Source organism: Glycine soja, chromosome 14 (genome assembly GCF_004193775.1).
Source record: "Glycine soja cultivar W05 chromosome 14, ASM419377v2, whole genome shotgun sequence".
NCBI classification, from domain to species: Eukaryota; Viridiplantae; Streptophyta; class Magnoliopsida; order Fabales; family Fabaceae; genus Glycine; species Glycine soja.
The window spans coordinates 10,067,320-10,128,267 of NC_041015.1; the positions used below are offsets into that span (position 1 = coordinate 10,067,320).

At 31.8% G+C, this 60,948-nt stretch overlaps 4 protein-coding genes and 1 pseudogene across 4 annotated transcripts; all 5 read left to right on the forward strand.

Moving 5' to 3' along the window:
* Window positions 1–17,472: 17,472 nt before the first annotated feature.
* LOC114385035 (PHD finger protein ALFIN-LIKE 4-like) lies at window positions 17,473–22,723 on the forward strand. The gene is made up of 5 exons (XM_028344969.1): window positions 17,473–17,832; window positions 18,028–18,060; window positions 20,008–20,236; window positions 21,544–21,676; window positions 22,159–22,723. The coding sequence occupies exons 1-5, from the start codon at window positions 17,742–17,744 to the stop codon at window positions 22,441–22,443; spliced, it is 771 nt and encodes a 256-aa protein (XP_028200770.1). The 5' UTR covers window positions 17,473–17,741; the 3' UTR covers window positions 22,444–22,723.
* Window positions 22,724–28,450: 5,727 nt separating this feature from the next.
* On the forward strand, window positions 28,451–32,944 carry LOC114383784 (annotated as a pseudogene).
* Window positions 32,945–39,993: 7,049 nt separating this feature from the next.
* Window positions 39,994–40,839, forward strand: LOC114384502 (17.9 kDa class II heat shock protein-like). The gene has a single exon (XM_028344171.1). It carries the CDS (start codon window positions 40,168–40,170, stop codon window positions 40,645–40,647), a length of 480 nt encoding a protein of 159 aa, XP_028199972.1. The 5' UTR covers window positions 39,994–40,167; the 3' UTR covers window positions 40,648–40,839.
* Window positions 40,840–43,449: 2,610 nt separating this feature from the next.
* On the forward strand, window positions 43,450–44,230 carry LOC114384579 (17.9 kDa class II heat shock protein-like). Its single transcript, XM_028344278.1, has one exon. It carries the CDS (start codon window positions 43,544–43,546, stop codon window positions 44,021–44,023), a length of 480 nt encoding a protein of 159 aa, XP_028200079.1. The 5' UTR covers window positions 43,450–43,543; the 3' UTR covers window positions 44,024–44,230.
* Window positions 44,231–55,413: 11,183 nt separating this feature from the next.
* On the forward strand, window positions 55,414–58,548 carry LOC114383786. The gene is made up of 3 exons (XM_028343525.1): window positions 55,414–55,578; window positions 57,737–58,342; window positions 58,429–58,548. Exons 1-3 carry the CDS (start codon window positions 55,414–55,416, stop codon window positions 58,546–58,548), a joined length of 891 nt encoding a protein of 296 aa, XP_028199326.1.
* The last annotated feature ends 2,400 nt before the right edge of the window (window positions 58,549–60,948 follow it).

A 60,948-nucleotide genomic window follows, 5' to 3' on the forward strand; every position in this document is an offset into this window, starting at 1 on the left:
AATTCGTTTTAAAAAGACTTAAAAAAGGTGTTTCAAAACTAAAAAAATCATATTTTGCATTTTAATAGGTTCCTCATGGTTTGTTTTTGCATTTTTTTTTTTTGCTTATGAATATGAGCTTATTTATGAACAATACATCACTTGCATTGTTTTCATGTTGATGAATGCAATGGTTCAACTTTCATGACTTGAATAGATATAAAAAGAATTTTAAAATTTTGGCTCAAAACTTTAAAAAATATCTTTTTGCATTCTTTTGTTTATGAAAATGAGGTTGTTTGATATGAACAACAATTTACTCCTATTATTTTCATGTTGATTAATTCAACGGTACAACTATGATAACTTGAATTGGTTTAGAAAAGTTTGAAAACCGTGTCCAACAATTGTAAAAATTAATTTTTGCACTTTGTAAACTCATTTTAGATTTACCAATGAAAATTTTTACTATTCTACAATAAAAAGAATATTACACGTGAAATTTCTAAAACAAACATAATCAGGATCATAAAAAACAAACATAAGCGGGAAAGTTATTGTTCGAACATATTGTGAGAACATTATCTGTCATACTTGATGACATGTAGCATGCACGAAATACATACTTCTTAACATAGGATCAATTCTCCTTCAGAAACACATGTGTCACATATTAACAACACATGGGCATACAATGCAAATTTGTGAATACCAAAATTATTGGTAACCTAAAATGCAAAAACATTACATTGACAACATTGTGCAGTGTAACATTTAAATAACATTTGGAGTGAGGAGGAAATGGACAAAACACAATTGCTTGTAGAGTATACAATTCAGTTCAATAAAAAAATAAACTCTATGTGACACACAAAGTAAGAAATTAACAACAAAAATAAGAAACTTACCTCTCGCAGAACTAAGACAAAACCAACTACTATATATTGACCAAAATCTTTACCTTGTATGATTGTTTGTCGCAAAATGACATCAATAATGTATGTAGTATCCTAAAATTAAAACTCTCATGAATGAATATTCCAAAAATAGCAATGTAATCGTTAAAGATAGAATTAAGCATGCCTACCTTGAGCGTAACTCTCATGTCACCAAAATTGTTGGGGGTATAAGTCTTAACAATGACGATTGTTAAAGGTACACAATCAAAAGTATAGTCAATGGACCCTAATGGTGTCAGGTGAGGTGTGTCATCAACATTTACCAATCCTACAATTATACTAATTCAACAATCAATTTAGGGTTTAGGTGTATCAAATACAATAAATATTTTATGATATTTGACCTTGTGATTGAACAAAATCTAAAGCACATAACCATGTATTCTTGTTAAATTCATGTTGACTTTCTTGATGGGCACACATTATGAATTCTTGAGTTGGGAGTGACTCCCTAGATTGTCGATTCATCATGACAGCTTGTATGACCCCTGTGAGACCAAGAATAAGTGCTCTTGAACTTGAGAATGAGAAATTTGGGTTAGAAGGGCAAACAAAGGATGGGAGGTTTGAGTCGTCAATGTCAAGGAATTTCCACGGTGTATTGTCCATGATGAAAGAGATTTTGTGAGAAAACTAAATGGTTTAAAGATGATGAAATATTGAAGTTAACATCCATACATTGCCTATATTTATACACATAAATGAGTCGAGCTTTGAATGAAAGAGATAACATAGTTTTAATGAAATATATTATCAAGCATTTCTTCTAGTTCTATCTCGGTCGCTCTTTTTTCTAACACAAAAGATGAAGTTCTGTAGGATTTTTTATGAGTCAATAGCAACCTCATTTACATTAATGCATTTTGAATCATTGGTTAACGTCAATGGTATATCGACCACTATTTTTCTGACATAAAAGATGACGCTCTAAAGGATTCTTACATAGTTTTAATGAAATATATTATCGAGCATTTCTTCTAGTTCTATCTCGGTCGCTTTTTTTTTCTAACACAAAAGATGAAGTTCTGTAGGATTTTTTATGAGTCAATAGCAACCTCATTTACATTAATGCATTTTGAATCATTGGTTAACGTCAATGGTATATCGACCACTATTTTTCTGACATAAAAGATGAAGCTCTAAAGGATTCTTGATGAGTGAACAATAATCTTATTTACGTCAATGCATTTTGGGTCATTGATTATCATCGGTACTATCTCAGCTACTAATTTTTTGACGCAAAAGATGAAGCTCTAAAAGATTCCTAATGAGTGAATAGTAATCTCATTTACATCAATATGTTTTGGGTCATTCATTGTCGTCGATGTCATTACAACCACTACTTTTCTGGCACAAAAGACGAAGCTCTACAAGATTCTTAGTGAGTGAACATTAACCTCATTTACATCAATGTGTTATGAGTTGTTGATTGTCATCGGTACTATCTAGATCACTACTTTTCTAGCACAAAAGATGAAACTTTGCAAGATTCCTGAGGAGTAAACAGTAACCTTGTTTACATCGATGCATTTTGGGTCATTATTTTTTGGGGAGCTATATCGACCACTACTTTTATGGCAAAAAAGACAAAGCTTTGCAGGATTTCTGACGCATGAATGTGGTAAAAGAATGCAAAACATGTTTATTTGTGAATTGTTGATGGGTTACTTGATTCATGATGTGTTAGTGCAACTTGTTTGTTTATATTTATTAATAAAAAAAACTAAAATGAGAAATACATACATTAATACATTTCCCACAAGCAAAATACATACATTATTATTATAGTAAACAAATGTTGAAATTACAAACACTTAACCTAAAAATCAAAATAACATGAAAATAAACATTTCAATAAAGATAGATTATAATCTCTACATAATGCCATTCAAGTTTCGTTGTTTTATGAAGCAATTTTTTCATAATGTTCCAAAGATTGCATTGGGATTGTGCTTTGACATGGGCGCACAACTCACACACATGAGGTTGGGATTTTCTACGAATATAGAAAACATGTATGTACATCCTTATCATCTTCAAGTTTCCACATCCTATATTCAATATTTCCATTAACATTGGATATAGGCCATCAATAATAGATGTCACTTACTTTTTTGTCATGCAAACGTGACTTACTCTAGATGGCTTACATTATGGCCTCAAGTGTCATGTCTCGATGAAGGAAAATTAACCATGTATCATCATTGACAAACGATGTGGATTTGCGCTTAGTTGTAATCATTTGGTCGTTGTAATATACAAAATCCCAAACAACAAATAACTCATTTAATTAAAGAAGAGTTGATGCAACGCTCAATGAATTAATGTTATGAATATGGATTATAATAAAATGATATTGTGTGGAAGGTAATATCTATGCTAGTTATATTTATAGGCAAAAATACTTTAAAACAAAGTTTCCATCTAATGAGACAGAAAAATTAATGAAGGGTTGTCATTGCTGTCAACAAAATCAAATTTCATGCATGCACCATTTATTTGGTAAGGAATCTTATAATCATCTGTCACTTGTAGCAATAAAAGTAGTGGCCAAGATTGTACCGATAATAGACTATGCAAACCACATTGATTTTGATGCATGCACTATACTGATGTCAAATGTGAAACCTGTGTTTTTTGAAAAAATATAGTTGATATTAATTAACCACATGATATTGAAATTTTTTTATCAAGTAACTAAATGCAAAAAATTAAAATTAGTTCTCATAGTGGTGTCCAGTTTCACAAGGTCGACGTCTCCCATTACGTGGAGGATTTTGGTGAGTTATTTGTTTTTGTTGTTGTTGTTGTGTTGCATTGTGCCCATCGTCAACAATTTGTTGATGTAATTCATCCACATCTTGACTAATATTTAAATTAAATCACGGCGGAGTAAAACTACCAAGTGTCACACCAAGTGAAGAATTGCTAGCATCATTATGATGATATGACGGGTATTGAGCTGAGTACATACTTTACATGTATGCATGAGCTAACTTTGGCATTCCAAGGTTTGCACCAAACAAATTGCTAACAAATTCTTACGAAGTCGAGGCAAATGATTGTGTACGACTGTCAATATTTAAATGTGGATGTTGTTAAGATATCGAGAATACAAGTGAATGACAAAGTGGCTCCAGATCTTCATTGGGCATGGTGTCATGATTGGAGGTGTTGGGATGCGAAGCTATTCTCTTTCGTGCATGTTGTTGGGGTTTCATTTGATTTATTTCAATACTTGTGTTACCAACCCCCATGTTAACTGTAACCTATGGGCCTTGCATAGTCAGGAAAGGTATCAAATTTGCAAAATAACATTCTATGTATTCATGGGTTTGTAAGGGAGGACCAGGGATAGACTATCCCACTATTACTATTTGGTCTCATTCCTTCTACAATTCAATCTACCTTGCATGCTTTTGTCCCCAATTTTTGTCACTATGTCCTTGCATATCGATCTTGTGGAGTTTATAAAGATTTCTAGGTTGTCTTGGAACCTCTTGACCTAGTCTAAACTTGAGCCTCACCATGCCTACTTGTTGTCACACTATGGTTGCATAACAAATTAGAGCAGTGCATGTAATCCATATATTTGAATCTGTGAATGCTTATGGTGGCCAAATTTGCTGACAAGCATTGTATGACATCCACAAGAACTAAAAAATCAAGCATGATTAGTACATTTATAATAAAAGAAACATAAATAATATTTCTTTTAAATGAATGAAGTATTTTCTAACCTGTTCAAGTTTCATCTTATCCAATTTGGATCTATATCCTATAAGATCACCATGAGGTGTTCCTGTATGTTGTAGCTCGCCACTGCTCCATCTAATAAGTAGTGGATACGTGGGCTTGTGATTGAGTCTCGGTGCAATGAAGGGCATGTGATACCATGTCCAACCTTGCAACAATGAAGAACTCCTACCAATGATTTTTGTCTCCGGGTTAGTAGGCTTGCACATTTCTTTGCAGAGAGTCGCTAAACAAGTTGAACCCCAACTATATGTACAAGCATGATTAATATCTCGCAACAACATTAGATACATAATGTAAACTTTGTTGTCTATTTTATGTAGAATTAGTCCCCCCCCCCCCCAATCAACCCTGGGATGTAAGTACTACAATGAACTTGTAATTGGTGTTGTGTTGGTTCTTCAGGCAGAGGTATCATATTTTGGCGCAACCATTTAAGTTTAAGCGCTAATCCTACTATTTTGCCCCCATTAGGCAAAACAACACCTAGATATCTTGTGCACATGTTAGACTAATCATAAAAGGTTGAACCAGTTACTAGTTTTCCATCAACTCATAGTTGTAGTTAGAGTGTCATATCTTGTAGTGTTATTGTGCTTTCATCAACTAGAAGATGGAATGTGTGTGACTTGAGTCTTCACCCTTCTACCAATGTAGTAACCAAATGATGGTCAATCTTGAAATGGTGTGGCTTTGCTACTTTAGCAAAGCCAGATCACTATAACAATGATTTGATTAATGGATTCAGAGCAAGCATAGAGTGACAATATGATGTTATTACATCTTGTTGAGTGCCTCTAAAAGCAAGGCTATAAATTTGACAACAACACAGTGCCAATGGGATAAAAATTAACAATCGTTTATGTTAAAATTGATTAAAACTTACAATGTTATCCACTGTTGCAGATTTGTGTTGATGTTAGTTCAATAACAAGGTTGAAGTCTGCATAATTGTATTGGTAAGTTAGGAAATAATGATAATTAGAAATGATAATTTTTTTATTGATGAAAATGGTCAAGTATGTGACTAGTTGTAGTGAATGATATGTATTTATACTAGTCTTAGGCATTTGAATTAGTGTCATCTCGAGTGTGAACATTGTTAAACAATCGATGCAATCACAATCATTACTTTTTCCTTATGTAAATGACAAGCCACTAAGAGAATCCATCACGCGTGAATAATATCTGCCAACCCACTATTTCTATCATATCAATACACTAGGACTTCATCAAGAATCTTTCTAATTACACATGGGTAAGCGTGGTGCATCAACATATGTTTAAACGTTCTTGTCTTCTGTACAATTGGAAAATGTGTCTTGAAAAGAAATATTATTGTTGAGCATGCAATTATGAGATTTACTATCCGCCAATGAAGAATCACCAAGCATGCAAAGCCAAATAACAACTAAACTCATTTCAATAAAGAGAAGTTGATGCAATGTTCAATGCTTTGATATTATGAATATGTATTATAGACTAATGATGTTGTGTGGAAAGGTAATACCTATACCAACTATATTTGTAGGCAATAGTTCTTCACAAAACCTTTCATCTAGTAGAGAAAAAAAACAAGGGTTACAATTATGCCAACAATAATATGTTCGAATTAACACACTACGCAGAGTAGCATAGGGATCCCTTGCAAGGTGTGGGGTAGCGCCTCATCCAAAAAAATTTTACATGATCATATTCTCAGAGGTATATTTTGTCAACCATAACACAACTTTACGAACCCCAGCCAAGCATCATAATGTTACCAAATGTGATTGTTCAATGTGCTATAACTAAATGTTATTGTTCTTCCATAAAGAATCACTCAATACTAACATTGCAAGCATGGTTTGTAAAAGACATGACACTTCAGCGTGACATTATTGAATGTTACTATTCCCTCATGAGGAAAAACAAAATGTGAATGTTCCACTATTACGAATATTTTGCAGAACATATTAAGCATGTGTTTTTTTTATGCATCTCAGGGCATGCCTTAATAAAGCATGTATAAGCATGCTACGTCAAAACATGAGTTAGCATGCTTATCTTTTACCGTGTATAAATACAAGTAGTATGTTTTAAATCAAAACACAACACAACCTTGCTATCAACATTCTATATAGCTATACTCAACCTAAAATCCTTCCTCACCTAAAAATTCTTCTGAGATCATAACCAGTTCTTGTTTGAGTAAACAACATTTATTCATTTATTACAATGGAGAAATGTTCTTTTAAGAAATTTGTGGGGCATTGTATAGATGCCTTTGCCTAGAGGCATTTTCCTTTAAGAGAAACATCTCCTTAACAAAAGATTCAACAATGAATCCACATTACCCCACATCAAAGGGTTGCCACTGTATATTTTCGCCAACCTTTATCCATTGAAGATGATTACATATACTATGGATCATCACCATTTTTTTATGACGAAGGCATCTGCAATATGTTTATAGTTATATCTAGTTATCTCTCTTTGTTTAGTTGAACTTTACGTAGAGTTGGAGGATATTTCTGAGGAATCATATTATCAATCCAATCAATCTTCTGAAGGATATTATTCTTCTCAACCTAATTGTTCTTCTAACCCTACATTCACACAGACACAATCGAAGCCTTCGACTCAATAGAATTAGACGCACCCTTTACCAAACTATTGGGCTAATCATTATTTGATTTCCTTGACTTTATGTTGCCTCAGACCAATCATTCTCAATACAAGACACTTTGTTAATGCAACAACGAAAAGATCCAATGATTGCAATACATCAAGAACTCATAGGGTCTTTTGATGAACACGAAGACAACACCCCTTCTACCCAGGTTGAGGATGATGAGGTTGTTGTAGAATCCCCATCTACTTTAAATGTAAACACCCCCTAAGCTCGTCATCACATGTCTGATCTGAACCTAGACGAAATCGACCAACATGCATAATACAATCATTTTTTCAATTGTGAAAGTATTCCAATAGAGCCCAAAGGAATACTATGAGTTAGGATTATTGGACAAGTGGCCTCAATAACTTAAGAAGGGGGGTGAATTAAGTTATAAAATTTTCCCACTAACAAATTTTAATCCCCTCTTTAAATGATATATGATAGATTTAAAATGCAAAAGAAGAAGTAACAATCAATTTAATCGATGTTCTTTAAACGTGCAAGACAAAATTGATTGCAATAAAATAAATGAGATAAGGGAAGAGAGAATTTCAAACTCGATTTATACTGGTTCGACCACTTCTTGTGCCTACGTTCAGTCCTCAAACAACCTACTTGAGATTTTCACTATCCTTGTAAAACTCTTTTACAACTTCTGAACCACCTAGGGATCTCTCTCTCTTGTGTTCAAGATTCTCACAATTCAAGAGACAAGCAGTCTCTTTATCACAACAATTCTTTTTTAGATAGTACAAATGTTTTTCTCTCTTTTAGAGAAGATGATACAAGTTGAAGTTCTTAGAAGAATACTTACATGATTTGCAAGTGTTTAGCCAATGATTTGTTTTTGAGAGAATAAGACAATAAGGTTCTGAAAAACTCTAAAGATTTTCGTAGATAAGTCACATATTTATAGGCCCTTGGTGGCTTTTCAAAAACTCATGAAGGGATGTGACTTTTCAAAGCAATTTTTAAAATTTCATCATTTGTAATCGATTACAGTTCTTTGGTAATCGATTACATAGTTATGTAATGAGGAGTCATGACTTTTCAATTTGAATTTTTGTAGTTCTGTTATTGGTAATTGATTACATACAAGTTGTAATCGATTATAGTTTTCAAAATTCAAATTTCAAACTCTTTGAAAAAGCTTTTAAGATGATTTTTGTTTATGGTAATCGATTACCAGACATTATAATCGATTACCGGTGGAAAATATTTTAAAACTTTTTATAATAAATTTAAAAATTATGTTTTGAGGCCAAACCTTTTCAATCATTAAGAGATTCTTTTAACAAAAATAGACTAAGGCTTATCATTTCTCTTGATCTTTGTTTTCTTGATCTTGATTTGGACTTGAAGTAAACTTGTGTTGCTTCTATCTTTGGCATCATCAAAACCTTCATACACATACATTCACAAGGATGCAATTCATAACAAAAATAAATGTAAATATGCAATCCAAGAGTTTTCTATAAAGGAAAATGTTGGATACAAGATAGACAAGTCTTACCAATTATTAGTTGTATATTGTTCCAATGGATGTGATTGGTATTATAGAACACACTTTTCAAAGAGGACTAAGATGTGGAAGATAAAAATACTAGAAGGTTCGCATCAATGTGCGACATGCACGATTTCTCAAGATCATTCCAAGTTAAACTATAGAAGATTGCATAACAAATTTTGTCATTGATAAGAAAAGATCCAACAATTTCAGTACTAGTATTGATAAGAAATAAAAAAAAAGTCTATACTTACACAACCACCTACAGAAAAAACATGGATGGAAAAACAAAGGGCAGTTGAGAAGGTATTTGAAAACTGGGAGAAATCATACAAACAGTTACCCAGATGCCTCCTAGCTATGAATGATTCTTTTCCTGGAACAATCATAGATTTTGAGATGTGACCAACCATCAAAAGAGGTCATCTGGATCTAGGTAAGACAACATTCCAATGACTTTTTTGGGGCTTTTGAACCATGCATAAGAGAGTTTGCATATTGTAACCCAATTGTACAAGTTAATGGGACCTAACTATATAGAAAATACACTAGGACTCTATTGATCATCGTGGCACAAGATGAAAACAATCACATCTTTCCAATTGTCTTTGCCATTGTTGAGGGTGAGATTATAGGCGATTGGTTCTTCTTTCTCAAAAATATGAGAATGCATGTCACACCCCAAATGAGACTTTGTTAGATTTCGAATAGACACGAAACTATCAAGAGTGCCTAATGTTGAGAGGACAATGGGTGGGGGGGGGGGACAACAAGTAGTTCATGTGTATTGCATTCAACATGTTGGACAAAATTTCTTGTGAAAATATAAGGATGTTGAAATGGGCAAAGAAGTTGTTAAAATGGGCAAGTAACACATTCATGTCAATTACATTTTTTGTATCATATATGTAACAATGCTAACAATTCTAACAATACCCTTAGCAAACCCATTTTCGAAAATGATGTTCAATCACCATTATAATGATCTCAAGTCAAATAATGCGGAGGATGTAGATTGGCTTAAACACATCCCAAAGCAAAAAAGAGCTCAAGCATTTGCTGAAGGTTGATGGTGGGAACACTTTTAATTGCTATGCATACTTAATTTGTACAACTAAATTACATAGCAATTATCTAATTTCTTGTCTTTTAATGCTTCTTTTTTATTTAAAAGATAAGAATTTAGCTTCTTCTGAGTTTTTATCCAGAGAATGCTAAAGTTATTGAATTCACAGTGTTTTGGTTCTAATTTTTTGTAGAATTTAACACAACAACATAGGTGTGGAAGATGTTGAAGAAATGGAGTTACACGCTCAGCATGTCAGTGCATGCTTAGTGTGAGACGCCAAACTAGAAGCCAGTTGTATCGTGCATGTGTGCTAAGCGTGCATTTGGAGGCTTAATGCATGGCCACTTAAGCCAGATGTACTTTGCATGTGCACTCAATGTGCAATGCGCACATGCAAGCTTAACGCACAATCATTTTCGAAAAACATGATTGTACAACATTTTGAAGATTATAAAAGGGGGAGACTGTGCTTTTGGAGGGAGTTAGTTAACAAGGACACAAAGGAGAGGCAAACTCACTCACTTTGGAGCTCTTCTTCTTTCATTTTCATCCATTTCCTTTGTTTCATATTTTATTTTTAAGCCTCTCATGACTATGAGAGGCTAAATTATCCATTGTTGGGGGCTCGGATACCAAACACTCTTTGATGTAATGATCTTTACTATCCATTTAATGTTATTTCAATATTATTGCTTCCTTTCTAAGTTTATTTCCTTCTTATGGTTTGATCATCCATTCACATGTATGTTATATGGTTTTAATCATTGGGAAAATTTTTTACCCTAAGAACTTGAAGGAGCTTCTAGGTAATCCATGTCTAGGGATAAAATGGTGTTATTTAGCCTTATTTATGCATGTTTATTCTTAAAGAAAATTATTTGATTTAGCTCTTAAGGGATTGTAAGTGAAATTAGGTGATTTAGGCTCTTTCACATGAGAAATCATGGTTAAGTAGTTTAGCTGATGAAAGTAATAGTTGGAATAACTTTAAATGGTGAAAAATCTTTAGCATTATATCAAGAGTAATTTTGGTAGGCCAAACACCCAACATTTTCACAAAAATCTGCACTATATATCACCTTTCACACCCAAGTGTTTGTTTTTCTTGTCTCTTACAGCTTGCTCTGGTTTTATGTCCTTTATCATGGTTGAAGTTTACATTTCTGCACTTTAATTCTAAAATATATCCACTTTTAGTCATTTCATTGCTTAAAATATTGTATATACAAACTCTGAGCACAATCAAAGTTCATGTGGACTCAGCACTCGGTTTTACCATTTTAATATTAATTTGAAAATTTGGTACACTTGTCAAGGAGTTAATAGACACATGACAACCAACCTTGCTGGGTCTATCAATTTAGTGTCGAAGGGTACACGTTATTTACCAATAATAACGATAGTAAAAAAAACATGCAGGAAACTTGGTATACTTTTCGCAAAGAGGGGGATCAAAGAACATGCAATGATTACATTTAGCCAAAAATTTGGAAAACTTTTCAACAAGTCTCTTACTAACACCATGGCAAAATCTATTACTCATCATGTTGAATCCTATGATCTTCATAATCAAATTTTCACTATGACCAAAACAATAAACCCACATGAGTTTGGCCGACCTCCAAGGAGATTCAAGGTCTACTTAGAAGCACAATGACTGTGGAAAGTTTCAGGCATTTCACATGCATTGCCAGCATGTGATTGCTGCTTGTGCACATGTTCGCATAAATCAGTGTGTAGAGCCATTCATTTGGGATAATTCCCGATGAATCAATGTGGCAAAAAAATCCTTGAAATGAATGTTGTCATGATCTACATAATTGAAGAAATCCTTGTGGTTGTCTAAAATCAAGTTGCATACGCACTAAGATGGAAATGAGAGAAAGAGGTCACCCAAAAAGAAGTAGTATATGTCGAACGATTGGTAATTCCAAAAACAAGTTTCCTAACAGACTGGGAGGAGCTTAAAGCCAACCACAATAAATTCTCTTATATTGTTGTATTTTATGCTTTTATTTTTGTATTGTATGCTTTTTATTAACTTTTATTTTATGGATTATCATTTAAGTTCAACCACAATGTTTTTTTAATAATACTAACAATTCCAGTTTACATTAACTTTTATTATTTAAGATGATATATTAACTCATAATTAGCTAATTATATTATAAAATGTAAAATATTTTATCAAAATATAATTAAATAAAAAAATTATAATTTTGTTACAAATATTTAATGTTATATTATTTGGTTTTATTATTTGTTAATATTTTAAAAGATAAAGACTTACTTGCATTTTTTTATTGATAGTATGTAATTATTTTGCCTAATAATATTTTTTAAATAGTCTTTATGTTCATTGTATGAATTTCAGGTGTGATTTTATTTTTATTGTTGAACAAAAAATCATTCATTGCTAAATCTAAAAGGAGTTTACTAAGTGGAAAAACTAATTTTTATAATTTACAGACACGATTTACAAGCCTTTCTATACCAATTCAAGTTGTGATAGTTGTACTGTTGCATTCACCAACATGAAAATAATGTGAATGATGTATTATTTATACAAAGTAATCTCATATTTATAAACAAGAGAATACAAACACAGATCATCATGAAACTACTAAAGTGTAAAACATGATCTTTTGCATTTTGAGACACCTTTTTAAACCGAGTCAAGATATGAAATGTGAAACTTATACCATTAGATTCATTTACATAAGGACAATTGAAGTTAACTAATTTTTGAAACATAAAACATCATAAATATTACAAAAAAACACGAAAAGCTACCCACAAAAACAACATTTAAACTAAAATTTTAAAATTAATTCACTAAATCAAAATTTACAATTGCTTTAAAATGTATAAGACCAAAACAAAAATAGAAAAAAGGGGAAAATAATATGCCTTAATAAAAATATTTTTTTAATAATTTAAAATAATAAAATAAATAAATAAATCCTGTTAAGAATTCAGTTTTTCTAAAATTGAATTCTCAACATACGTGCAAAAAAAATTTCTGCAAACAAGACGTGAATTTGGTGGGAGGGGACCCGAATTCACATTGGAAATAAAATGGGGGTATCCATGTTATTAATTTAAAATGGGAGTTATAAGGAACATAATTTTAGAAAAGGTGGCACAGAGATAAAATGGTCGATGGCACGATCATACTCCGGTGATGTGTTTCGTCACAATGGTTTACAATGACGCTCTGGTGGTTTATTTCTTCTTTGATTTGGTGACAATGGAGATTAGAAGAGGACGATGAAGATTATAGGTTTTGGAGAAGAACGACCATCACTGTGATTTAGTTTCCATTCCTTTATTTAGTTTTTTTATTTTTAATTAAAATACCTCTCAGTTGATTGAAAAAATACATAATTATAATGATCAATGTTGATTATGTAATAGTCAACATATTAATTTGGATGGAAGAAACTTTGCTTTCAATCTCCTTTGGATGCTTTGGATGAAGACATTTCGATGAGAAAGACCCTAGGCAAGGACCTGTACAGAGTGTAGAACCTCCAACATGGTGATACACATGATCTAATCCTTAGCCTTCAACAAGATAATGAAATAGCGGAGTTGCTCAACATAGAAATTAAATAATTATTATTAAATCAAGCATATATTATCAAAGTATTAAAAAACAATTATTTTTTATATATGATGTGAAGTGATGAAGTCTTAATGTATTGATATGATGTACATGCAAAATCAATAATCCTGGTACGTACCCAACCTAGATCTATGAGGCTATTGTTAGTAATCACAAAATAACACTAAAGAAGTGTCACATGTAGCACACCCCTTCTCACTTGGAGTCAAATGTAGAGCCAAAATTTTATTAAAAGGGGCAAGATCACATAAAATATTTTAAGTTAAGACAAATTTAATTAACACATGTACTCATACAATAAATTTGATATACAACTATGATATATTAAATACTATATATCTCTTAGGAAATAATAAAATAAACATCACAATGTCAATGTATTTCCTCTAAGACAATACGAATTAAATTTAAGCAACCTATCAAAACTAACAACCAAGCAATCTGGTCCAAAGTACTCTTTGGATTGATTATGCTTTTGAGTTTCTCAAGGTAACTTTTTTTTAGGAACAATCTTTTATTGTAAGGTATGTACTCTTGAATGTCGATGATCTATGATATATTTTTCTTTAATTTGTTAGTTATATGAAAAATCTCCACCTATAACAATTCAAGGAAAAGTTTACTAGCTTGAAGTCATGGGTTGTGTTTTTGTTATGAGTTATAAATAGGGACAGATCCATAAATTTATTAGAGGGGGCTATAATTTTTTTTTCTTCCTTTGTCATTTTTAAATATCTAACTTCTAATAAATATTAATTTTTTGAAAATATTTACTATTTTTAAACATAAAATTGAAATATTTTTTTAAAAATAGAATAATCTTAACTATTATCATAATAATAACAAACACAACTAATTTTACACTAGTTATCACCTTAACCATTGTCGTAATAACAATAAACACAACTAACTTGTCATAATTTTACACCATCTAACCTTAACTACCACTATTTTGCACCATATAAGATTAATTTTACACAATTACACTAACTAACTTAAAAAAAATACATATGCATTAATGTATTTACATAAGAAGTACCAAGAGAGGGGGAGGAGAAGACTAGGACCCCTGCCTGCCCCCCTCTAAATCCATCATTGGTTATAAATATAAAAAGTCTTATCCATGGTCTTAGAGCTTTCATAGGGTAATGGAGAAAAAATGTTTTTATTAGAGAAACATGATTGTTAAATAAGCTCATAAAACAAGCCAAACTTTCATTCGACCAGTCTCACATGATGGGATAAAGTTCCTGATTTTATTAGAGAGGTTTATGCTAAAGATAGAATTGGTTTACCCAATTACAAATTCTTTTAATTATGTAGTGGGTTTTTGGTTTTTGTCCCCCTACTTGCCTTGTACTTTTTATCTTTGGTTTAACAATATTTTTGAGGTTATTGGCATATGATTTAGTATTTTTGGTGCCAACCTAGTTGGAATTATTTAGACTATTTTGATGCTTAGTCTTCCCTCGGCCTTTATATAAAAATATTCAAAGTGTAAATAATAGAAGAAAATGTTTTTTATCTATAATTTTATTTTACAATGGAAAAATACATGATTAAACAAATAAGTTTAAGCCCATCAAACCTAATAGGTTATTTTTGGAGAAAAAAAGGGGCTTTGTAGAAAACCTAAATTTGACCTTTTGAAGAAATAGGTCAAGCCTCACATTAGTCAAGTAGTAGGCCCTTACTTATTTTCACCCATATCTAATAAGAATGATAATAAAAGAAATGTGAGAAAAAATGAGTGTGTAAGATTGTTAAGTGAGAAAAAAAATAGAACAAGTGATGAATTAATGGTTTGTGTGTGTGCTTCTATTGAAAGTGTATGGAATGTGTTTTTTTTTATGTGAAGAATATGCATTTGAGAGAGAATGAATGATGTATGAGGGGAGCGATAGAACCTAACCTGTTTATGCAATGTGCGAGTAACCTTATAGCGTTGAACATTGGGAAAATTTGGAGGAAGGTTGAGAGAATGCATGAATTTAAAATAAATAATTTTTTATTGTTATTTTTATTTTAGATAATTTTAAATTAATTTTATACATTGTATTTAATGCTTAAATTATTATTTATGTATACTAATATGTCATTTTTTTCCCTTTTAGTATATGTGTCTTTTTTATTTATTTTATTTTTAGTCCCTATACATTCTCTTATTTCATTTAGTCTCCATGTTATAATGATAATGTGATATTGATGACATGATTTTTTTTGCAAACATGATATTATGCTAAAATGGAATATGTTGATGTCATCTTTTTTTATGACACACATTGGCCTAATCAAATTAACATTTTTGTAACAAAAAGATCAAGGCGGGACTAAAAAAAGAAAAGTTTAAAACTTTTAGCCATGATTCTTGAGAAAAAAAATTGAATATCATTTTGTGAATTTCTATTTCTTTTTACTATTAGTTGTTTTAATGTACCATAGACTAAAACCTTGGTGACATGCATTTCAATATATTAGATGTCATGTCAAAGTAGTCGTTAATAAGACATACTTAAATGTATATCATATTATTAATAAATGATGAAAGATGTTATTTCCAAAATCATTAAATTCATGTATTAAAAATAGTAAAAAATTAAAAGAAGATTCAACCTGATTCTTGAGAAAAAAATTACATATCATTTTGTGGATTTCTATTTCTTTTTATTATTAGTTGTTTTAATGTACCATGGACTAAAACCTTGGTGAAATGCATTTTAATATATTAGATGTGATGTCAAAGTAGTCGTTAATAATACATACTTAAATGTATATCATATTATTAATAAATGATGAAAGATATTATTTCCAAAATCATTAAATTTATTAGATTCATCCCTTAGATGTTATGTCAATATAATCGTTATTAAGATATTAAAATGCATATCATATTATTAATAAATGATGAAAGAGATTATTTTCAAAAACATTGAATTCATACATTAAAATTAGTAAAAAAATTAATGATTCAACTTCTTTGATTCAAAAATATCAAATTCGTGTATTAAAATTATTAAAAAAAACAAAAGATTAAAATACCAATTTATTATATTTATAGTAATTAAAAATTATTTAATTTTTTCTTTAAATATCAATAAATTCTATAACGATTTAATAATACATGTATTTAAATATGTTAGATGTCATGTCAATATAGTCGTTAATAAGACATTTAAATGTATATTATATTATTAATAAATGATGAAAGAGATTATTTTCAAAAACATTAAATTCATATATTAAAATTAGTAAAAAAAATTTAATGATTCAACTCCTTTGATGTATTTTTGGATTCGTTTATGTTGACATGCATTCAAATATGTTAATGTTAAGTAATCATTAATAAGATATATTTAAATGAATATTATATTATTAATAAATGATGACGGAGATTATTTTCAAAAACATCAAATTTGTCTATTAAAATTATTTAAAAAATAAAAAATTAAAATCCCAATTTATTATATTTATAGTAATTAAAAATTATTTAATTTTTTCTTTAAATATCAATAAATTCTATAACTTTTAATAATACATGTATATATTTAAATATAAATTGTCAAAATAATTAATGACATGTGATATCGGAACATATGTCATACATTTACTTTATACATTATTTTAGAGATAGAATGATACACTAACTATATTTTTTAAATTATAAATAATTTTATTAATGATTAATTTTTATTGAAAAATCTAATTTACCAATTAGTAAATATTTAGATTAAAGTTTTCAAAAGTAATTTTTAAGTTCCGTAAATTCGGACTCGCCCGGACTAGTAGCCCTAGTACCCGAGTCCGCAAGACGCACTTAATTATTCCCGATTCAAATCCGTATCTAAATCCAAAAGACGAAAAAAGGGGCATAAAGAAAAAAAGAAGAAGAAAAAAACGTAAGCGGGTTTAAGTGTTGAGTTTGCAACGGACTCGATGGGCTTTATCAAATCCGGTTAATACAATCCAATTCTACTCGATTCAAGTCCGGTTAATAAAAAAGCCTGTGCAGTGCAGTGTGTACTACACTATGTGATGTTGTAGGTGTGTGTGTTGTTGCACACTCTCCACACTTACACAGAGAGAAAAGAGAGAGAAAGAAAAGGATCAAATAGTTAAAACCTTTGGTTCTTTCCCTCCATAGTTCCATTTTTCCATTCAACAACACAACACCTCAGACAGACATCATGGAGGCAGGTTACAATCCTCGTACCGTCGAAGAGGTCTTTAGGGATTTCAAGGGTCGCAGAGCTGCTTTGATTAAAGCCCTCACCACCGGTTCTTACTTCTACTTCTTCTTTCTTTCTTCTTACCCTTTTTTCCATTTTAAATTTTCTTTTTTCTTTTTTCCTTAACTTTCAAAAAAATAAAAAAAAATCTTTTTTTGACACCCTAATGTTTGATTATTTGGTTCTTTTTTTCCCTCTCATTCTTGCATGTCTAATTGAATTGGTTTCTGTGTGGTTCCTTCAGATGTTGAAGAGTTCTACCAGCAGTGCGATCCCGGTAACGTTTTTTTTCGTAGAAAAGAAAAAGATTGTATTTTTATTATTTGTTTTGGTCTGTTCATATTTTGTTTTTTCCCCCCTGTCTGGAACATTGAATTGAACTGATTTCTGAAGTGGAGAGTGGAAATTGTGTTTTTGTTTGTTTCAATTTGAAGAGGAATTTGAATTTAGTTGAGTGTTGAGGCCGTGGGGTTTTCGAACTTAATTTTTCGAAAGTGTACTTTCATGGTTTTGTAAATGGCTACTGGAAGTTTACACACACACACACACACACATATACAATAAGCGAAACTGTAAATTTTTTTTGTTCAATATGGTCATTTTGTGGAATTTTGTTTCTTTTTATTATTAGTTGTTTTAATGTACCCTGAACGGAAACCCAGAAACTCAATTGCAATGTTTTTTGTAAGCGGAGTTTATATTTTGTTTGTTTCAATATGAAAAGGAATTTGAATTTAGCTGAGTATTGAGGCTGTGTGGGATTTTCAGACTTAAATTTTGAAAGTATGGAAAAACGCTGTATACCTAATTTGCTCGGTTTCTCAATTTCGTAAATGGCTACTACTTGAAGTTTTTGTTTTTCTTATCTAATAAACGGTACTATATTTTGTTTTCAATGTGGTCATTTGTGAATATCTATTTTTGATTTTTTAGTTGTTATAGCTTTAATGTAGCATGGACTGAAGCAGTCATATGCTACCACAAATGGGAAGAAACTCTAGTGCAAAATTTTCAGTTAGTAGCTTTGAATTTTGGCTTGCATCATTATGTTTAATTGTACATGGGCCCGTAAACTTTGTTTGAAATATGGAGAATTAGGTTTTTGTTAAATGGGTTCACTCTGCTGTTTCTTATTAACTTGCCACCCTTCCTTTCATATGAATTACATTTGGTGGGTCACAATAAAATGCTAAATTTTATTTGCATTGTAGATTCTTTCTGGACCATTTGTCCTAATCCTTAACCCTCCTGGGAAGTATGAATATGACATGATGTGGAATGAGTATATGCACCTCTTTTGTGTCTAATCATTTGTTTAATGTTAATGGACTTGAGATTCACTTTCAGTTAGGTATGATTATTCAAGGGATGTGCAGATAACCATTGGGTTGGTCTTTATGGAATGCGATCAAGCCATATTATGCAGATCATATAGTTACATATGGGAGTTGGAAATGGTGGTATTTGAAACAAAATGATGAGAAAGGGAAGGGAAGGAAGTTTATGAGTTTGTTTGGATGTTTAAAATTGTCCAAATTGGGGGAGTATTAAAAGGTTAATACAAATTTATGGAAGACTTTGGATGTGTGGATTATGTGAGGCCATCTTATGTTCCTCCTCTCGTGCAAAAAAAAAAAATTCAAATCCAAAATTTTTACCCAAAATCTGGCATATGATATGCAAGTTTTCATGTGCAAAATGTGAGCTAAAACATAATATGCAAGTTTTGTTGATTTTATACTCTGGTACTTTTTAGCCCTACTGCATAATAGTGAGAAAATCTGAATAGAAGGGGAATGTGTAGGTTACTTGAAATTTATAGATACTTTTGATTTCAGAAGATAGATGGGTTAGGTGAGGGATTTATTTTGACTGGAATAAGGTCATTAATTAAATATGAAGAATACCTGTAGGGACATTTTAACTCATGATACTGGGTTTAGTCTTTGAGGTGACCTATTTTCTCGGAAACAAATTTCAGACATCTGTTTAATTTTGTTTTTCTGTGTATCCAATATAGTACCTAATATGAATCTTTTCTTTTTGGGTATTTTATCTACTAAGTGATGGATAAAAGTTGTTTCACCATGCTACCATATTGGCATAGTCCAATTGCTGATTATAGTATTGCTATAGCATTTAATGTTTTTTGTATTGTTGAAATTTTTGTTGAGACTTTAGATATTTTATTCAACTTATGTGAGCTTTGTGAACTGTGATGCAGAGAAGGAAAATCTTTGCCTTTATGGATTTCCAAGTGAGCAGTGGGAAGTCAATCTGCCAGCTGAGGAGGTGCCCCCTGAGCTTCCAGAGCCAGCATTGGGCATTAACTTTGCCAGAGACGGGATGCAAGAAAAGGACTGGCTGTCTTTGGTTGCTGTACACAGTGATGCTTGGTTGCTTGCTGTGGCTTTTTATTTTGGTGCTAGGTTTGGATTTGACAAGGCTGATAGGTACATATTTTCTTTTCTCTTCAATATGTATATGGACTTAGCTGATTATTATTTTTTCTCTTAAGTGATGCATGTATTTTGATTTTGGGCAATATTGTTAAATGGGGATGCCATGCTGGAATGGCATGGCAGATTTTTTGCCAACCGCCATGGCAATTTGTGAAGAAAGCCCCGTTATGGTGGCACCAAAGGCCACAATGCCATATTTATGTGGTGGAATTTTGGCCTTCGGCCATATTCCACCATCCGCCATTGGTGACACTGATCTTAGGTAGCTTAGGCTTTGACCAACTGTTTGTATCATTGGACATTGTTTTCACATCATTTATAAATTTTAAACTCAAGGATGGTTTGAACCTATTCTAGAAACATATTTCTTTTGCTGTTTTGTTTGCATGTAAGTAAACAGAGTATTAGGGTAAAGAAAGAAATGATTACACACAAAAGAGGTACATGCATAAGCAATAAAGATAAGAGTAGTAGGAAGTATCTGATTGTGTAGTACTGAATGTCCTTAATTGCCTCTTGTAATGTTGTCTACCTTGACAGTTGCTACTGGTTTTCAGTATGGTGTTCTTTGGCTCATTTGAGGAAAAATGAACTGAGTTGAAATAATATGATTGTGTTGCGTTGTTAATGGGATTCTGGTTGGTGTCTTTCTTTATTACTAGTGTGGAACCCATGTTATGCACATGCTGTTTTTTGTCTTGTTATTTGTGCAGCTCAATGGAATATTTGATGATGTTTATTAATATAAAAATATAATAGTTAGTACATGGGGTTTATGAGTTCTGATGGCACAGACAAAAGAATATTGCACTCGGTAGAGCTGGATATAACTTGAGAATTAAGGCTTTGGTGAGAGATAACACTGGATCTGTCTATGTCAATATCAAATAATATATAAAATGTTAACTAGGTAGTTATTTACTGTTTCCCTATAATTTCTTTCCTTTTAGTAGAAAATCATTTTTTCATTTCCTAGATACTCTTGCTTGTAATGTTGTACGGCTCGTGTTTTAAGTTGTATTAAGTAGAGAATCTTTTGCTTTTGAGAACAAGAGTAAACTTTCTATACCTGGCTTGAATTCAATGACCTAGCAGTTCTAATACTGTTTACTGGATTTTGATGTTTTTTTCTTCCTTCCTGCCCTTAGTTTGTCAACAGTGCTTCAGTTTTAGTTTGTCAACAGTGCTTCAGTTTGCATTCTTTTGTGACTTATTATTGATGGTTTTACCTCTCTATGTTGTAATTAATTTGAGAAGTTGTCATCTTTCAGTAATATCTATTTCTCATCTTCATGCAGGAAGCGACTATTTAATATGATAAATGATCTTCCGACAATATTTGAGGTTGTTACAGGGATGGCCAAGAAACAAGGAAAGGAAAAGTCATCAGTTTCAAATCATAGCAGTACCAAATCTAAGTCAAACTCTAAGGTAAGCAAGTCTGAAAATCAAGCTGCTCTCACTAGCTGTAGTCTGCTAAGTATCATATAGCTTTTAGCAATGAAGCTAGTTCCTAAATTTGTGCATGTTTGGATACTGATTACATTTTAGAAATATTTATATTTTGTTTATTTTTTTCAAAAGTTCTCTTGGAAAGCTAGAAAGGTAAAGCATTCCTCCCCCTTCCCCCATCAAAATATGCTTATAATCACATTTTGTTTTATTTAATGATTTCAACTTTAGGTGTGTTAGCAGGGGTTTCTAATTCAGGGAAAGGGGGATGAACTATTTAAGTGATTGTCCTTTACTAAGTAGTGTGGTACGTTGTTTTTTAGATGCTATCATTTGAACTAGGAGGGGAAAAGTATTTTGGGAGCCAAAAAAGTCTTTCACTATTTGTACTGTGATTTGGTTTCTTATTGGTATTCGACTATACATTTTGTTAATCTCTTTTTGGGTTGACAAAAATGCAGCGAGGTTCTGAATCAAAGTATACAAAAGCAATGCAATCAAAGGACGAGGATGATGAGGGTGGTGCGGGTTTGGGTTTGGGTTTGGAAGACGAAGACGAAGAGGAACATGGAGATACCTTGTGTGGGGCATGTGGAGAGAGCTATGCTGCTGATGAGTTCTGGATTTGCTGCGACATCTGCGAGAAATGGTTCCATGGAAAGTGCGTGAAGATTACCCCTGCAAGGGCTGAGCATATCAAGCAGTACAAATGTCCTTCTTGCAGCAACAAGCGAGCTCGACCTTGACAAACATGGCTAGGATGGTGGTGACTATAATCTTGGCAATTTTATGACTACTAATTTGTTTAGTAGGTCAAGTTTATTAGTCTTGCTGTGAATTTCAGGTATATTGTTTCAGATGTTACATTAGGTATATTATGAGCTGCTGTCGATTCATCTACCATTAGGATGTTTATTTCATAAGTGGACTTGAATGTTGTTCTGTTATGTGTTTCTTTAAATTTTATGTAGCTGTGTAACTGTGTTGTGTCCATAGCTTATTATCTGCCGTGGTGTAATTCTGCTCTATTTTTTTTTTTTTGGGATACATATATATATTTTTTAATTCAAGTTCTAACTCATGTTAAAGATGGGTGAAACTTGAGACGGGAAGAATCTACTTGATAGTAGAACAATTACTTGCTAGCTTCATTAAATAACACGTTAAAAAATCAAGCATTAAATATTGACTATTTTTGTTTAAATAAAAACTAGAGAATGACTTAGTTTTATTTACATTTAAATAACTTGCAAATAGGTTTTTAAAGATAATTATTGATAATTTTTGTTTTTAATGAGTTAATTTAACATGATATGCACGTTTATTTTTAGTAATTTAAATTATGTAAGTATTTTTATTTTTTGTGTCACGATAGCAACTTTACCAATTATATTTACAATGTATCGTGACTTTGGAGTCGCCATAATCTTTAATCTTTTAACTGTAGCCTGTAGGTAACACCATAGTGCAAGATTTAGTTATTTTAATCTGGGAAAAAGGCTATAGGTCTATTTATTTTTTATTTAAGGTGAGTAAAAGTTTAGGATGTACTTTATTCAAATTTATTGTATATACAATTCTATTTTTCTTAGAAATAAATTTAAATCTGGCTTAGAAATTTTCTTTTACTAATTCTTAATAAACCATGAATACTTTCTCTGTGAGATATAACAAGATCTCGGTTTTGGATTTTCACTCAATACTTTTGCTTTTATAAATATATATAATGTGTTTTTTAACTGTTTATAAATATTATATGAAAGTATTGAGTATATCTTATTAAATTAAATGCTTTAAATTGTTAACTTTGTTATTTTTTATTTATCCACTTTTTTTAAAACAAAAGTTTCTATTTTTATCTGTAGCTTTGAAAAATTAAGATAACATTAATTTAATATGAAAAATGTTGTTATACATAATGGAGATATGGAGTGGTTGTTGATCATTTTAGTGTTTGGCAGTGGAGAAAAGAAGACACCAAGTTGAATATTCTCATCCCCTGACACGTACTTGGATTCCAATGATAGGGTCATAGGTAGGCTTGACCAAGTGGTGATGGAATGGAATTTGAAATATGTTAGAGTATCCGGTGACTGGTCTTCAAATGGCATTTCGCGAATGGATCGAAGGGGTGTATCTTCTGCGTTCGTCCGTTGGATGCGTCTCGGAATGCATGTCCCCACAAATTGGCAAAATCCAAACATGCACTTCCAGATAGAATGCAACTTTCTTTACCTTTTGGTACCAAAGTTTTTGGCATCTCTGTATAGGTACCTATATATCTATATCACTTACATTTTACTTATGTAAAATTAATAAATTGATAAAAATTATATTAATTAAAAAATTTATTATAAGTAAATTAAAAATTTATTCTTAAATAATTTAAGCATCCTCTCTTAATATTAAAAATAATCAAACATAACATTAATTCATGTAAACTTAAGTTATAAATAAATAACATTACAAAATAATCATCTAATATAATGATTTTTAAAGTTAATATTTTAATCGCTTAAAAGAATCTCTAATTAAATTTGGACATTATGTAATGACGATATACATAAATTTATTATTCTTATTTAGAGTGAAGCAAATATAATATAAGATATGATCTAATACCATCTTGTTACCATACACAAAATGTTGTTTGGAAGCATATGAATAATATTGACCACAATATAAAAATGCTTATTTGAAATAAAATCAATGATAAATCCTTAATAGTCTAATAACCTTAATTATGACATCAACATTTTACAAAAAAGTATACACATAATATAAATTATTTATTTAAGTAACATATTTTAATTACATTAATATATAATATATTTGACATGTGTGGAGCAGGGTGGGGTGGGTACTATACTACTCACATATGCGTCCATTTTCACAAAAAATTGCGGGCAAATATTGTTTTCATCCTTAGTCTTAATAAGTGAGTAATTATCTTCTCCGCTTGCAAATACTTTTGCAAGTACTCATAGGGTCCGGATCGATTTTGTCATCCTTGATTAGACATTGCTCATCTCAAAATTAAGATGAACAAGATGAAAGTGTGCAAGGAGGAAATTTTTTTTTGTATTGATAAAATAGCTTTACTAGGTCTTGGATGAATGCTCAACCCAATGAAATACTTGCATACATGAAGTTATATTGAATTAGATTGTTAAATTGGACTTAGCCATGGTGATTTAAAATAACTTCATTACTATTGTTTTGGTTTTCACTAAGAATATCCTCAATCAATAGTTGAAGACTAATTCCTTTTGAAATGTAAAGATAACTAAAATGACTTTTGTCTTTTCCATCCATACATATGGTCATGAGTCCAAACCTTGATAATATCTTTAAATAACTTAATTATCAATCAAATGTGTTGGTATTTATTAGTGTTTCATTACTATTTTGTTTAAATAATTTACATACTCATTTTTCTTTCTTTCTTGTAATGAAAAATACTTACCCTATGGAAAGTCCCTCAATCTTGGGAACAAAATGTGGATTAGGCGATTCACTTTAGTTAACTATAATGTTTAAAAACTTTAAATCTTTCTTTTCATTTTGCATTACTCCTTTCACTAGATAAAATTGTTAAATTTCTTCACATTTCAAATTTTTAACCAAAGGACTTCTTATTTGACATCCAACTAATTCTTTCCCACTAAATTAACCCATTTTGGAATAAAATAATACTTATAGCTGTGACTCCATACTTAAAAGAAGGATTGAATTTGAGACCTTAATTAAATGGTCCAAATCCCGAACTACTTATGTTAGTAACTTTTAGTTTCACATTTCATTTTAAATATAAAGTAGATCTGGAAAAAAATATATCATGTAGATCTTACATGTACAACTATTTTTTTTATATACTCACACATACAATTATTAATTCCTTAAAGAAAATAAAATAAAATATATAATTTCAATTTGAAACCCTAATGTTAATAATTACCCCCTTCGTCCTTAAATATAATATTTTTTTAAATTTTATTTATCCTTTTTTATAAGACTCTTTTTAAGTTATCTTTTGTATTAATTTTTTTTACCCAAATATCCTTTATTACTTTACAATAAATAATGTTATATATTTGAAAGATAATTTTTTTGTAAGGATTGAATAAGATACATTAATTGATCAGGTGTAGTGGAAAGAGAGATTATGAGTCCCAATAAAAAATTCTGAAACCAAAATTTTAGGATTTCGAATGAAATTCGGTGCGGAGTTATATAGTTTTAAGGATAATTAAAAAAACTGGAATTGAATTTATTCATTAATTTAATTTTTATGCTTGATGGTCGATTTGAAATTAAAATAACAGTTTATAGTAATTTTAGAGAATTATAAATTATTTCATAACTTATTTTTAATATATTCTTAATTAACATTATATTTAAAAATTATCACTTTCACATCTAAAAAGTAAAGATAGGAGTGGGCATGAATATGAGTAATCCTGTGTGAATTGACTCATCCCATTCTCTACTGTCTATTTGGCTTAAGAAAAGAAAGTAAAAAGAATGTAGGTGAGTGAAAGAAAAAGGACTAAAATAACTCATGATTTTTTAAGTTGTTTAATTAATAAAAGAGAAAATAAAGATAGAAATACGAAAATTATTTTTGTTTTCTCTTTTTTGTTTATATGAAAAGTGAAAAAAAAAGTGTGTAAAATGAGATAAATATTCTAAATAAGAAAAGAGATCCACGTTAATTCTTTAAAAAAAATGGTGTAAATAATTCTTCCATATTTTTCCAACCTCCAAATAATTGAAGTATTGCTTCCTGACTTGTTTTCCTTCTATTCTCTCCTTTTGAGTTGATTCGTTGTAACTTCAAACTTGCCGGACCCAGCCAAATAATCATTTCCGCCCTTCTCAAATTAGTGTTTTAAATAGAGTAACGTTTTTGCTAGTCAAGTAAACATAAAACAAATCAACTAAAATTTTGTTAGGTTGATTGGATTTGGATTAAGAACATAAAATATTTTATCAAAAATCAATTCAACTCAAATAATTTAGTTAATTAATTAATTTGGGCCAAACATTTATCAAACTTAACCTGATTCATGGTCATTCAGAACTAGTGATGTTAAAATGAGTTAAACATGACATACTAGTCCAATATAATTAAATTAATTTATATTTTATTATAATAATAATAATAATAATAATAATAATAATAATATTTAAGCTATTTAATTATTAGTATATTAAATAAATTTTAAACAAGAGACATGCCATTAATTTAATTATTTCTATTTTATCAAATAATAAAATTTAAACTACATTTAAAACTCTAGTTTTACGCCGAAGTCTTTTCATAACTCAAGCATAAAATATTAAAATATATAAATTTTATATTAAATTCTAAAAAGGCTTAATTAAAATCAAAATTAAAATTTCAATTCCATCTTTCAAGCACATTCTCGAAGAGTTCATCGATCACACGTTAACAATGTCAAATTGCCACTAACAAAGATTGATGGAGAAGAAACATTGGGTTCAGATAGGCAGTGGAATTGTATTTACAACATAAAACGAAAAATAGAGAGAAAGAAAATTAACATATAAAAAAATTGAAAAAGGTTGGACTTTTTGTTTAGGTTGGATTTTGGAGCTGAAGAGTGAAGAGTGAAGAGTGAAGACCTTCCAATGTGTTAGTAGACCTACGTCCTTTGAAGACCGTAAAAGCCACATCCCCTATCCTTCCCACCATCTTCAAGAGGAGAGTAAATCGTATCACGACTTCTAGAGCACAACAACTTTAATCATAAGAGATAACTGGAAATAAGTGTCCTTCAAATAAAGCTGAGCAATTTAATTCATTAATAATAAAAAATTTACAAGATTAGCTTATAAGAATATCCCGAGAGTGTACTTTTGGAGAAAAATGAAAGGGAGGATACATTTTTACTTTTAAATTGTGATTATTATATAACTTATAAAGATAAACAAAAGATTAGTCATTAAGTGTAGGTGTGTAGGTTGTCTATTTCATTTTTTAAAAAATATATTAATTTAGTTAACAAGTATTAAAAATGAAAATTTTACTCTCTTTCATTTTCTTTCAAAATATCTACCTCTCAAACATATAAATGTTTTTCTCATTGTTACCAAAGAAATTATCTATCACTGTTATTTGATTAATTATATTATACATGAACTTTTTTTTCATCTCATTTTCACTACAATTTTTTTTAATCTTTATATGCTTTGATGTTCTCTCCTTTAGCCGATCTCTCAGCCAAGCGAAATGTGAGAATACCTACAAAAGAACTCTAATGCCAAAGTGAATAACACTATGTTTGGATGGGAGAATTTATTATTCTGAAAAATTTTAAATTTTAAGAATTTCAAATATTTCAATTAAAATTTTATTTTTAAAATTGTGTTTGAATAAAAAATTAAACTTATGAGGGTGAAAAAAATGAATTAAAAAAAGAAAAGATATGATTTATATGCTAGTTATACGCGTTCCTTCATGAGTTAGACAGTGTTTTTTTTTTGTTGAAGAAGAATGTAAGAAAAGAATTTTAATTTTATATTTTTAGAAGGAAATTGAAATTTCAGAGTTATTTAAAATTTTGTTTTAAAATTTTAAAATTTTAAATTTTTTAAAAAGAAACATCCAAACAATGACTTCTAGATTACAAAAATTCAAATTGTCTGATAAATTACTTTCCTTATTTAAAATTCTCTAACAAAACACACTCTAAATGTTTTAGATGTATTTTTGGTATGAATGAAGACATGCTTTTGTTATCTGATTATACTCTGCTTATAGGCATAACAGTTACCGACTTGATAATTGTCGAGTTAGTGTCCACTATAGCTGTGTGGAAAAGATGGATTACACGTTGGTTGACCGAGTAGCTAACATGTTCATTACGGTACATTTCACAAATATAATCTAAAATAAATTAAATTGAGGGACATTTTCATTTTTAGGAATGAATATAATAATTTTTATCTTTAAAAATTTAATATATGACCAATCCTAAATTTTGTAGAGACCAAAATAGTATTTGAGTCTGTTCTCAAAGATATAAGAAAGGTTGCTCTTTTCCTTTTCAGCTTCGAGTAAATAATTGTTATTTTTAAAAATGAGATCAAACATAATTTCTGATACGTACAAAAAAAAGTGAATAATGTAAAAAAAAAAAACATAATTTCTGATAAACTAATAGTATAAAAACTGTTTTTACTAATAATGTATACGTATGCAGTACTAGCGGACCTAGGTACAATTTAGGGGTGCAGATGCACCCGACTTTGTGGAAAATGTAAGGATGTAGTTAGTGCTATTATTTTTTTTTATCCCCTATTTTTGTCATTTAACCCATTGCTTATAATTTTTTTCTTTTATTAATTAGTTTCTTTTGCATGTTTTGTTCCTTTTGGTGGACATTTCATTTTTCTTTAGAATGAAAAATATGTTTTGTCTTAACTTTTTTGAAGTTCGGATTTAGTTTCTTTATTTTATTTTTTTTCACTTTCCGTCTCCTAATTAATGTTGAAATGTGTATCACTTTTGCTTCTCAATATTATTTAAATAACACTTTATAGAACAGCACGAAGTGGTTTAGATAACGTTCTAAGTATTAAAAGTGATTTATTTCAAAATTAAGGACGAAAAATAAAAATTATTTTTTTGAAAGATTAAAATTGAATTTCTAAAAATTTAGAAAAACAAAACATATTTTACTTTACTATATATTTTATTTTCATATATATGATAATAAATATTATTTATTTTAAAAATATTTTAGCCTGTTGACCCGCGTCTTGAATCTGTCACTGTTTTTATGTGCATTAAACTCTTGTTAATATACATATAGTCAGAATATAAAAACACTAGTACTGTATTATATTAATAATATAGATCAATTTCTTAATATGATTGTCATATTTTCAGTTGGTAGAAGAAAGTGACTTAATATATATATATATATATATATATATATATATATATATATAACTGTTAAATTTTATAATCTATATCACCGTAAGTCTAATCATTAATGTTCTTTTTTAGGAAAAAGATTGTTGGATACTAACCTAGTTAATATTTTCTTCTAAAAATATATATTTAATATCTAGAGAAGAAAAGATTGAGAAATATAAGTAGAAGAATACTTTTTTTTACTCAAATATATACAACGATAGTTATTTTGTGTGATAGACTTAAATATAAATAATTTTAACCATTGTTATCATATTTAATAATATTATTTTCAAAATATTTTTCATTTAATTGTAATTATATTTTTAATATCTCTTTTTTTATTTGAGATTAGGAGTATTACAAGAATAATTTTATTTTATTTGAGATTAATAAAATTAAATTATGTCAACTAACTTTTTTAATTAATATAAAATTAATTATTTTTATTTATATGTGACTTTGGAGGAGCACTAGTAATACATTCTCTAATAGTAATAGTATATTTTTTAACACACTTAATCGTGAGTTAAAGTTAATTGAAAATTTTCAAATTCAAGAAAAATATTCCTTAAAAGTGTGACCCTAAAAATACTATAATTTTCAATAAATTTTAATTAATAATAAAAATATATTCAAAAGATTATTAAAAAATGTGTTAGTAACATTTATCATATAAATATTAACAAGTAGTCCTCCCTAAGTTTTTTTTTTCCTGGTATTCAGTGGGACTAAAAAGCCCATTCCCTCATAACTTAAATATGATCAAACTTAATCAACTTTTCACTAAGTAAAAAATCATTTAATATTAATCAATTTAAAATATAATTTTTTCTAAATTTATTTAAATTTTAATCCATTAAATATTTTCTTTGTTTGCTAATCATATATTGGTACTAAATAACTTTCGTTAAAAAAAGGTGATTAACGTTCATCTTACAGAAGATAAGTATTCTTCACTTAACATATTTTTATTTCATATTCAATTTAGAATTCAAATTTAAATTATTTGATTAAGGTATACATTAATGACTAAAATAAAACAACCAAAACGAATTAAAAAATGATGAAATTTATAATTTAACTTAATAAAATCTTATTTTGTCGCCTATATAGCGAACGTGTCAATTTCGCTTTCTTCACACGTGTCTTTCGTTTCCTTCTGAGTACACTCACACCCAACCCAGATTCGTTGCAACTCCATCGATTCTTTCCTTCTCGTGTACGTCCTTTTAGCTACACTAGCCTTAACTTTCTTCCCCTCGTAAACCCTTTTTCCTACTAAAAGCTGCAACAAACGAATCAAAGTAAGTGTCCAAGTCCAACATGTGTTCGACTCCAACAACAACCTAAGAAGATTCAATTTCAGAGTCCCAAACCCAATCTTACGCGCCGAAAGAAATAGAGTGGCACATGCTCGACAAGTCAAAGTTCTTCTTCCTCGGAGCATCCTTGTTCTCCGCTCTCTCCGCCGCCCTCTACCCCGCCGTGGTCTTAAAGACACGTCAGCAAGTGTCCTCCGCCAAAGTCTCGTGCGGCAACATGTCGCGCGCCATCATGCGCTGCGAGGGTTTCCGAGGTTTCGGCACTTCCTTGATGGGAACAATTTCCGCACGTGCGCTCCACATGTCTTCCCTTTGAAGTCACAAAGTCCAACGTTGGCACCGCCACCGTTCACTTGGGGTTTTCCGATACCTCGGCCGCTACCATAGCTAATGCCGCCGGAGGCTTAGCTTCCGCATGCCCGCACAATTGCTGTGGACCCCAGTTGATGTCGTGAGCCAAAGACTCATGGTCCAAGGAAGCAACAAAAGTAATTTAAATCTAATCCATGATCTCAATAATTCTGAGTATTCTGAGTGTTCTTTTTTATTTTTTACTACATAATTTAGTTGGTGATTAATTTCTGTTGTAGGAGAATTTAGTTGCTTATTTTTTAGGAAAGTTTTTTTTATTAATCACATTTTTTTTAAATTTATAAACTTAAATTTAAAATGTTATTTAAAAAAATCTAATATCAATTTCACTCAAAACATTCCAATTTTGATTTTTTCCCTTGTTTAAAAAAGAAAATTTCTTTTTTAATCACATTTTTTATATAAAACTTGAATTAAAAATTTTACTTAAAAGATCTAATAAGAAAATAATCAATTTTATGTTTATGATGTGCTTATTTAAACTATTTTTACTTAAAATAAATACTTTTATATTTTTTTTGAAGAAACAAATTCTATCTACTTATTAAAAAATGTATTTTTATAATAAGTGTTTATTTTAAAATTATTTTTTTAAAATTTAAACAAACTCATCCAAGACCAGTTTTCACCCGAAACAACCACATTTTGATATTTATGAGTGCTTATATTTAGTATAAAAAAGAAGATATTAATTAGTACCTTTATAATTTTATTGAAACACATGAAATTATATTATTTATGATTTTTTGACTCTTATTATTTCAATAATAAATATTATTTTTTTATTTTTAATCGGTATTTTTTGGATACTGATTAATAAGACCATAAAAAACAAAATTAACAGCAAAACAAATTACATGTAGTTTAGAAAATTTTATCAATAAATTTTTAATTTGTATTAATGACAAAAGACTTTGTCGTTTGATTTTGTCTCTAATTGTTTAAGTTTTTTGTTTATAGTGTTACAGGAATGGTTTTGAGGCATTAAGGAAAATTCTGGGTGTTGATGGGCCAAGGGGGTTTTACAGAGGCTTCGGGGTTTCGATTGTGACTTATGTTCCCTCTAACGCGGTTTGGTGGGCTTCGTATTCTATGGTGGTTGTGGTAACTCTAATTTTGGACGCGATTCCAAGGTGATTGTGGGTGTGCAATGGTTGAGTGCGGTTATGGCTAGTGGGGTTTCGGCTGTTGTGGCTATGCCACTTGACTCGATCAAGACAAGTTAAGAAAGAAGCACGGATATTCTAGTCTCTTGTCATGTTTGATGTCTGACATGATATCAACAACGACACTCATGTCTAAATTAAATTTGATGTGTTTGACAGATATCACATGTCTGTATCTGTGTCGTATTCAATTTTTGTGTTAGTGTGGATGCTTCATAAGCTGCAAGTGTTGGATTCAGAAGAGATTAAGGGACAAAGGAGGTCACTGACTCTTGTGCAAGTGGTTCGGAATTCGGTGAAGAAAGGGGGAATCTTGGGTTGTTACAAAGGATTGGGACCAAGGTGGGCTTCGATGTCCATGTCTGCGGCAACCATGATTACTACCTACGAGTTCTTGAAACGCGTGTCTGCTAAGAATCTAGATAGATTGACTGTGTAGTAATTCTAGCAGTAAAGATTTTTTCTTCTGATGCGAAAACTCTGAAGAGGGAACTTCATAGTCTTGGAAGTTAGAGCGACATGAATAAACCTTCTTCCTCCTAAGGGATACTTTCTGCAGGAATCGAGCTTGTGCAGTATTTTTTATACACTTTCAAACTTTCTGGGCCAAGCACTCTTCCAACAGATCAAATTCTCCTTTTTTTTTTTTAATAATCATGTTATTGGTATATAAAATTCATATGATTAATCTTCTGACTAATGAGATTCTTTTTTTTTTCATCATGTATTTTTCTTTCACATGATTTAACTTTGAGATAATCTTGAGTGTAATATAATTCAAACCAACAATCTAATAGTAGACCAAACCCCTTTTAAATACTCTAGCCTTCAAAATAATATAGTAAGAATTGAGATGTAATTAATTTCATTCCATGTATTTTTTTTTTTACCTGGCCCGGTGGGACTTTTTCTCTTGAGAAGGGTCTTAATGATAACATTCAAGAGTTAATATTTTTTTTTTAAATGCCGTGAATATGGATGCTAAGATTATGCCTTGGTAAGACTTTTGGCAAGTTTATAATTTTTTTTATTAAAATAAACTTATTTGATAAACGAGTTTATTTTTTTAGTAGTTTCTTTTTCATAAGTTACATCAAGTAGTTTATTTTGATAAATTATTTGAAGTAGACTATGGAAAATAAGTTAACTTATAAATTATTTTTTTTTTCTTTTCAATTTTATCTTTACTAATTTATTTGAAATTCTATTTTATATTTTTATTCAATTTTAAAACCCTCTTATCTTTTTTGTTCTTTGCCTAAAAAATTATTCATATTTAATTTTATGTTCTTACATGTACATGAAAACCAACTCGTCAATTATTAACACCACTTGTTCCTTGAGGTTAAAAATTTATTTAAATCATTTTTTTATAATACAAAATTAAAAAAATTATTATCCTACTTTTTAAGATAATAAATTATTAGAAATAAAATTTAAATATTAGAAATATTAAATATGTCATTTTATATCATTCGACATTTATCAATTGATTTATTAGTTAGTCTTATCAAATACTTTCAATTAAATCAGTTAGCTTTTAAGCTCCTAACTTATACTTTGGACTCATATATAAACAAAAATAACCAATTTCACACTAATTAAGAAAATTAATTAACATCATTTAATTTTACTAATCTCAAGTAAATAATAAGGTCATTTCTAAAATATCTTTTATTGGAACTTGATATCATGAATAAAAAAGTTATTGAAAATAAAATTAGAATTAAATGAAGGATGTTTTATGAATGATAACATGAAGTATGACAAAATTAGTTAGATTTGCTTATAATTGAATCTAATAAACAATTGCTTATATATGAATCCAACGGGAGTAGCTTACAAGCTTTCAGATAACTTATAAGAAAATTTTACCAAACATAACCTTTATGTGGAATTAAAGATCTACTTGATTATAAGTATACTCCTTCTCGTCTCATACAAGAAAAAAAAAAAAGAAAACACATTTTTCTTGGTCCCAAATATAAAATGTAGAAGCAAAGCTTCCAAGAGTATTTTGATGATATAAAAGATTATTAGATATTCATTCAAACAAGATTAAAGAATCAAGAAGATTCAAGTGAATATTCAAGAGAAGACTCAAAGATATGCAAGAACCTCAAGAAAAATATCAAGATAAGTATAAAAAGAATTTTTCAAAGAAAAGATTGAATAACACAATTTGTCCAAATAAATTTTTCAAAGAAAAATCTTTTACCAGAGTTTTTACTCTCTGGTAATCGATTACCATAAGACAGTAATCGATTACCAGAAGCCCAAAACAACTTTATAACTGTTTTACAAAGTAGTAATCGATTACTATGGGCATGTAATCGATTATCAATGTTTTTGAACGTTGAATTTCAAATCTCAAGAGTCACAACTTGTGACAAAATATTTTCAAAATAGTGTAATCGATTACACAATATTTATAATCAATTACCAGTGGTTTATGTTGGATTTCAAACCTCAACATGAAGAGTCACAACTTTTGATAAAATAAACTGTATAATCGATTATACCATTATGGTAATCAATTACCAGTGATTGGTTTTGAAGAAATTGCCAAGAGTCACAACTTTTAAAGTGACTGGTTTTGAAGAAATTGTCAAGAGTCACAACTTTTAAAGTGACTGGTTTTGAAAAATAAATTTCCAAAGAGTCACAACTTTTAAAGTGATTAGTTTTTTTGCCAAGAGTCAAAACTTTTAACATGGTTCTTCAAGAGCCATCAAATGACTATAAATATGTGACCATTACACAAATTTCAGAAGATTGATTAACAGTAATTCTCAACATCTTTCTAAGAGTTTTTGTTCAACACTTGCTTTGTCAAGAAAAGTTCATTGGACAAAAACTTGTGTTATTCTATTTTCTTCCTCTCCTTCATTCTTACAAAAAACTTTTCAAGAGATCTACTCTTGGTGACTGTTTTCAAGACAAGGTCTTCTTGGTTGCAAACACTGAACACAAGGGATCAATGTTCCTTGGGTTCATTGCAAGAAGCAGGTATAACTTCTTGGTCACTGGACACAAAAGACCAACGTCTTTTGGGTTCATTGCAAGAAGTGGGTATAACTTCTTGGTTGTTATCACTGGACACAAGGGACCAACATTTCTTGGGGTTCATTGCAAGAAGTGAGAATAACTTCTTGGTTGCAATCACTGAACACAAAGGAGGGAAGTCCTTTGTGGTTCATTGCTTGTAAAGAATTTTACAAGGATAGTGGAAATCTCAAGCGGGTTGCTTGGGGACTGGACGTAGGCACGGGTTGTGGCCGAACTAGTATAAATATGGTTTTGCATTCTCTCTTTCCTTAATCTCTTTTACTTTCTGTTGTGTTTATATTTCTTTAAGTTTACTTCTCCTTATTTTTTATTCGAGTAATTTACAATTAAAGAAATTATTGAATCTAGGGAATATCTAAGAAAGGGAAATTTTCAATTAGGAATAGTCAACAAAATCTTAATTCAACCCCCCTTCTTAAAATTTCTGAGGCCACTTGTCCAACTTAAAAAACCTAATTTTGGTACTTATGTTATGCACGGTGTATTGTTTTGGTCATTTTTATAAATTATTCAATAAAATATATTTTTTTATTTTTTGAATATATATATATATATATATATATATATATATATATATATATATATATATATATATATATATATATATATATGATAAAAACATTATTAACATATAGACTATTACTAATTTTTAGAAAGACAAATTCAAAAATTCAGTTTTTATTAGGTTACAAAAATATGAAATTGTAATAAAAGAATACTTTTTTAAATGTCAAAATGTTAGACATGTGGCTTCAGAAATCTTAAGAAGGGGTGAATTAATTTTCCACTAACAAACTTTTAACCCCCTTCTAAAAGAAGAGATAGACTCAGAATGTAGAAGAAACAACAATCAATTTAATAATGTTCTTTAAACATGAAAGACAAAATTGATTACAATAAAATGAATGAGATAAGGGAAGAGAGAATGCAAACACAGTTTTTATACTGGTTTGGCAAAGTTCGTGCCTACGTCCAGTACTCAAGCAACCCACTTGAGATTTTCCACTCCTTTTATAAAAATCCGTTTACAAAGTCTGAACCACACATGGACAACCCATCCCTTATGTTCAGAAATCCTTACAACTTAAAGACCCTCAGTCCCTTAATCAATCTCTTTGAATGAGAAGAAAGAAAGAAGAATTCTCTCTTGAAGAGAAGGATATTACAATTGAAGTCCATGGAGAAACTCTTAATGGATTTGCAAGTGTTTGCCTAAGATTTTCTTTTGAGAGAGCATTTGGCAATGAAGTTCTCTTGGAATATCTCTCTCATACATTTTGTGTCCCAAATCACCTATTTATAAGCCTTTGATGACCATTCAAAAATCTCTTGAGCAGATGTGACTCTCATGAGTTATTTTCTGAAGAGTTGTGACTCTTAGGAGTTATTTTCTAAATTTCTGAATTCTTGACTCTGATCAAACTTGAGAAGCGCTTATCATTGACATCATCAAAATCATGTATACATACATTCACACAAAACAATTCAAATCTTTAATGAAAAACTTCTTGACATGATGTAATATTTTATAATAAATCATGCATTAAGTCCATGCTTTCATAAATTTTCCTACTTCATTTGTAAGAAAATATTAATCTCATATTAGATGAAATAACATATTTAATAAATTAGTTAAATAATGTCATTTTAGTAAGCAAGAAAATTGCTTTTGAAGTTAAATTATAATAAAAATAAATTAAAAAAATAGTGTCTCTCTAATAATTTAAATGTTAATGTAGTTTTAGGTACATTATTCCATGTCAGTAAGTGTAAACTCCCTTACTTGATTTAATAATCTTTATCCCAAAAGTTTGTCATTAGGTTTAAAAAATATATAAATTGCAACTGTAATATAAAAAAAAAAAACTTTTTAAATGTGTAAACATCACACGCTTAATAATGTAACAAAGAATGAGATTACTATTAAATTTATAAAACAAACAACAACAATAAATATAAATTTCATCAATAAAAAACATGATTACATAGAGTTTTGTCAACTTCATTAGAGCTTTTTGTCAACATTGATCCATGCATCAAAATAATGATCTCTTCGATAAATCTTGGTTTTCTTTGTTTACGTAACTGGGCAATGATTTCTTCTGGAGATCAGTCAACTATTGCATACAACTTGATCAGTCCTTTAGAACTAAATTGTGAAAAGATGAAAAATATCTTCCCCATATCATTGTGGTCTTTAAGCTCCAAACAATTGTACTCAACACAATAATCATCTGCATATACATGTTTACGTTTAAAAATATCATGTAAGCTTCTTCCACCTCCAATGGTATCCATAATTAGGGATGGGTATACGAACCGGTCCAACCTATTTAAGGCCCAACCCACAAATCCCTTGTTTTAGAAGTCTGGTCTGTAAAATAATTTATTTTTCAAGGTTCGTATTCGACCTGCAAAAGTCTACGGATAAATGAACTGGTCCACGAGCCCAAATAGTAATTTGAAAAAAATGTTTTTCATAGAAGTATAATTTTAAAAAGTGAAAAATTTACAAAATTAGAAGAAAACAAATTAACTTCATTTCCATGGATAAAGTCCGTTAGGTTTGCAGAATTATCGAGTTGGACTCAAAAACTTGATATAACTATGCATGTTTTAAAAAAAGAGGTTCATTATTCGCAAGGTCCATGGGCTTAACAGGTCAGTCCGCAGTTCTAAGTCCCTATACCCACCCCTATTCGTAATTGCTTTCCTCATAAAATCAAGCAACATTTCCTCGCTAATTTTAACGAATTTAGGACCATTAAGACATCCAAACAATACCCCCTCAGAAGATGGTACCATATCACCATCATAATACACAACAACGACACCTTCCATCCTCAAACCAATCTAGTGAATATCAACACAAAGCATTGACCTGCCTCAAACCACTAGTTGTATTTATTGACATCTTGTATTGTTTTCTCGTGACCCAATTATTAACAACGACCAAGATTGCACTAACAAAATAGGTGGTTTAAATTGCATTGAGCACTACAGGAGCATTGTTGGCTTGTTAGACAGCCATAGATATGATTGTTAAATTACAACATAAAAACATTAAATTTTACTTTTTAAGAATTAAAACACTTCTTTTTATACAAAAAACACAACAGAATGATTTCGTTGCACAGTAGGGGTGACAATAAAATAAAAAAAATGAAATTGTACTTCCATTATATATTTGGGAGTGGAATCAAATATCATAAATGAATCATGATTCAGTTGTGATATTTGAGGGTGAAAAAAAATTCGATGCCATTATGTAATTAGGGAGTAAAGAAAAAAACAACGGAAACAAATTTTGTTGTATAAGTGTGAAACAAATAAGGGTGTGTATACAAATCCAGGTTTGTAGACTAGCCCATTAACATATCTTTTTTTTAATGTCCATATAATTATATTGAATTCATGAGTCCAGTCTGTTAAGCCTACAGACCTAACGAGCTTTATCTGTGGACTCGTCAACTACCCGTTTAACCCACCTAAGTCTAATGTGCAAGTATTATTAATTTGTTATGTTAAAATTTTGATCTTTAATTTAGGTTGTTATTGTTATTTTGTTATGTTTAAAATGTTGATATATTTTAGTGTAATAGATTTTTGCTTAAGAAATGGAGACACCTTTTTTTCTTTTCATTTGTTCACTTTTCAAATTAATATTTGGATATGTGGATTGGTTCGTTCATCCTCTTGACTTTTGCATATCGAATATAGACCTTGAAAAAAATGTTTATTTATTTCACATACCAGACTTAACCCATCTAAAACAGAGGCTTCACATACCAGACATTAAATAGATTGGACTGTTACGTATACTCACCCTTAGTAACAAAATTGTGTTTTTCTTGTTATTTTTTTTTTCACTCTTCAATTACATAACATAATCATGATTTTTTATGCAAGAGACAATTTTGGGATAAAACAAAATGGCACCCATGTGAATATTGCCAATAACGAAAGTAGTAGTGCCACGAAAAATACCCTTGCTTTTTTGATTTAATGAGTGTTGTCCCTAAAATGAAAAGTTAAGCATTAAAAAATTTAACGTATTAGTCATATTCTAGTTAATAAAATTTCACTTTTTCAGTGTTATTTCTTAAGTTAAAAGAAAAACATGACAAAGATCAAAATAATTGATCCAATCTAAAGTGTACAAGATTAAATTAAATTGATTTGAATCTGGTATTATTCTCAAATTAATCAAAGCCAAAATTTAATTATTTATTGTATCAAATAATCTTTGAATCTAATTTTAGTGTACTAATGACTAATCATATAAAAAAAATCCTCTATTAATTAATTAAAATTATCTTTATAGGTCTCTTGAGAAACTAATTCCAGTAACCGAACTCGCTGGAAGTTCCACAGAAGACTACTACCACTATTAGTTTTCTCCAGAAACTTCCATTTCCAGCACGCTATTAGTTCTGTCCAGAAACTTCCATTTCTTCCCGAATTATCTATTTCCCCCATATAAATAGTCACCCAACCCCTTTTGTCTGTCAAGAAACTTCAGCAAAACAAACAAACCAGAGTAATAAAAATCTTCAACTTTTAGCAGTTTTTTTTTTCTATATTGCAGAAGCCATGGATTTCAGGGTGATGGGTTTGGATTCTCCATTGTTCCACACGCTGCAACACATGATGGACATGTCAGAGGACGCTGCAGGGGACAACAAGACATACAGTGCTCCGACACGGTCATACGTTCGAGACGCCAAAGCAATGGCTGCAACACCTGCGGATGTGAAGGAATATCCCAACTCCTACGTATTCGAGATTGACATGCCAGGGTTGAAATCTGGGGACATAAAGGTTCAGGTTGAAGACGACAACGTGCTTCTGATTAGTGGGGAGAGAAAGAGGGATGAAGAAATAGAAGGGGTGAAGTATCTGAGAATGGAGAGAAGGATTGGGAAGTTCATGCGCAAGTTTGTGTTACCTGAGAATGCCAACACTGATGCAATCTCTGCTGTGTGCCAAGATGGGGTGCTTAGTGTCATAGTGCAGAAATTGCCTCCACCGGAACCTAAGAAACCTAAGACTATTGAGGTTAAGGTTGCTTGAACAACTTGTAGAACGAAGTTAAATAAACGTTTGTTTCCCTCTCTAGTAGAAGCAGGGGAAGTAATGTTTTTTCTGATTTGAAGGTTTTTCTGTTCTCAAAGCAATGGTTTTATGGTATTGTGATTTTGTGATGTTGTAATCAGATGATGCTATATCAGTTGTTTAGTATTTGCTGATCTTAGTTATTTCTAAGTTACTCTGTGCTGTCCAATTTCCATCCCAATCTCCAAATAACAGAATTTAACAGAATGCGTTTAGATGAAATTGAGAACATTAATTTTATTTATTGTTTTCTGAACTACTAAATTAATATAATATCCACATTTGCAAAATAATTGTAGAAGCACAAATACTCTGCATAATCATGTAGGCAGCGTTGAAAAGCAAAAGGTGATTACTCCTTTTAGTGTTTATGTTTATGTACGCAGTGTTGAAATGCAAAACGTGATTACTCTGCCCTTAGTTGATCATTTTGTTTAATGGGACTAAATGATGAATGCTTTATCAAGAAAGTACAACGATTGTATGAATGAAATTTTTTAAGAAATGGTATTGAGTGGTTAAATATAGAAATTATACAGGATATAAAGAAGAATTGATCATTTGCATACCATTTCAAGGATACTAAGTTCAATAGTTTAAACTACGTTCTTCCTTAATCTAATGAAATTGTACTTTCAACTAGAATTGTCGGGTTGGTATGGGGACTAGATGCAATAAATAAATAATTAAATTAATGAATATTTATATTAATTTCAATTGCTCAAAAGTTAATTTCTACGTCACTTTTACTCAGATTTGGATACAATAATTCGGGTGTTAATTGAGTGATATATCGCTTGAACTCAACCCTTCTAGTATTTGTTTGAATGATAAGAAACTTTCTGAACTAACAACCTGTGTTCCCGAATAATGACTAATGGTAGGAGATTTATTTATTGATTTGTTGGATTGACATCACGGTTCTATTAGGGTGCCATAACACTAGAAGGCAAAGAAAACCTTCATCAGATCTAGCAGGTGCAGCTCAAACAATCTTGATAATAATTTTGATTTTTGAAAATTAAAAAGAAAAGAGTAATCTAAACCGTTAAATAGTTAAACCGTGTTTATAAGCACACTTTTTTTTAAAATAAATCTTGGTTGGTGACTTTACAACGCAAGAGATCTCAATTAGGTTCACACTCTTTTCATAATTGATCTCAAAATACTCACCAAGAAAGTAGATTTAATAATCCAAAAGGAATCCAAAATACAAGAGCAACTAGAGAGGACAAGAACCAAAACTCAAGTTGAGGGAAACCTATGTAAATCTATAGTTAGGTAAATCTATTAAAAAAATAATGAGGACTAAATGTGGTTGCATGATAGGTAGGGGTGAGAATAGGTCAGACCAGGCTTTGAAAGGCCTGAGTCTGGTCTATAGCCTATCAAAGACTTTTATTTTGGCTCGGCCTGACTTTTTTAAAAACTTGGTCTGACCTGATAGCCTTTTTAAAAGCTTTCTTCACACTAAATATTTGATGGAGTAGGAACGTAATAGAAAAATTAAAAAAAAGAAAGTCAATCAAAATAATGAGGAATATAAAAGGCACATAACTCACACCTAAATTGTAATTAAAATCCTTGATTATAAGAATAGAAGTTATGGAGCACTAATGTGTAACCAAAGTCTGGTAGTTTTAAAAAAAATTAATTGTATTCAAAAAATAAATATATTGGTGCCCAAAAAATAATATATATATATATATATATATATATATATATATATATATATATATATATATATATATATATATATATATATATATAGGCCGGCCTATCAAGCTTATAAGACTTTTTAATAAGCCTAAGTCTGATCTATTTAATTTAATAAACTTTTAATTTAATAGACTTTTAAAAAAGTCTGAGCCTAACCTTTTAATTAAATAGGTCAGTTCAGACCAGACTTTATGTAATTCAGGTCATAGACACTTATAGACTGGCTTGACCTATTCCACCCCTAATGATAGGAGTTTCCTTTCTAAGTATGTGACCAGTTAAAAAACTTATATTTCCTTACATTTATATAAATTATAGTTATACCACCTGTTTTTAGAGATCACGAATCAGATTGATTCTTTAAAGTTTTCCTTTAATTAGTGGATCTAGATCCTTTTCTCTCTCTCTCTTTTTCTTTTTATCAATATTAAATCGAATTGAACGAGTTTCCATGTGATCAAATTTAATAACCATTATGAAAATGATTTAGAGAAAATCTTGATATGCAAAATTGTACTTGGATTCAAATGCCAAATATTTTTTGAAAGAATTCGTACTCTTATATGTACAATTGGTCTTAAAAATAAATAATTTCACTCTTTTTTTTTTGTTAATGATAACATTTTAGAATAGAATATTATATATGTAATTGGTGGATTACAACCTTTTTATACAAAATGATACGCTTTAAACTTTTTGATATTTTTATTTTGGTCTTTATAGAAATAAAAATATTTACTTTTTTAAGATTTACACATTAAAAAATTCATAAAATAAGATGCCCTTAATTTAAAAAATTAATAAGAACTTTAAAACGGATAATCTTTTAAATAACCTTATATAATACACATTATTAATTAAGGGCAGAATGTCCAAAAATATCTCTGACTCAATCGAAAATTAAGGAAAGCGTGATGGATTTGAAAGCTTCTATTGTATGTAACCGAACCTGCTGGAAGTTCCACATCACTCTATGTTTTCTCCAGAAACTTCCATTTCTTTCTCGAGTAATCTATCTACCCGTTTAAATAGCCATACTCACCCTTTCTCGTCCTCAAAGAAAAAATAAAGGCAAAAGCAAATAACTATTACCAACAAACTCTACTTTCGGCAACCTTCAATTTTTTTGAAAGTCATGGATTTCAGAGTGATGGGTTTGGAGCCTCCGTTGTTCCACACGCTGCAACACATGATGGACATGTCAGAGGACGCTGCAGGGGAAAACAAGACGTACAGTGCTCCGACACGGTCATACGTTCGAGACGCCAAAGCAATGGCTGCAACACCTGCGGATGTGAAGGAATATCCCAACTCCTACGTGTTCGAGATCGACATGCCGGGTTTGAAATCTGGGGACATAAAGGTTCAGGTTGAAGACGACAACGTGCTTCTGATTAGTGGGGAGAGAAAGAGGGATGAAGAAAAAGAAGGGGTGAAGTATCTGAGAATGGAGAGAAGGGTTGGGAAGTTCATGCGCAAGTTTGTGTTACCTGAGAATGCCAACACTGATGCAATCTCTGCAGTGTGTCAAGATGGGGTGCTTAGTGTCACTGTGCAGAAATTGCCTCCTCCTGAGCCCAAGAAACCCAGAACCATTGAGGTTAAGGTTTTCTGAGGTTTCAATCGAATGCTCACGAACCAATTATCTTTGTTCGAATAAATGTAACGGGAACAATATTAGCTTTAGTGAGGACCAACTATTGGTGTTCCTCTGTGTTTGTATTGCAGTGGTTCTGTTTCTTAGGTTGGCTTGTCACTTGTGTATGGAAATATGATACTACTACTATAATGAGATTTTATTGAATGCTTTATTAATTTGCCACTCTTTATTTTTTTTTGAAGAAATTAATTTGCCACTTATTGCGTTATTTTTTTTTTCTTCCAGAAAGATAGGCAAAGACTCAGACTCAACAATAATAGGAATTCCAATTGCAGCACACTGGAAATATATTAAAGGAAAGAAAAAAGAGATACATGAACAATGCATGGGGGGCATCTAATCAGGGTCGACCTGAGCTTTGTTTGGAGGTGTCACGATACAGAATAATAGTTAAAAAAGGTCCAAATTGAATATATTATTTTCATAAGTTTATATTAAATGAATTTTCAACCCATCTTAACATAACATGCGTTAGATTTATGATAATAAATTTAAAATATTTAATTATTTTTAAAGATTTGTCTTTTTAACAAAATAAGAAACATAAATAAAAACTCAAATTATAAAGTAAATAAAATTAAACATTAGTATATTAATAAAGAATCAAAATACATGTAAACTTTAATATTAAATATTTTTTCAATAATGGACGACAGAATTTGATTATTTTCATTGAGAGAAAACGATACATTTTATTGTGACACAGATACATAAAATCTTGGATAGAATCCATCCTGCATCTAAGCAAACCCATGAAATCTATCTAAATGGTGAAATGACCAAAGGGTAATTTCTTTTGAAATTTATTAAATGGGAGCAAATTTTGAGTTGATACCTAAATAGAGTTATGAAGTTATAAAAAATTGATTTTTTTTTATTGAAGTCGTAAAAACTGAAAAAACTGAGCGACTTTAGTTTTTTTTTTTTATATGAAGTCGTTACTACTTTAAATAAAATCTTTTGTGACTTCAATTTTTTTTATTTTTAAATGACTGATATTAAAAATTAATATTAACTTAAAGTTTATCGAGTAATATTAAATTTTTTAAATATTTTTTAAATTATATTAACTTAAAATTTATCAAATAATATTAATTTTTTTAAAATTTTAATTAATTTTTACATTTAACATTAAGTAAACTAACAATTCCGTATAGCACTATTAATGAATTTTATTTCATAAAATTATTTTAATATTAACAACAAAAAATAACTTAATAATAAAAGTAGTTGTTAAAATAAAAATAACAGAATACATTAATATAAAATGAACAATACAAATTAAACACAAATATAAAATTAAAAAGTAGAAATAATATTAGTCGTCAACATGCTTGTATGAATAATTATTGTGATTATATTCTATACAATAAATATTTCTTAGGTCTTTTTGGAATTGATTCGTTCATCTCATTATACTAATAACTGGTCTTTTCACTGTGTCTTTTTGTTTTGAAGTATCAGATATAAAATAAGATCTAAATATTCAGGTCATTTATCTCTATTTTCAAGGGAATGAAATTAATGCGGATAAAATTTATAAATATTTTTCAACTTTTATATATATATATATATATATATATATATATATATATATACCATTTATTTATTTCATTTAAATTTAAGTCTTTTGTTTACATTATTTTTTCTAATTTAAAAAACAAATAATAATCCTTAATAGTAAAAAAATATAGAAAATATTAAGTAAAACAATATACAAAAATATAGAAAATATTAATTTAATTTAAAGTTGTTAGAAATTAAGTTAAAAATAAAAAATTTAGGATGACTTTAAAGTTGTATAACATTTTATAATTTCAAATAAATAATTAAAAAAATTGAACAACTTTGGACTTGTTAATTATTTTATGACTTCATATAAAAATTTTAAAAAATAGAAGTGATTCACTTGTTACAACTTAAAAAAAAAAAAAAACTGAAGTCGTTTAACTTTTTATGATTTGATTATTAGAAGTCATAAAAAATGATATGACTTATTCTTATTTGAGTATTAATTCAAAATTTGTCATTGATAAATTTCAAAAATAAAGTTAGGCCCTTTTAATCATTGGGCCAGTCTTAAGGTGTAATTTGCGAAACAAAATACTATCACCACAGTGAATTCATTCCTAATAAAACAAGTAATATCCCACCAACAAGATTCTTGTATATTGCTTATGTGAGAGGTCAACTTATACATGTACACTTTCCCTTCACCAAAAATATGAGATATTTTAAAATTTAATGTTTAGTAAAATGTAAAAAATTAAACCATCTATATATTTCTAAACCTTCCAGGAATAAATTCAGAATTTTAAAAGCTGGAACAACAAAAATGGAATCAGACTGCAACGACATTTAGTCCAGCTCTTCTTAAAAGCTAATTAAACAGCAACAGTAGCCCCCATGAACTCAACATAAGAAGAGTTAATTGAACCAATATGAGCACTGAAACATCCATGCACACCACTCAAATATAATTTGTCTCTTTACACGTGAGTTTATTTATCATGCATTATTAATATAAAATAATTATATTATAAATTAATAAAAAGTATTGATGTTATATTTTAAAAATAATTATGATAAAAATTAGCGTACTTACATGGTAACTGAATTTCAATTAATTCAAAATTTTGTATGTAAGGACGTGCTAGTTATTATTATGGAATTTAGGGTAGAACTAATTTGATCTTGCTCTCAAAATTTGTTATTTACTATGCCTTTTCTGTTCTGTGTTAATTAATTTGTCAGAATATACGGATAAAAAATTTGGCAATTGAAAGAATGGATGATACTTGAATTTTGCTTTATGATATGAAGAAAATTATTTAGTAAATAAATGTGGGTTTAGGTTTGCATATATATTTTGAAAATAAAACAATAAATTAAGATATTAATATTTTATTATCTAATTTATTTCATATTTATATATTACTTAAATCAATTCTTTAAACTAATAAATTTAAAATAAAAATGACACCAATTACATAAATTACTGTATAATTAATGATATTATTTCAACAAATTTTAAAAAATTATTATATAATAAATATTATCAAGAAAAGAATTATTATATTATTTTGATTTTACAAATTATCATTTGCAATTAATGAATGTTAACTTATAATTTTTTTTTGTTATATATAATTTAAAAAATACAAGGAGTTGATTTACGAATTTATAAACTAATCATTTTGCAAGTTTTATTATTTTAAATTTGAATTATATTTTCTTTAATTTAATAATTTTTTAAAATTTATGGACATACTATGTTGCAATTAATTTATTTTGGTAGATTTCAGTTTATTTAAATATTTTATTTGTTATGTTTTGTAATAGAGACATCAAGTAAATATTTTTTCGAATTAAAATGTAAATACTAAGTCTAAGTATAGGTATTTAAGAACCTATATAATTAGGATTATAGGGGAGTAGACAAAAATATGGTTTCTGTTGAGGAGGGAGACAAAGGGGTCCATCTCTTCTCTGGAAGAGGATCTTTTGAGAGGAGTACGAAGAAGGTGAAGGAGGGAGAAACACTGGTTAGTGAGGGAGCTTAGGGGGAAGATGGTGTCGCATTTTCATATAAAGATAGTGTTAGCTATCGGGACTAAAGCAAATGTAAATAAGAAGGATAAAGGGAATTAGGCAATCGGTTCTGCCTTTCTTCATTTCATTCCTCATATATATAGGAGTTTACAAGCACGAAAAGGCTGTCCTAATCTTGGGCCAGCTTTGAATTACAATAATTAGAAAATGACTAAATCTGCTATAACAAAATGGTGAGAATATTCTGATCTTTGTCTCCTATTTTGCTGCTATCCGTTACATGTTATCACTGAGGTGCGTTGGCCTTTTGATAGTGCGCTTGGGTCTGTTGTCTCTTATGGGGGTGCTGTCTCCTATAGGGGTGGTGGTGCTGCTATCAATGCCCCTCGTCCGAGAGACTAACCTTGTCCTTAAAGGTTATAAATGGCACATACATCATACCAAAGCTCCCAACTGGTATCTTCAGGAGCTAATCTGGACCACTCGACAAGAGCTTGTTTGGAAGGAGGCACAATTGTATTGTCCCACTTCCAAGCAAGAACCTAAAGGGGTTCAACTACTGGGTGATTGTCAGAACTCAATGGGGGTCAAGGGATTCCCCCTTATGGTATTCATAAATCATAAATGGTAAAATGATTGTTTTTTCGATAGTTAGGTCATTCTGAATATCTAAATTTTTTTTATATCAAATTTAAAATAATTGAGTTAAAAATTGATGATGACGTGCTAAAGGTCTTAGTACAATTTAACTACTAGAAACAATTTTGTCTAATAGAAATTTTAGCTGTTTTTAATAAATCGATAACTAAAATGGAAAACGACATATCTCGGTCGCAACATGATTCAGTGCAAAATTAGTATTATTTAATTGTAGTTTTTCTTGTATTTTCTGTTTGTTTCAACTCTCTTTTAATTTAATGTAATGTTTAAATTGGTGTCCATTAGCTAATGAAACCATATATTTGTTATTTTAAAAGTACTTATTTATGTCCTATTTTTTTAAAGTTATCTCAACAAAGCAACACAATTAGTGGAAATAACATGCATAGCGTAACAAAATGTCAACAAAATAATTATTTACAAAAACGAAAATGGAAATAACATTTTATGTTCATTCTTCACCTAAATCAACAAATTCGGTTTTCAGCTTTGACAAATTTGTGTAATGCTACATTTTGCCTATGTATGGGGTGGGCTACTGCTTTGCTTGATAATGACAATGTGTATTCCACAACAACGTCAATGGTGATAAATGATAATGGTCTCGTAAAAAAACCTGTTACATAATCACAAACAAATTCAATGTAAGATAACCAACAACGTTGTCAACCTTTATACTAACATAATAATAATGCAATTACCTAAACAAAATGATTCTCATACACATGACCAATGTATATTATGCGATGCACAAAAGAATATGGTGGTGGTTGACTTTTAAGAGGAAAAAATGTCATACTTTGTTGTCGTGAAAGAGAAACAACGATCACGTTGTATCGTGAAGTAATGACATATCCCATATCCGTAATATTCATCCACTTGTCTATGGTAACCTACATGTAACATACAACAAATAGAGGTTACTTAAATGTTATTTTAAGAAAAAGTGATAACAATAAACTTACACACCATAGATAATCCATCATCAAGTAGGGAATGCTTTAATTCCTCAAATCTCTTTATGCCACCAAGCAGGTTGATATACTCTTCCTACCAGCGTGTGAATTCTTTATGCAGATGGTTGTGCACGAATGACCACAAATCTTCACCCATACCCAATAAGGCAGCTATTGCACGATAATCACAGTTACCATCCGCTTTGACAACAATAATATTTTCAATAGAATCCTGGATGCACGGATGAAATTGATCCAACATTGGAATATTCCGTCTCTGTATTGGTTGCTCAGATGATGATGCACCATGTTTCATAGAAGAATTACTATTTTGCACTGAGTGTAACGCATCAACATAATCCCAATAAGACAAATCACGTTTTGTTGACTTTTGTTGTTTGGTCAGTGGTTTTTTTGGAGCACCATTGATCTTCACCTTTTCTGGAGGAGGACATATAGAGTTCATATTAGGATAAGCAATTTCCCGAAACTTTGTCTTCAAATGCACTTTGCCATAAACATCGAGCTGCTCAAATTGCTTCAATATGATTTCCATCTCCTCAGTTATGGTCACCTCAACCTCACATAACCCTTGATTTGAAAATTTGAGCCTACGTCAAAAAATGTGGATTGTCTCTAGTGGTATGGAGCCAACAACATATTTAGACAACTCACATGCACATGGAAGACCGTGGGTAGTCCTCATGACACATCTACAACGTGAAGGGTTTTTGCCTGCATAAGCTACACGCTCATACTCATCAACAATTTCATTTAAAGCGTACCTTGATACCATGTCAAGTAGTTTTTTGTAAGGTAAGTTTAAACACATGCCCAATGATGTGCATACTTGTCTCAAAAGATGCTTTAATTTGGGTGTGTTGAAGTGTCATCATGTTGTTCATTGTTTCCCAAACACTGCATATGTCACCAAGGCTGTTTTGTAGAAGTCTCTTTAATGACCAATGAACACTCTCAATCCTACAAATGAAATATACAACAATGTATAAACAACTGCAACATTTTCAATTAAGTCAACACTTAAACAAATCAACACAAACAAAAACTAATATTGATACCTGTTAGTGTTAATTGTTATTCATGAGCTTTAACTACATTAAAAATAAGTGAAAAAGTAGCAATGTGCCTCTAATTTATGGTTTCTTTTGTGAGAATTGTAAATAATTTTTTCTTGTATGAATTTATAAAGTAGAAACTCCATTTTTTTTGACTAATGTTGAATTTAACTTGGTTTTTAGGCTAAAGAAGAGAAGGTGTTGAAATGCTGTTGAAGGACTCGCTCAGCGAGCCAGATTGGCTAAGTGAGGCTCATTCGCTTAGTGAGGAAACCAACTTGCTGAGTGAATGCAAAACCCTAGAGAATATTAAGCCAGAGAGCAGCGCGCTTAGCGCGCAGCCAGCCCGTCCAACGAGGACGTTGTCTCTTCTCGCGCTTAGCTCGTTCAGGCCCGCTTAGCACATAGCCACTTACTCTCGCTTAGCGAGACATGCTTGCTAAGCACGCCTTCATATGCTGAGAAGCCTAAGAGCCTTTAAAACACTGAGTTAGAGGGAAATGAAAGGACACTACATGAAACAGAAGGAAGAAGGCCATAGGCTGGAGAGAAGACATTTTCTTCATCCCTTTACCATTTTCTTTCATTCAAACACCATTTCCTCTTTGTATTAAGTCCTCATTGTTAATGAAGGGCTAGAAACTTCATTGTTGGGGAGTTATTCTACTGAGCACTCTTAATGTAAACTTCTAACTATCTATTTAATGTTATTTCTAGTGTTCTTTGCTTCTATCTGTGTTTATTTTACGTACTTGTGACTTGATCATCCATTCGTATGTTTAGTTAGGTTTTGAGTGTTGGAAAATGCTTAGAATCCTTAGTACTTGGTAGAGCAGCTAGAGGTCTTTTTATCTAGGAATAGAATGCAGTAATCTAGTATATTTTGTGCCGTGTGCGTACTGCAACTCCCTTAGAACGAGTTTGTTGAGGAATCAAGAACAAAAACTAAGAGAGTTAGACTCGTTCATGTGAGAAATCATGGTCTGAGTAAATCGATGGTGCAAGAACACTAGAATAATGTTAAATAGAGAAAAATATTTTAGTACGGTAAGAGGAAGTTCAGTAGAAGACTCCCTGACGCTTTTACTTTGATATTTATTCCATTTTACAACTTTGTGTTCATTTTGTCATTTGTTTAAGTAGCAAAATTAATTAAAGAAAATCAACCCATTAATGAATTCTTTATCTTTATTACCAAAGCTAAAAATGTTTACATATTAAATATACAACTTCTAAGTACAACAAATTTCCTGTGGACACGATATTCGGACTTACCTTTTTAAATACTACTCGTGGAAATTGGTATACTTGCCAATAGTTCAACAAGTTTTTGGCGTCGTTGTCAGGGAGTTTCTTTCTACTTAGATTGTATAATATAGTTTGGAAACATTTATTCTTTATTCATTGATTGTTTATTGTAAATATTTTCAATTCAATTTAATCTCTTGCCTTAGTTAACTGCTCTGTGGTAACTTGCTTCTTGTATGCGAGGTAAAACTCCAGCAAGGGACTTAGCTCCATTGGATTTGGAGATTGAAGCTACTTGCAGGAGGAACAACAAAAAAGAAAAAGAAAAGAAGAGAGCTACAAGAGAGGACAACTAATCCTAGTGGCGAGAGAATTTTGTCGTCTGAATCTTCTTCATCATTTCCAGTTGATTTGAGAGGAACCGAAGTTGGTGCATCTGAAGCTAGCACCATGGCAGACGATCAACCACAAAGGGAAACTCTTGAAGATTACTTCAACTCCACTATGTCGCAATTTTTCACCAGTATAGCGTGGCCGGAAGTTCAAGCTACAAATATCTCATATCCACATTCCTTGATTCAGCTGATTCAAGGGAATCTTTTCCATGGCTTTCAAAATGAATACCTTTATGCTCACCTAGCATCATATATTGAGATTTGTAACACTGTCAAGATAGCAGGAGTTCCTGAAGATGCTATCATACTAAATTTATTCTCATTCTCTTTAGCGGGTGAAGCTATTAGATGGCTGCAATCTTTCAAAGGAAATAGTTTGAAGACATGGGAAGAAGTGATGGAGAAATTTCTAAAGAAATACTTCCTTGAATCCAAGACAACTGAAGGAAAAGCAACAATTTCTTTATTCCATCAATTCCACGATGAATCCTTGAGTGAAGCTTTGGAGCGCTTCCGTGGTTTGCTCTAGAAGACTCCCACTCATGGATTCACTGAACCAATTCAGTTGAATATATTCATTGACGGTTTGAGGCCATAATCTAAGCAATTATTGGATGCTTCAGTCGGAGGGAAGATAAAATTGAAGACTCCAAAAGAAGCAATGGAGCTGATTGAGAACATGGCAGCCAGTGACCATGCTATTTTGCGTGATAGAATGCACATCCCCACAAAAACAAGTCTGTTGGAGCTTTCATCACAAGATGCGCTGTTGGCCCAAAATAAGCTGTTGGCTAAACAATTTGAGTCACTCACAGAAACCTTAAGCAAATTGCCAACACAGCTGAAGCAGCTCAATCGAGTCATTCAACAGTTATGCAAATTGGAGGCTGTAGTATCTGTGGAGGGGCTCGCGAATCTGGTTGTTGTATGGCCCAAGATGATGCAGCTAAAGAAGTTAATTATATGGCAAACCAGAAGATATAAGGATTTCACACAGGTGGTTTTTTAGGATACGAGCTAGGAGGAAACTTTAATCAGAATCAAGGACAAGGCTGGAGGTCACATCCAGGAAATCAGTTCAACAAGGACCAAAGAGGGTCTTCTAATTGACCTCCTAACCAAGGGCCAAACCTATATGATCGAACCACCAAGCTGGAGGATACCTTGACTCAGTTTGTGCATGTCTCAATGTCCAATCATAAGAGTACTGAGTTAGCAATTAAGAACCTGGAAATCCAAGTGGGGCAGTTGGCCAAGCAAATAGCAGAAAATTCCTCAGGGAGTTTTGGAGCAAATAATGAAAAAAATCCCAAGGAGGAATGCAAAGCTGTAGTCACTAGAAGCCAAAGGAGAGTGTTTGTGGGTGATGAGAGTCAAAGCAATGAAGGAGTGTTAGGAGCAGAGAAAGAGAAAGAGGAAGAACAGACGAGAGAAAAAGAAATAAGTGAGAACGAGGAAGCAGAAAATGAGAAAAAGAATAAAAAGAGAGAAAGTGAGGGAGCAGAGAGAAAAAAAAGGGTGAAGATATAAAGACTAAAAGTGAGCTGGTGAGAGAAAGAAAGAAAAAGGTTGTCCCCAACTCAGGAAAGGAAGCACCACACCCTTTGGTGTCATCCAAAAAAGACAAGGAGTGATACTTTGCTCGCTTCCTTGATATTTTCAAGAAGTTGAAAATTACTATTCCCTTTGAGGAAGCCTTGCAACATATGCCACTTTACACTATGTTTTTGAAGGATTTGTTGACCAAGAAGGGTAAATACATCAATAATGAAAACATCGTGGTGGAAGGTAATTGTAGTGCAGTTATTTAGAAAATCCTTCCACCATAGTACAAAGATCCAGGGAGCATGACTATCCTGTGCTTAATAGGTGCTGTATCAGTAGGAAAAACACTTATCGATTTGGGGGCTAGCATTAATATGATGCCCCTATCTGTGTGCAGAAGGATCGGGAACCTAGAGATTGCACCAACCAGAATGACATTGCAGCTTGCTGATCGTTCAATTACAAGACCCTACAATGTGGTGGAGGATGTGTTGGTCAAGGTTCGTCAATTCACATTCCTCGTGGATTTTGTGATCATGGATATAGAGGAAGATGCTAAAATTCCGTTGATCTTAGGCCGTCCTTTCATGTTGATGGCTAAGTGTGTAGTGGATATGGGAAATGGTAACCTAGAAATGAGTGTCGATGATCAAAAGGTTACCTTCAATTTATTCGACGCAATTAAGCATCCAAATGACCACAAGGCCTGTTTTACGATGGAGGCAGTTGAGCATGAGGTGGCCATGGTAGTTCAAGGTATGGCATCTCAATCCCTATTAGAGAAAGCTCTGACTAATGCTTGGAGTGCCTTACATAGGAAGAAGAAAGAGAGTTAAAGAAGCGTCTGGAAGAGTTGGATGGGTTGAAAGGAAGCCCTTCAGAAAAAGTTTTGTTTGAAGAATTGAAGAAGGACTCTCCTACAGAGAAGGCTAAGGTGGACCTGAAGATCTTGCCGGAGCATTTGAAGTACGTGTTCTTAGAAGATAATGAGGCAAGACCAATAGTGATTAGCAACTTTCTAACTTATGAAGAGGAATCTTGGCTGGTGAAAGTCCTGAAAAAGCATAAGGCAGTGATCGGATGGCACATATCAGACCTTAAGAGAATTAGCCCTTCCTACTGCATGCACAAAATCAATATGGAAGTTGACTACAAACCTGTGAGATAGCCACAATGAAGACTTAATCCTTCTATGAAGGAAGAAGTGCGCAAAGAAGTGCTCAAGTTGCTGGAAGCAGGACTCATCTATCCCATTTCTAATAGTGCTTGGGTGAGCCCCGTACAAGTAGTCCCTAAGAAGGGTAGCATGACAGTGATAAGAAATGAAAAGAATGATTTGATTTCCTCAAGAACAGTCACAGGGTGGCGCATGTGCATCGATTATAGGAAGCTGAATGATGCAACAAGGAAATATCATTTTCCTCTTCCTTTCATGGATCAGATGCTTGAACGATTAGCTGTTCAATCATTCTATTGTTTTCTGGATGGCTACTCTGGATATAATCAGATTGTTGTGGACCCAAATTATCAAGAGAAGACCGCATTCACTTGCCCATTTGGCGTGTTTGCTTACAGAAGAATTCCCTTTGGGCTTTGCAATGCTCCTGCTACTTTTCAAAGATGTATGATGATAATATTTGCTGACATGGTAGAGAAGTGTATTGAAGTATTTATGGATGACTTCTCAGTGTTCGACTCATCATTTGATTGTTGTCTAGCCAATTTGGAGCTGGTGTTGCAACGCTGTGAAGAGACAAATCTGGTGCTCAACTGGGAAAAATGCCCTTCACAACTTCATGGTCCAAGAAGGGATCATTTTGGGGAACAAGATTTTTGTGAGGGGAATCAAGGTGGATAAAGCAAAAAATGATGTTATTGAAAAACTACTTCAACCAGTTAATGTTAAGGGAGTAATGAGCTTTCTGGGACATGCTGGATTCTATAGGCGGTTTATTAAAGACTTTTCGAAAATTGCCAAGCCGATGAGTAATTTACTCAATAAGGACGTTGTGTTCTTATTTGATGAAGATTGTTTAAAGGCATTCAACACTTTAAAGACCAGCCTAGTATCTGCTCCCGTAATTACAACACCGGATTGGAGCTAGGAGTTTGAGCTTATGTGTGACGCAAGTGACTATGCTGTGTTAGGCCAGAGGAAAGGCAGGGTTTTTCATGCCATCTACTATGCGAGCAAGGTATTAAATGACGCTCAATTAAATTATGCCACCACAAAGAAAGAGATGCTTGCAATTGTCTATGCTCTGGAAAAAGTTAGATCATACCTGGTGGGATCGACTGTCATTGTGTACACTGATCATGCAACTATCAAATATCTGTTGACAAAGGCAGATTCTAAGCCCAGGTTAATTAGATGGGTCCTGTCGCAACCTACCATTCGGCGGGAGGGCGACGCGAGGGCTCACGGGTGCGTCTTCCAAGAAAGAAATACGCGCGGAGTCGCTACCAACGTTTATTTGAGGAAAACATCGGAAAAACCGAAAAAGACGTGGTCTACGAATTTTAAGTGAAAGGTTCGGGAGTTATATTTACGCACGAGGAAGGTATTAGCACCCCACGCGTCCGTCGCAAGAGACAACAACCTTTAATCAAATTTGCAAATATGACTTCAATTTATGTTATTTTCCCTTTTTTTACGTTCTTATGTCTTTTTATGCCTTTTTATATTTTTTATTTTTTTGTGGTCGACGAGGGTGTTTCCCTTGCTCATACGTATTCCTCAATTGTGATAAGGAAATCAGACCTACGTAGTTCTTTGAGAACTAAGCGTTGGTTAAGTTGTTTTTTATCCTTTTTTGCAAGATATGTTTTTATTGAATGAAAGATCATTTAAGGCGTTGGACCATTAAATAATCTTTCGATTCTTTAAAAGGGGAGAAAACATTAAGGCATTGGACCATTAATGATCTCTTATTATTATTTTTTTCGAAAGAGGTGACAAAGCTACGTTGTTGATTTTAGGCTTTAGAAATCCACGTTTAACCAATAAAGGCGAAAAAGACCATTTTAAGGCGTTGGACCTTAAAAATGGCTTTTTTAGGCGATGAAAAAAGTTTGATTTATGAATTGATTTTAGCCTTAGTTTCACTTAGGTTATTAGTCAATTCGATTAAGAAAGGAAAATCCCAAAGAAAAACTTCCGAATGATTTTTTTTATTATTTTACTAAAAGATATTTTTTTATTATTATATTATTATTTTGCCTCTTTTTTTGGTTTTAAACGTGGTTACGGCATGACCGAACGGTCGGATTTCATTTTAACAGAAATTAAGAGATGTTACAATACGAATGATCGGTGGAAAATTATTTTATTTTTGATTAGGCGAGAAAGTGACTTAAATAAATGATTAAAGCACGTCAAAAGGGGGTACGGAAAGTAAATGAACTGAAAATAAAAGCACGCGAAAAAAATGAGGACCACCAAGGGTACGTAGAATGAATTGAAAAGTTCGATTTCAGGAACTTATCGGTTGAAGACTGAAGAACGACGAAGAACGAATGAAGAACGACAAAGAGCGGTTGAAAATCTTCGCGAAATCACCCACGGAAACATCACGGAAGCGTTACGGAAGCGCCTCGGCTTGGATTTTCTTCATGAAAACAATTTTTCTCACTAATTTTAAGTGATCCTCAGATACCAGGAGGGTTGAACATTTTTGTTCTTCCCTCCTTCCCCTATTTATAGGGAAAAGAAGGAGAAGCTTGCCACCCATCTCGCCCAGGCGAGCTAGGTTGCTTCCTCCAGTAGGCACCGCCTTCTGGAGAACTTCCTGGAAGGCCCAAGTGGGCTTGGTTGCTATTTGCAACCCCTGTTTACTAAATACACCCCTTGCTCTTTTTTTTTTTTGCTGATTCTTTTTTCGTAACGTTACAGAAACTTACGGATTACGTAACGATACTTGTTTTCTTTCCGTAATGTTACGGAACCTTACGGATTATGTAATCATCCCTTTTTTGCCTTCCAGAATTTACGGATTGCGCACTAACACTTCCTTTTAACTTCCGGCATGTCACGGAACTTCACGAATTGTGCTCCAATGCCTTCTTTTGACTTCCGACATGTCTTGGAACTTCACGAATTGCCTAACGATGGGTGCCAGGTACCTCGAAGTGGTCAAACGAGGGTCGCATCCCAACAACGAATGGTCCCCGGACGAAATTAGGGTATGACAGGTCCTGTTGCTGCAAGAATTTGATCTAGTCATTCAAGACTAAAAGGGATCAGAAAATCTGGTAGCTGCCCACTTGTCAAGACTAGTAAATGAAGAAGTTACCTTGAAGGAACTGGAAATAAGAGATGACTTTCCAGATGAATTGTCGTTAGTGGTGAACGAGAGGCCATGGTTCGCTGATTTGGCCAACTTTAAGGCAACAGGAATCCATCCAAAGGATCTGAATTGGCAGCAGAAGAAGAAATTCTTGCATGATGCTCGCTTTTATGTCTGGGATGATCCACATTTGTTTAAGATTGGAGCTGATAACCTTTTGAGGAGATGTGTGACGAGAGAGGAATCTAAAAGCATATTGTGGCACTTCCGTAATTCACCTTGTGGACGTCATTATAGTGGGGACGAGACAACAACGAAGGTCTTGCAATCAGGATTCTTTTGGTCTTCAGTTTTCAGCGATGCCCATGAGCATGCAACTAAGTGCGATCAATGTCAAAGGATGGGAAACATATCAAGGCGAAATGATTGCTGGGGTATCGAATTTGTAGGTCCACTTCCCCCATCTTATGGGAATGAATACATCATTGTAGCTGTCGATTATGTGTCCAAATGGGTTGAAGCAGTGGCTTCCCTAAAGAATGATGCCAAGATTGTCGTAAAATTTTTGAAGAAAAATATTTTTTCTCACTTTGGGGTACCGAGAGTTCTGATCAGTGATGGTGGATTTCATTTTTGCAATAGCCAACTTCAAAAGGTGTTGGGGCATTACAACGTCACACACAAGGTGGCTTCACCGTACCATCCAAAACAAATGGTCAAGCTGAGGTTTCCAACAGGGAACTGAAGAAGATTCTAGAGTAAACTGTGGCCTCTAAAAGAAGAGATTGGGCTATTAAGCTGGATGATGCCTTGGGGGCTTATCGGACTGCCTTTAAAACCCCCATAGGACTATCTCTATTTCAAATGGTTTATGGCAAAGCCTGCCACTTGCCAATAGAAATGGAGCATAAGGCATATTGGGCTTTGAAGTTCTTGAATTGTGATAAAGTTCTATCGGGGGAGAAGAGGAAGTTGCAGCTCTTAGAGTTGGAGGAAATGAGGCTGAATGCGTATGAGTCATCCAAGCTATACAAGCAGAAGCTGAAGGCGTATCATAATAAAAAGTTGCTGAAGAAGGACTTCCAGCCAAGCCAACAAGTTTTTCTTTTCAACTCAAGACTCAAGCTGTTTCCAGGCAAATTGAAGTCCAAATGGTCTGGGCCATTTACCATCAAAGAAGTGAAGCCATATGGAGCAATGGAGTTAATGGATCCTCAATCAACTACTTCTGAGAGAAGCTGGGTTGTGAACAGGCAAAGATTGAAGCTGTATCATAGTGGAAGCATTGAGAGATTAACCACCATCTTGCATTTACAAGACCCATAGAAGTGATATACGTCAAGCTAGTGACGTTAAAGAAGCGCTTACTGGGAGGCATCCCAGCTTTCTTACCTTTTCAATCTTTTATTTTTGTGTTGTAATGCATGTTAGTTAGATTGTGTTTTAGTTGATACTGCTAGGGAGAAGGGTGAAAGAGTATGAACTTAAAGGAAAGGGGTTGGCCACAAGCTTCTTTGAAGCTGCTTGGATAGGTTGAGTCTTACAAATTTTTCAGTCATCCAACTCGCTCAGCGTGACACCCGCGCTAAGTGAGAGACAGCCTACGCGTTGAGCGAGTAATACTCTCGCTAAGCGCACCAACCCTTCATCCAGTGGCAGATGGTGCGTCGCTAAGCGAGTGCATGCGCTAATCCCAAAACCTTCTCGGGTTGTGCCTCGCTAAGCGCACCAGCGCGCTAAGCACAAAACCTTCTATGTCTGAGCTTTTATGTTAATTGGGCTAAGCGAGATCATCTCGCTAAGCCCAAATGTCTCTGTGTAATGGCAATTGCACTAAGCGAGACCACGTCGCTAAGCGCTCCACCACCACTGCATCCACACTCACTTAATCCGCTAAGCGTGCCATGGCTCGGTTAGCAGAAGTTACAGACCAATCAGAGCTGTAGAACTCGCTAAGCGCGTACCTACGCGCCAAGACCAAAAACCTCTCGGGTTGACAATTTGGATAATTGAGATGAGTGAGTCTGTCTCGCTAAGCGTGCGAGTTTAAATTTTGAAAATTCAAACATCACAGAGTGCTCGCTCAGTGCGACACTCGCGCTTAGCGAGTCAATCGTAACTGCAAAAAGAAGACATAACTTCCTTAGGGCAGTTACATTTCTTATCTCTATAACTACAGTCTCCTTTTCTTCTACCTCATCATTTGCACTCTCTTTGTGTATTTCACTCTCTGCATTCTAAGTAAGTTCCTTTTTCCCCTCTTTTTATTTTCTGTTATGAAAACCCTAGGGTAGAAACCATACTTAGTTTATTTGCTTCTTTTGGTGTATGCTTTGATTATGGCTAGTTAAATGTTTATGTAGTGAGTAGTTAGTGTCATTGTCTGTCACATTTTGTTGCTGATTTGTTCAGGCTTAGCCTCAAGCTTCTAATCCTGTATGGTAGCTTAAGGAGTTGAGGCTAACAGGCCTCGCATTCTGGGTTTGCGATAAACTCGCTAAGCGAGCTTGTGTCGCTAAACGAGTTTATACATTTTTAAGATTTTCTGGGTTTTAGGATGAACTCGCTAAGCGTGCCCTGTTCCGCTAAGCGAGTTCATCAAGTTTGTTTAAATTTTTGCAGTTTAGGATGAACTCGTTCAGCCATTGCCTTACAGCTTAGCGAGTCTTTGAGGATTAGTTATATTTTCTGGGATTTTATGAACTTGCTAAGCCAGCCATCCGTGCTTAGCGAGCACACTTAGTTTGATATGAAACTTTGAGGCTTTCTGCATTCCATCAGTAGCTTAACACGTCATACGCGTTAAGCCCAATTTTGTCTCTGTAATAAAATTGGGCGAAGTGAGCCTGTCTTGCTAAGCCCAAAGCAATTTAGATTTTTGAATGTTTGTTCATGCGCTAAACGCGTCATGTGCACTAAGCGCAAATACCTCTCTGTCAAAGAATAAGGCTTAGCGAGCCTGCCTCGCTAAGCCACCATTGTTATCTGTAGTGAGTCTCGCTAAGTTCCCACTGGCGCTAAGCCTAGTTCTGTTTCAGTTCATAGTCACGCTAAGCACGCCCTACGCGCTAAGCACAATTTCCTCTTTGTCTGGAATAAGGCTTAGCGAGTTACACTCGCTTAGCCACTGTTATCTTTCGGCTAAGCGCGTTGCTCGCGCTA

Bases quoted from the DNA above. Each gene is read 5' to 3' on its own strand.
- LOC114385035 (XM_028344969.1), top strand. From the start codon at position 17,742: ATGGAGGCAGGTTACAATCCTCGTACCGTCGAAGAGGTCTTTAGGGAT. The intron at 18,061-20,007 runs GTAACGTTTTTT...ACTGTGATGCAG, and splicing joins CTACCAGCAGTGCGATCCCG to AGAAGGAAAATCTTTGCCTT. The intron at 21,677-22,158 runs GTAAGCAAGTCT...ACAAAAATGCAG, and splicing joins AATCTAAGTCAAACTCTAAG to CGAGGTTCTGAATCAAAGTA.
- LOC114384502 (XM_028344171.1), top strand. From the start codon at position 40,168: ATGGATTTCAGGGTGATGGGTTTGGATTCTCCATTGTTCCACACGCTG.
- LOC114384579 (XM_028344278.1), top strand. From the start codon at position 43,544: ATGGATTTCAGAGTGATGGGTTTGGAGCCTCCGTTGTTCCACACGCTG.
- LOC114383786 (XM_028343525.1), top strand. From the start codon at position 55,414: ATGAGCTTTCTGGGACATGCTGGATTCTATAGGCGGTTTATTAAAGAC. The intron at 55,579-57,736 runs GTAATTACAACA...CAAGACTAAAAG, and splicing joins CCAGCCTAGTATCTGCTCCC to GGATCAGAAAATCTGGTAGC. The intron at 58,343-58,428 runs GTAAAATTTTTG...TTTTTGCAATAG, and splicing joins AGAATGATGCCAAGATTGTC to CCAACTTCAAAAGGTGTTGG.